Source organism: Xenopus laevis, chromosome 4S (assembly GCF_017654675.1).
Source record: "Xenopus laevis strain J_2021 chromosome 4S, Xenopus_laevis_v10.1, whole genome shotgun sequence".
In the NCBI taxonomy this organism is placed as follows: domain Eukaryota; kingdom Metazoa; phylum Chordata; class Amphibia; order Anura; family Pipidae; genus Xenopus; species Xenopus laevis.
This window is the reverse complement of record NC_054378.1, coordinates 41,164,692-41,236,780: the sequence shown is the minus strand read 5'-3', so window position 1 is coordinate 41,236,780 and position 72,089 is coordinate 41,164,692. Positions and strand designations below refer to the sequence as shown.

Here is a 72,089-nt window from a genome sequence, read left to right as displayed (position 1 = left end):
TGCACCACCCAAATTATTTTGCTTAAAAGGACATTTTAGTTTATTTTGCATTTTCCTATACATTACATATTTAGTGTTTTAGAACTGCAAATGTCGTTGCTATTGTTATTTAATGTACAGAGGACTGCTGGAAAGAGCTGTTCAGCCAATATAGTGGACGCTAGCTAATTAACAGATCTGCGAAGAAGCGTGAAAGGCATTGTGGGAACTGGAATCTTGGCTGGGGGTGGATGACTTCTGCTACAATGTTTTAGTAATGAAAACCAGCAGTTCAGAAAGGGACAGATAAATATTGCTTTCAGCTTTATAAATCCTTTTTTTAAATACACTTAATGTCAGATCCATAAAAGTCTTTAACTCCAATAATAATTACAGTAATAATATGGTGGTATTGTACCTTGTGGAGTTTATAGTTCCAGAACATCACTTTAATGAATTTGGAGTATCAAATTTTAGAGTTATGTACTTTTTGCTGGTAATGCCAGATTGGGGTGCCTGGGGCCCAAAGGGGCCGTGACCTCAAGGGCCCACCATTTTGCAAACTTCTCACCCTCTACTGTCTCCCTCGTCCCTCTTTAGCCACTCCAAAATCATCAGGGTGTGGTCTGAAGATCCCAGCCAGGTAGTGCTCCAGGGTCAGTGAGGGCTGTGAACAGTTTTAATCAAATTGGAAGTAGAAGCCAGTAAACATTAATATTGAGCATGCCAGAGTCCTCTAGTGACCAAACAGAGGTACAACTGTATACTTCAATAATTCTCCAAGGCATGCTTGAAGGTTAAAAAATGGAGTTTATTACATCAAAGTATTAAAACACATTAGAAAAATAACCCCTTATAGCACCTAACGCGTTTCATGCTTACTTAGTCATAGGCAAAATCCAACTAGTCTCTTTTCTTTTGTTCCTTAAATACTTGCTCTCATAATCCCTCCCCTCAATAGAACCAATTACAATCCAGCTCATGTGTTACAACTGCCATGTATCATCCACAGGGCTAATGGCTTTGTTAAACTTCAAATGATCTATGTGTTAAATAATCCATGTTACGGGGCATTTACAGAAATATTATTTACACAATATAAAATATACATATAATTAAATATAACAAGTAACGTCAAACATGTAATTAAGTCCGAGTGGCAACCTGGTTTGTAAATGAAAAATCCAGTAAACCTCCCTTTTCTTCAATTTCATCAAGAGATCTCCCCCTCTAATACCTGTCTTAATCTGTTCAATTCCCTGTATAGAAAAGTACTGTAAATTGCTATCATTACATTCTTGAAAATGTCTAGTGACATTGGTTTTGCTGCTTAGTTTAGTATTACTCACTTGATTAATGTGTTCTCTAATACGCTTTTTTAATGATCTGATAGTACAGCCCATGTATAGCTTACCACACTTCATGCAAGTGATGAGGTAAACAATATCCTTGCTGCAACAATTAAATTGTTTAAGTTTGTATGTATTTTTGGTCACAGTTGAATTAAATTCTTTAGAGATTTTCAAGTATTTGCATGTAATACAGCGATTGTGCCCGCACTTGAAACACCCACTGAATCTTAAAGGATCTTGGGGCTCATTTATTAAAGCAGCGCAGCGCATAAGTGGACGCAAAAGGTTGTCTGCGCCATCACAAGCGTGATCGCTAATATATTTGCGTGATATTGCGCATAACACAGAGCTTTTGCGATGGTTTTGTTTATGCGCATTGCGCAAAAGATTGGGCATTTATGTCGCAAACGATGCCGTGGTTGTTAGGGGCGTGGCTACAATGCGCTTGCACTGCGGCCGTCGCAGATTTGCGTCTGTATATGTGCAAAACTGCACCCGGGCAACAGCACCACAATTTTTACGCCTGCCTCTTCGTGGCGTAATAGTAACGCTCTTCAAAATGCGGATTCCTGCCCAGCTGCGCTAGTATATTCAAGATGAACAACCCTTGTAAAGTGCATATTAACCACGCCTTCCACCCAACATGTTTATATTGACCAAGGTTCCTTTAAGGGTATCAGGTAGGCTAAACACCTTTGCAACCAAACAAATATTAGCACAGAAACAAATGCAGATGTGTCTAAGTGAACGCAATATGCGCAATATGTGACGCAACTAATTAAAGCAGCGCATTCATACATGAGCACAACTAATCCTTACCTTTGCGGTATCTTCCTGTGCGCACAATTTATTATAAGCACTGCGACAGCTGATACGCAGTTTCACACGTCGCACCTGTCTTGTGTCTACATTAGCGCACAAATCGCACTGTTAAGGTATCGTGCGCTACATTATTAAATACTCGCATGCGCTGGGCAAATGTCTGGCCACTGCGCTCTTTTTAGCGCTGCGCTGCGTTAATAAATGAGCCCCCTTGTTTTCTATTTTTGTTTTCTTTAAATAGACTCGGAGACAGTAAGTCACCAAGAGTATAAGCACGTCTCGCCACACAGCCTATCCCTGGATCCAAAGCTGCACAAAAGTCACCATCAGCATATCATATTGGCAAAAACTTTTTCACTGTTTTAACAATTTTGTTATATTGCCTGCTATATCGTGTAATAAAGGAAATTCTTTGTCCATAATCTTTTTTGTGTATTTTATAGATGTTAAACTTATGACCAAAGCAAATACTATATATACAACAATTTATTGAAAACCGTGTAGCGGCAATACTTTGCTTCATGCACAGTCATGTCATCCAAGAAGTCAAATAGCCAGAATCCCCATAGGACAGTTCCTGCGGTTGCGCAGAAACTGTTCCACTTTAGGTGAATATAAAATCAAGGCAGATGAAATGAAAGGTAGATTTAAAGAAAGAGGATATAACAATAAGCTAATCCAGAGAGCCTATATGAGAGCAGAAAATACTGATAGAGATACTCTTCTGTTTCCACAGAATAAAATACACAAAAAAGATTATGGACAAAGAATTTCCTTTATTACACGATATAGCAGGCAATATAAGAAAATTGTCAAAACAGTGAAAGTTTTTGCCAATATGATATGCTGATGGTGACTTTTGTGCAGCTTTGGATCCAGGGATAGGCTGTGTGGCGAGACGTGCTTATACTCTTGGTGACTTACTGTCTCCGAGTCTATTTAAAGAAAACAAAAATAGAAAACAAGATCATTTAAGATTCAGTGGGTGTTTCAAGTGCGGGCACAATCGCTGTATTACATGCAAATACTTGAAAATCTCTAAAGAATTTAATTCAACTGTGGCCAAAAATACATACAAAATTAAACAATACATTAATTGTAGCAGCAAGGATATTGTTTACCTCATCATTTGCATGAAGTGTGGTAAGCAATACATGGGCTGTACTATCAGATCATTAAAAAAGCGTATTAGAGAACACATTAATCAAGTGAGTAATACTAAACTAAGCAGCAAAACCAATGTCACTAGACATTTTCAAGAATGTAATGATAGCAATTTACAGTACTTTTCTATACAGAGAATTGAACAGATTAAGACAGGTATTAGAGGGGGAGATCTCTTGATGAAATTGAAGAAAAGGGAGGTTTACTGGATTTTTCATTTACAAACCAGGTTGCCACTCTGACTTAATTACATGTTTGACGTTACTTGTTATATTTAATTATATGTATATTTTATATTGTGTAAATAATACTTCTGTAAATGCCCCGTAACATGGATTATTTAACACATAGATCATTTGAAGTTTAATAAAGCCATTAGCCCTGTGGATGATTCATGGCAGTTGTAACACATGAGCTGGATTGTAATTGGTTTTATTGAGGGGAGGGACTATGAGAGCAAGTATTTAAGGAACACAAGAAAAGAGACTAGTTGGATTTTGCCTATGACTAAGTGCTAGGTAAGCATGAAACGCGTTAGGCGCTATAAGGGGTTATTTTTCTAATGTGTTTTAATACTTTGATGTAATAAACTTGGAGAATTATTTTAGTATACAGTGAGGGCTGTGGCCAGATCTGGACTAGGAATTAAATAGGCTCTGGAATTTCTAGCACACAGTGCCCCCACCAGCCCAATAAATAGTGACAGCAGCACCTTATTTGTTAGACTTCTTGTGCTGCCTGGCTAGGGCCCAACGGATATTCTCCTGGTGCCCCACCAGTTTTTGCTGACATCAACAACATTATATTTAGAATGACAGAGTTAAAGTTCAACCCAACTTTTTTGACAAAAATTTTTTTGGCATAAGGTAACATAAATATTGTGCTTGAAAAAAAAATTCAACCAATTGTGAATTGGTTATTTGATTATTTATAATGTAAATGAACATTTTACTTCAATTTATTGCTAGATTAGTCACAACGTTTGTGAATTCGCTCCCAGGATGGTGTTTTAAAAGTACAACCTGCAGTATCTGTCAGGGAGCCGGGATGCTCCCACCAGGGAGGTTGTCAGGATCTAGGAGGCCACTGTGGGATCAAAAGTCGCGGAGTCCAAAGGGTTAATCAAAAGGATTATCAGAGTCCAGGCAAGAGTTCAAGGGCAGGCAGATAACAAGCAAAATCCAAAGTCCAGGCAAGGGGTCAGGCAACAATCAGGAACAAAATACAGCCAAAAAGTAGTTCACAGGAAACCCAGGAAACACACAGTAATGAATCCTATACTTGGGCGCCATTCTGGCATCTAGGATGCGCTTTTATATTTGAATTTGGCGCCATAGTGACGTCACTGGCGTCCTTGCGCCGGCGTGTTTGCGCATGCGTTGTGGCGCTGGCGTCCTGGCGCCCACGTGGCCCGACTGGGCGTCACCATTTTGGATTCTTCGCCGCCGGGAGCAGACACGTCTCCTCGCGCTCCCGGCGGCCTTGACAGTATCCTGTTGTGTTGCCCAAGAATGCAGGGAGTTGGTGTTCTTCAACAGCTACAGAAACAGAGTTGGCCTACAAATAAATTAGAATAGTACTAAAACAAATTTAATAATTCCTTGGATAGTTTGTATCTGGGGGATTTTTATTGCTTACAGTCATTGTGGGTTAGTAAGTATTTTCCCATAGTGTACTGATGAAATGTTCAGGTTGTTACTGCCCTGACACAATGGCACTCTGTGCAGCCAGCTGTGGGAATCTAAGAAAGAAGAGTTCACGGTGCCCAGGCTATGAGAATGTTTTTTTTTAACCTTGAATCTAATTACCTGTAAGGAAAGCAGTCATTTCATTCCCCATAGGAGGCTACATAAAAGGAACAGAAAACTGAGCAAACGTGTTTTCCCAGTGATCCAGTTATTGTATACTGTGAGGCCTAAGCCGACAATAGAAGAGCTCTTCTTTTTGCTGAAAGGAAGCAAGTAACAAAGCAAAGAAATCCTATAGAAAAGAGCAGTGTTAAAATGCTCCATGGTCAGACAACAGCCTGGATTACTGTTAGAGCAAAAACTAAAGCTGGATTCCACAAATGCTTGTCATCAAGAACAACTTAAAATGGTAGAGTGCTAGTATCTTCCCATTATAACACAATCACCTACACCTACTCCTTCAGCATGGATATTACAGCTGTCAAACATTTGTTTTTATTTAATTAAACACAACAGCACTTGGCAAATGTGTGTATATACAACATACACTCATATTTATACACAATACACAGTTTGTTTACATTTGGTACAGTGTTCCGATCCTATTTTTACTAAATAATACATCCTACACTGAATTATTGTTCTCTATGATATTTACTTTAATGCCCTAAAACTAGTGACACTCATAATTAATACAGGTATAGGACCCATTATCCAGAATGCACTGGACCTCGGGCTTTGTGGATAATGGATATTTCCGTAATTTGGATCTTCACACCTTAAGTCTACTAGAAAATCATGTAAACATTGAATAAACCCAATAGTCTAGTTTTGCTTCCAATCAGGATTAATTATATCTTAGTTTGGATCAAGTACAAGCTACTGTTTTATCATTACAGAGAAAAAGTAATCATTTTAAAAAATTTGGATTATTTTATTATAATACACAAAAGCCATGAATATCCTGTAAATTATATCCTTATAAACGGTGAGTTCTGATGTCATCAGTTATAAACGGTGAGTTCTGATGTAATTTCTGTCACATGACTCATTGAAATTTGTGTATTATAATAAATAAAGTACCCCCAGTTGTAAAATATGAGGATATTAGAAGTTACCTCGGAGTTCCATGACCTGTATAAAAACACTCGGCCTTCGGCCTCGTGTTTTTATATGGTCATGAAACTCCTCGGTAACTTATAATATCCCTATATTTTACAAAAGGGGGTACTTTATTCACTATATAATGGAGTTCATGGGAGACAGCCTTTCCGTAATGTGAAACTTTCTGGATAACAGGTTTCCCAGATAACAGATGCCAATGTATTTTTTTTAACACAACATTGTTTTCTTCTCACCATACTATAAGGTATGTGCCCAGCCTAAGCCTCTGCCAGGGACACCCAGGGGGCACAGGAAAAATAGCAAAACAATGCTCATCAACAAGTTATCCAGGCTGGCTTGTTTTTAAAACAGAGTTGCACTTGCCCAGAGTAAATAGGTTAGTTACACAAGGGAGTGCAGCACTTTTTTTTTTAGCAATATTATTATTAGGGGTGTTCTTTCCCCCCTGGTTGATAAAAAACATAACATTGCATAACAGTAATTTTCTTGGGAGGGTGACACAAATGAAGCAATAACTCAAAGTTTGACAATAGTTTGGAGTTTGAAATTTGGCAATAACATTTGTCCTTGTGTTTTTTTTGGTGAAATTAGACCAAAGCATAGCTTTTTAGGCTATGTTTAAAGCATTAAGGGCCTTATTTATCAAAATTAAATTTTCTGATTATTTTGATTAGAAAATTCTGACCAAACTAGAATCCACCTTATTGACTATTAAAAAAAGCACTATTTAATTGGATCAGGGACAAACACGAAAAAATCAAGTGAAAATCCGAATTGTTCGTTTTTTTCAGATATTTTTCCACTGACTTAAGCTTGGGGAGAAGTCACTAGAATTTCTACTTTCGTACCATTGCTGTAATGGCCAGAACATAGTCTGATTTGTTATTTTACTGTTTTATTTAATCTGAATGGTTAGTGGCAAATGAAAAGATTGGGATGTCCAATCGTTCGTCCGACACAAGAGTGAAATCTGCACGTCTATGGTCAGCTTAACTCAGGAACTAAAAGATGAATGTCCTACAATGGCCCAGTTGGGTTATGCACAATCGTTGTTTAACATGTATAAGAGATCCTCCAATAATAATCCACGGTGCATTCCTTATCTGCTTTGAACAACAAATGAAAAAGGATACCCTGCAGTGGCAGACAGAAAAAGCTGTATAATAAAAGTCCTTTTAAAATTAAACATTAATACTATTTTTTTCCATGAAATCATCCATACCTGTTATAAACTCTTTTGAAAATCTCAACTGTCAATCATACTTTGCCTTCATCAGTAAGGTTGATGGTACACCAGTGGAGCAATGCCTAAAACGTAAATGCCAAATAGCTGTCACTGCTTGTACAGGCAGTTTTGTACTCAAAAACGATGACATTTTGAGGGCAGGAATCCACCTGCATGCACAGTGACAGGTGCTATTAAAGTGTATGGCAAGAAGCACAGGTAGATTTTGGGCATTTCAGTCTCCAAGGTCATGTGCTCGATTAAAAAATCAGAAAAATCTCCTACCATAGTTGTGATTGACATCGTTTGTGTACTCTTTAGCTTTGTCTGTCATGTTTTTTCCACTATGTGAAAACACAGCTATAAATTGCCATGAATCATTTTAAATCATTTGACAGTATAATGAATGGAAATACCTGAAAAAAGCGGAGACGCGTGGTATATCTGTCATTCTTGTCAAAAAATTGTGGATGTATTTCACCGCTAGAATATGAGTGTAATTGTGCATGTCAATGTCCTATTTCCTATATTTAGGAATAAATTACCAGTTTATTTGAGTTGTTGTTGTAATGTATAATAATTTCTTATTTCCCTACCTGATATCAATTTTCATGGATACTATTATTCACTAAAGTATAAGCTACAGTGGGAGAAGAATACATTTTTATACTCTTGTATATTATGTCATGACAATATCCTCGTTACCATTTCTCTTGATGTGTGGAAAATAGCAAAATACAATGTACACTGCACACCCGGAGTTTACTCTCTCTGCAGTAGTGGTGCTGGTTCTCCATTAACCCGGCAACTTTCTATTCATGGATCCGCCACCAATATCAACGTTTCGGGGGTACAACCTCCCTTCATCAGGATATGGATATGGATATCCTGATGAAGGGAGGTTGTAACCCCCAAAACGTTGATATTGGTGGTATAAACAAATAAAAAGAAGGGGCATTTTCCCCACTGCAGAAAATTTGTGTGTGTGCGCATCCGTAAATAGAAAGTTGCTGGAAAATAGCAAAATACATAATGATTCTCTTCTTGGTTCTGTTGCCATTGGTCTGTTGGTTGTTTAGAATTAACGATTCAGTTCTCGGTTTTAGTGTGGTTTTAAACAAAAGTGGGTAGTATGTGTAAAAGGAAGCATTTCTCAGCGTGAAATGCTTTGTATGCCTTTAGTGCTAAAGCAACATAATATAGTAATCTTTTTATATCCCCTCTCCCAGAAAAAGAGAATTCCCCTTTCCACAGGGTTGTTGGAGGTGATTTTGAAGGTTCCTTCTTAGTAGAAGACGTATAGTAGAAGACAAGGAAAACAAATGATCTAACATAGAGAGAGTCACAATAAAAAATGTGCCCACTGTCATTGTCAAAGATTTTATGTATTGCTTACAAACGCTTGATTACTGTATGCAGGCATCATCTGCTTATGTGTGAGAGCTAGGAATTGGATTAGAACAGCACAATGGGGGGCCAGTCTACTGCGCTCTGTCCTCTGCAATTTACAAACTTCTGGTCTCCTCTGCAAACCATGATCTCTGTCTGCCTGTTATCACTCTCTTATTGGCTGCCATGGAAAACATATTTACATCTGTGCTGTGCAGAGTTGTCCTAAGGGCAGATACAGACAGGGACGGTGTATGTGTGTGTAGCGGGGGGGGGGGGGGGCGGGATTTAGCAGCAGTGACTGCAGAATCACCTTCTCACGGGGGCCTTGCAACCTCTTAGGACTGTTCTTGTGTCATGGATCAAGGATTCTGCAAAAGTACTGTTCAATAAACATTATTCATGCAGTCAGACAAAACCCTAAATACACATTCTTATGTGTTCATGCACATGCAAACAAGTCAGTTGACTGCAGTCTGCCCCAAAAAAAAACAAGCAAAAAAAAGTGAATGCATGGAGGTGTGAAAATTATCAAAATACATGTTCTTATCTATCTTTGTTCCTTGCCAGCTGCTCAGGCCTCTAGCCCGTTCCTGAGTTTTATGTTATTTCCATGCTTGTTGGCCAGAAATAGGAGTAGGCAAAAGCAAAGCATTTTACCAACATGGATCACACGGCTGCTTATCATTCTTCAGCCTTGAGCACGCTAAGATACAGCCTGGCACTACTTGCTTCTACCTCGTATCCTTGGTATTTGCTCATATTCCCTGTTGTTTCCACTACAGAAAGTTCATGGACACCAAAAAGGCATTGGTGAAGATCAGGGCATGCAGGGGCTCTCCTGTTCACTAAAGGTTTAGTCCATCTCAGCCAGTATTTTTTGCAGAAAAGATTGCAATCCTTTTTTTTTTCCAAGCTTGTGTGTCCTGCAACCTTTCTACATTTAAATTTGTTTCAAGGTTAAAAAAGTTAAGGGACCCCTTCTCTACATTGTCAATGCCAGTAATTGAGGAAATACATGTGCTGGTGCCCGACACACCCATCAGTTCTCATGGGCTGTGGCTAGACTCCTCTAAGAATAATCCAAACCACTGAACACCTGTCGCTTCTTCTCAACCACCTCCGTAAAAATAACATAAATAGCACAGATGGGGCAGTCATACCTATAAATAGACAGACATTTTTGTAGCTGCCTTCTAAGGAACTTACTGTATAATACTAACAGGACTGATAATACTTTAATAATAAACTATTCTTCAGCCAGAGTGATCTAAAAATCAAAGTAAAAAAGTGTTTATTGAAAATTAAATTCAAAACTTAGTATTTCTAGTGGCCCAATGTGTTTTGTGCCCCAAGGGCACATAGTCATGTGACCTGTATGCCCCTTGGTCTCTTGCTCTTTGTTATTTGCCTCTCTGAGCTGAAGGTCTGGAACTTGTGTACTGGACAACCCTTTCTATGTGATGAGTGTATTCTATAGTGGGTTCCTTTGCCCTGATTCAAGGATTTGACCAAAATCCAAAAATGATGGAATCAGAGTGTCCCTTCATCATGTCAATAACACAGAATACATTGCATCCTAAAGAGAACCAGTACTCAGCAGATAGCCATGCTGCATGTAGTGAGAGACCCACAACCTTTCTACAGTACAGTTAAAAATAAGTATATTTTAATGAGAAAGGATTTTCATTTCATTTAGACATTTTAAACCCTATTTGTTTATACCAATGAAGGTGGATATATAAATTCTGATCTCATTATACTAGCTAAACCAGTTAAACAAGCTGTTGTTGTTTGATGCCATTATACTTGGTTATTATAAAATGAGTGCATAACAGCAGCCACATTACATAGTAATAAACATTTAGCTCCAAATGTTGCTTTGAAGAGCAATATTTACAGAGAAACAAATAGAGAGGTCTAGCAGCCATTTCAGGGAATATACAGTACATGAAATTGTTTTTTTGCAGCTGATAAAATAAAACATGCAGCAAAACAAAGGGCCGATGAGCATGCAAAAAGCAAACCACAACAGGCCAAAACTTCATGACCAAACAGCATTTAAAAACATATTTCTTGGCATTCACACAATACACGTATTGTATTCTACCATAACATGAATACAGAGTTTTTGCTGACATCTTAATGATGTGACTGTCTGGGTAATTTTACTAGATAATTTGTGACTCTAGTTACAGAATGTCAGCAGGTGACTATGTCAAAGTATAGATCGAATCTGTTAGTGTGACTGTACCACATTCAGAATTTCAGTAAAATGACAGCACTTGTTAAATGTAAGGTGCAGCTCATTATGGGTGCTCAGCAGTTAATATCTTTATCTGATTACAAAGGGACAGCTGGAAGTCCACCTGTTCCTTGTCTCATATTTTCACTGACATTACATTGCTTTTCACTATATCTGTGCAACTGGGAAACACATTCTTGCAACTGACTGCTGTTTTGTCACACAATGAACTGCAAAAATGACTTCATTGTTGTGGCTCTGCTTTTGCAAAGAGACAGTTTTGTATCTGTAGGGCTATGTAATAAAAGGCACTACATTTGCCCAGGAGCAGTAACCCATAGCAACCAATCAGCAGGTAGAATTTACTGGTCACCTGCTTAAAAGAAAACATCTTATTGGTTGCCTAGTGCCTGTGCCTGGGAGAAGTCCCTGTGATAACAGCTGCCAATGTATTGATGAAAATACTCACTCACAGGTCTTATCTTGGTCAAAAAGATCAATTTGTGTAACAGCCAAACCATTGGCTTTGCATTAATCTTTTTGACCAAGATGACACATGTGAGTATGGATTTCCTTTCATACATGGGTTTAATAAAGATTGATACTTACAAAATGGGGATGGTTCTTACAAACAAACTCTATTCAATTTCTCTCAACTTCTTCTCTGCTCCTGCTGTGGGTTCCTTACTTTTTTGGTTCTCCGTTGTCTGGTCTGGTATAACTGACAATAACTTTGAGCACATTGTCCCACTGGCTCTAGTTGCAATGATTTTTACTTCTAGATAACATTCTACAAACTCTTCCTTCAGCCCTCTTCATGTGTTTTTCGGGTTTAGCTGGGAATTCCAAATTCATACTCTCTCGTTGCTTATATCTAACATCACCAATATCAAATTGCCCCTTGAGTTTCCACTCCATACTATAAAATCAAATTTTCCTTCTCAACCTGTGAAGCATATTTTCCGGTCTTTGCCAAGCTTTTGACAACACACTTAAGGGGGAATGTAATAAAACAGATAAACTATTCGCAATGCTAAAAGTTATGCCTTTGCGCAAACAAATTTTGCTTTGCGTGAATTTAATATAGCTTTTGCGAACCTGGAAGCTGTTTAGCGACCACTTCCGACAGTGGAAGACCGTTTGCGAATTTTATAGTTTGCGCCAATGCGCAGTAAATGGGATAAAAATTTTTGCGGAAAAAGTCATTATGTTTGTTCCAAAAGATTACGACACATTCAAGCACTACTTAAGAGTGCGCAATTAAAATTCGCAATACAATTACAGTTTAAGGAACAATATTACATTGCGAGATACGGATTTTTATTCTTATTCGTGCGAATTGTTTTGCCCATTGCAACTTTTATTACATTCCCCCCAATAATATCTTCTGCATCTACCATTGGTCTCCATCTTGTAACTAGTAGGATGCATAAACAAAATGCATCAAATACCACATTGCATTTTTTTTATAGTGGTAACATGACTTGTGAAGCAACATAACATTGCAAATACAATACACAGTTTTTGTGTAAAAAATTAACTTTTTTGTCTAACAAAGAAAATGTAATTCTAAGCAATTGTCCAATCAATGCTAATTAAACTTTGCCAACTGTTTTTAAAGTTATTTACAAATGTATTTGCAATTGAAATCAGTTTCTGCCTGTCCTTTTCTTACGGATAAAATGCTTCAGAGTCTGTATATCCTTAGTTGTTGCTTCAGAAATGACTTGTGAAGATCTAAGTTGTTCTTTTACCACAAAGGAACACACCTCAAAAATGTACAGTATATATAACACACTTCATTCCATTTAGTCTATGTCATTTGTGATGGTTGTTTTGAAAACACACATCAGATGAATAGTGAGAAAATATTCAAGAATTCATACAATCCACAAATAAATACATCATTCTATAAAAGATGATGTGACCCCTCTTTCAATGTAGAAGGATTTCAGAAGTCCCTTCAGCATTTCACGATCAAATAAAAAAAATAAGGCTGCAATCTAAATCCACACAACTAAGTTACTTCTAATACCCTTTTAAATTTTTGAGGTGGTTGTGGTAGGGGTGATCATTTGAAATAAAACCTGTGACTGTTTCAATGTTTTATCCAAGAGCTACTATCACTGCATACTCAGCATGTAGACATGTTCCATGTGACATTTGGAGGGATTCATTTAAATGAGGGCAGCAATAGTAGACAGAATGGACAGTAAGCTTTAGTTGTTCACATGAATCATAATGATGCACTCTGAAGAAAGATGAAAGTGTATTCATATGAAGAGTATTGAAGGTGCAGCTGTAACAGCTTGTTTGATAATGTCTAGGATTGACTATTTGTTTATCATATTTGTGAAATTAAAAAAAAGTCAGTCAAACATTTCCTATCTTGATTCTCTGTTTCTACACATCCTAATCTTACATTGGAATGAAGTGGAGCTTTCTCGCCTAAGGATAAATTGAAACATTCTTCTTACCAATGCTTTGCCAGTGTGATGTTGCAGCACCCTTTGTTGACCCTTCATTTAAAATCTTGGATTCTAAAGCCTTTTATACCATCAAATTGACACGTCTCTCTCCAAAGAGACTTTTAATTTCTTTGGTAAATCAACAGGGCCAGATTTACGTAGCAGGTGACCCTAGGCCCACTGCCGTTCGTCGCCCCGTCCCCTCTCTTTTATTCAATCAAATTTTCATCATCAGGTCCGAAGTACTGGGGATTGGTGCACAGGAAATTTTAAAAACTATCTTACCTCCTGCGCCTCCCCAGTTTTTCTTAACCAATGCGGGTGTGGTTGGGCTTCATGCCGCCCCCTAAAATCCTGCCGCCCTGGGCCCGGGCCTTGGTGGCCTCTCCACAAATCCAGGACCGTAAATCAATTCTCTATAGGCTTTTGCTTCTACCTATATTATCTGCCTTATATCACCAGGCTGACTGCTGTGAACTACAGTAGCAGTTCAGAATTCACCCTCTTCCACTATGGAGCTCATCCATATTTTAATTAATATGTTCAAATTAAACATTAAACCCAAATTATTTTTGTTATTAAAATTCCCTCCTAACCATTTATTTGTGTAGCCAGTGCATGGAAAGGGGTATCAGATCCCCCAATTCTGTCATATAAACAACATTTTGGCATGATGCAAAGCTTGTCTCCAAAATGGTAACTGCCTGCTTGCTGTAATTGAGAATTCCAAGACTAAATGAAAACAAGATTTAAATAATTTTTATAGTGTAAGTGATGTTTATTTGCTAGACTAATGTCAGAAAATATGATTTGGAATTATTTCTTGAGGTGACGGTCCCCTTTAACTTTTAATATGAGAGTGATATTCTGAGACAATGTGTATATGATTTTAATTCTTTATTATCTGTGGTTTTTATTCAGTGGTTCTCCATTTTTCAATTGCAGCAAACTACCCTAGCAACCATGCATGGATTTGAATAAGAGACTGGAATATGAAGGACCATTTCAACTTTTTGTAGAACCATCCATCGTAGACTTGCTGCACTGTGTTTTTCATTTAAAAAAATATATCAATTGAGCCCATTGATATAGATATGGCATAGGTTGGTTTTAATAATTGTTTTTAATTACAGTACAGGTATGGGACATATTATCCAGAATGCTCAGGACCTGGGACTTTGCGGATAATTGGTCTTTCCGTAATTTGGATCTTCACACCTTAAGACTACTAGAAAATCATGTGAACATTAAATAAACCCAATAGGCTGGTTTTGATTCCAATAAAGATTAATTATATCTTAGTTTGGATCAAGTACAAGCTACTGTTTTATTACTGTAGCGAAAAAGAAAATAATTTTTAAAAAATTTGGATTATTTTATTTTAATGGAGTCTATGGGAGACTTTCTGTAATTCGGAACTTTCTGGATAATGGGTTTCCAGACAACGGATCCCATACCTGTATATCCTATTTTTAATTCACTAGTGGACACCATAAGGATTCTACAAACACTTTGGAGCCATAGAATCAAGTAGGCTCTCTTGATTATAAATTGTCTTTGATATGATGACTAATAGTCCAGTTAAAGCTGTATGGATATGTATAGATTTCTGGTGGAACCATGTGATATGAATGTTTTAATATATGCAATTGATGGTGTAATATGGGCATTTATAGATTATATGTGAAACCATGGGGTATGGATTGTTTAATATATGTAATTCCTGGTGATGGTCACTAGTGCACAATGGGTATAAATGAAAGTGGTGGTTTTAATGATACTTTGTTTGCTTGAAAAAGTACAGTGTGGGTCCGAAACGTTGCTATGCTATATGTAGAATAAAGGAGATTTTAATGCAGAACTGGAGTGCTGCAATCCTTGTATATCCCACCTGGCCCAAGGCAACCACAGCCCTTTAGCAGGTAAGATCTGTGCCTCCAAAAATGCCCCTGTAGCATCTTCTTTTCTGCTGATTCACTGCACATGCTCTGTGCTGTTGTCAATTACTGAGCTTAGGGGCCAACTCAAAGGGTGTTATTTATCAAAGTCCGAATTCTTGGAAAGCCGACGAAATCCGCACTGACTTTTTCTCCCTATTTATCATTAAATTTTCTCGAAAAATTAGTATGCGGGAAAAGTCTTGATAAGATCGTAAAAAAAAATCCAATCGGACTTTTTTGGATTTGACACCCCGATTGCAGCAAATTTTTCTGATTTGACACCCACACACAGCGACTTTTTCTGATTTGACGTCCGTATACCATGACTTTTTCAGAAACCCAGAGCAAATCAGGATATCTTTGGGGCATCTGCCATTGACTTCTAGATGAACTTGCCAAGTCTGAGTTGAAATTCTTTTTTATTCAAACACCATCGGGGGTTTTATAAATCACGAAAAATTTTAGTTTTATTTTCTATGAAAAAATTGTGGTTTTCCCCTTTAAAAGTCCAACCAGCAAAAAAAAAAGACTTTGATAAATTGATAAATAACCCCCAAAATATACAAAACACATAGAATATAAGTGTCAGAATATAAGGCTGATTTCTAATTAATACAGATAATTACTACATGGCAGCACAGAAACCAGTGCAATTAGCATCAGAATTTAATAATTAGCCCTGTAGCATCAGCTTATATTACAGGCCAACCTCATTTTCTGCTTGATAATTTGTGACAACCCCTAAGCTTAGCTTCTCAACAGCTGCTCTGAGCCCACTGAGCATGTGAGTAGACACTTTTCAAGATGGTGACCCCCTGTGACAAGTTTGAAGTCCTGGATTATTGCTGCTATTGACAAGCTGAAGCTTTAGGGTAAGGCCAGACAAGGAGATTCGATGAGATTTTGTCGCCTGGCGACTTATCGCCACGTCTTTTGCGCGACTATCTCCCCGAACTGCCTCAGCGTTTTTTCCCCATAGGCTACAGCACAAAATCGCCTGCGCTAATGCACACGCGGCGATGCGTTTTCAATAGTCGCCAAAAGTTGCCTCACTGAGGCAGGCGATTTTGCGCTGTAGCCTATGGGGAAAAAACGCTGAGGCAGTTCGGGGAGATAGTCGCGCAAAAGACGTGGCGATAAGTCGCCAGGCGACAAAACCTCCCCGAATCTCCACGTCTGGCCTTACCCTTAGGCTGTTTTAAAGCAGTCAGCCGCAGGAGATGCAGGAAGGAAGGCAGCCAGCTCTTTTAAATGACACAGGAGCAGGGCCGCCATCAGGGGGTGAGTTGTAGGGGGCCCTGAGGGTAAGGGGGGCCGGGCCACGCCGCACTTATTTGATTAGCCGGACCCCCCTGCTTTCTGAGAGCTGCCAACTTCGGGAAGGCAGGGCAGTAGCACAGGGGGAGGTATCTTCTGTCCATTACTTTCCCTTATTGGTCACAGAGTTTAAATCCCGGCTGAGCTGCTCAGGGATTGGATAGCTGAGGTTTGAACTTCCCCTCCAGCTCATCCAATCACCGTGCAGCTTTACCGGGACTTGAAATTATGTGACCAATAGGGGAAGAAAATGCTGTCACTGGAAGAACATGCAGCCACCTGTGATTCTATTCACATTCCCATCTCTTATACAAATCAATGCATGGTTGCTAGGGTAATTTGGACCCTAGCTACCAGATTGCTTAAAATGCAAATTGAAGAGCTGCTTCATTAAAAAACGAAATAACTCAAAAAGCTTAAATAATAAAAAAGGAAAACCAATTGGAAATTGTCTCAGAATGTCACTCTCTACATCATACTAAAGGTTATTAAACCCCTTTAAGTGACTTAAATGAGGTCTTCTACCATTTTAACCAAAAGTAGCTCTTCGTCCTCAACAAATGAGTTTCACCAGGTCTGGACTGCTGAACAAAGATCAGTGATATTTTGGTAATAGTGGATGGATAGTGTAAACCAAAGTAAGAAAACAGAATCGGCATAATAACCAATAATAATAAGTGTAAAAGGTGTAAATGTACACCAGTTTTACTGCTAACATGCTTTGTAAATAGTGCCCTTAATATACTGTTTTTTATGACAAATTCTTTCTATATGTCCCTCATTTCGCTAATCTACTCCTGCATGTGCACATGTGACCTTCTTGATCCTCTGCAAGAGAATGGACATCCAAGTGTTTGCTCATCTCAGCACTTTTGTTATTTACATATATTTTAGTTATTATTTTAGAGGTTAGGTATTAGTGGTTAGGGTTAGATATTATCAGTTGTAGAGTTGCTGACCCTCTGAATGCTGTTGATCTTTTAAGTCAGGTACTAGCTGTCTACTAAAAATGAATAAATAATTGTAAATTAAAAGTGCTCAAACCCTCCTAACAAGAGCTACAATGGGATGCCCCTTCTCTTGTAGAGGATCACTAAAGTTCTATATGTTCACAGACTGCTTAGCTAAATTAGGGATATATAAGAATTTGTAATGAACAATAGCATATTAAAACCTGCCCTATTTATAAAATGTGCAAGTAGTAAAGGAGTGCTCTATGGACGTTTACATCATTTTTCTATTTGAGTTTGATCCCTTGAAAAATACCAGATGAAGCATGAATTTGCTTTGTTGCAAACAGTTTCCAATTGTCCTACTTAAGATAAGATGGCAGCAACATGCATTTGTATCATTATATTGCCATGTAAGCAGAGTAAGCCTCAGTCATACAACTATACTGAATTAGACGTTTATCTCGATTGGAGGTAGAATCCACCAGTATCTTGTATTAAAACCAGTGTGAATAATAATCATGTGACAGCCTTTATTTAGCACATGTAGTTTCTGATTAACAACAACAAAGGCTAAATGATATAATGATGGGTTGTCAGTGGCCGTGGACCCTACTGCTTATGTTCGAGTTTTATTACTAATAATTTGTTTCAGGCTTGGCCCTTCACTCCAGCAGGTAGTCCAGTAGCAAGATTTCCTAGCTGTTGTACTGGACATGTACTACAAACTTATTGAGCTCTTTGTAGATGGGAGTCCTCTTTCCAGCTTGTCAGTGAAATCCCACCAATTTCACTGATTATGCTGTATTAGGGTCCTCGAGACCTGGAGATTGGCATCCTAAATAGGCTTGACAGTTTGATTCTCACAATGTCTTTACCCTTGGCCGCCAGTTCTTAATGTGCTGTGTTCCTAAGTGCCAAAAGCCCAACTCTGCCATCCTGAAGCAGGTTTATCATTTAATTATGTGTTTATAATACACAAAAGCCAGGAATATCTTGTAAATGATATCCTTATAAACAGCAACTAGTGATGTCATCAGTTATAAACGGTGAGTAGTGATGTCATTTTTGTCACACGACTCACTGAAACGTGTGTATTATAATAAATAAAGTACCCCTTGTCGGAAAATATGAGGATATTAGAAGTAGTCTCGGAGTTCCATGACCTGTATAAAAACACTAGGCCTTTGGCTTTTATATGGACATGGAACTCCTATGTGACTTAGTATATTCTTATATTTTACAGTAGGGGGTACTTTATTCACTATATACCATATCTCTGTCTTAATATAATACGTTTTTTTTCATTTTCTATAGTATCAACTAATTAGCTTTAAACCCTTGTGTGTCAATCCGCCACTCTTACAAACATTTGTGTATCAGCTACTTCTCTTTACCATTTTGATTTGCCCATTTTCACTTTTAAGTACTTAACCCAGTTACAGCTCACCAGTGATATTTCATTGTCACAGTAAATGCAAAGCTAGTGCTGCTGGGATACAATCTGAGAGGCTTGGCACAGTGTTAAACTGATGCTAAATATGATGTTTATGACCATTTAAAGGATTGCAAATACCCATTAATAAAATAGAGCTCTCATCATATTCATTAAGCCTTGTTGGTCATTGATTTATTGAAAGAGTATGAAATCATCATAGGCTTATGAAATTGTACCATTCCGTGTCCCAATTATCATTTTATATGGCAGCTTTCTGCTTTGGTTTACCTTAACTGTAGTGTGTCTGAGATAGAGGAACCTTAACTGCAGTGTGTCTGAGAGAGGACATAGCATAATATCCTTTCACTTAATAAACCATTTCTGTAATATAACCATATTCTGAATATAACTTTTGCTCATTTTCTGTGTCCAATGTTAGAATCCTGGGAGGAGCATGACCCTGAGCTGGCTGCAATTATGCCAAGTTCTTTCAAGGGCCCAGATGACTATAATGATCTGTTCTCTGAGCCTGTCTTTTAATTGCTTCCTGATCAGTGAAGGAACATGGTGTATTTGCTTTAAAGAAGGAAAGGGTAAAACTAAGTAAGCCTTTTCAGAAAGGTCCACCTAAATATACCAGTAAACCCTCAAAGTAATGCTGCTCTGAGTCCTCTGGCAGAAGAAACACTGCATTTCTTTCCTTCTTTTGAGTACACATGGGCTTCTGTATCAGACTTCCTGTTTTCAGCTTAAACCTCCTTGCCCCGGGCACGTGAGCATACTCAGTTTGCTCCTCCTCTTCTGTAATCTGAGCCCAGAGCTGTAAGCGAGCAGGGAGAGATTCATGCCGGAAGTGATGTCACACCAAGCTAATACTGCAGTTGCTATCCTAAACAGAGAGCTTCTAGAGCTTTTTACTCAGGTATGGTAAAACATTCTACATAATAAATATAGCATTCTAGCTTGCACTATTGCAGCTAATCTATTGGCAATAAAATGCCTTCTCCTTTAACAGTCAAATGACAATGAAATACAGTATGTGCCTTTGTCCGTTTTAAGTTAGTATCAAGCATAAAAATAAATTCTCAGAAGTCTCTTTGCCATTGAATCGGGACTGTTTAATCCTTTTGTTCACTATAAAAACCAAGATAAAAACAAGATGTGACAATGCCTTATTTTACAAACAATAAAACTTTACAAAAATTATTTTTATAAAATGTTTTGTATGTTTCGCTTTTTCAGGGTGGGGGCTGCTGCGTCCGTTCTGGTTTCAATATTTGTTCTTCTGTTGTCCCAGAGTGGGCGTCTGGTTCTGTTTCTGGCTGCTTGGCTGGGCTCTGTGTGAGTGGATGGACCATAGACATGTGTACATTGAGATTATGGGCCTTCTCAAAGCGTTTCGCACATTGGTCACAGGCAAACTCCAAATCTGCCTCAGCTTTGTGCTTGGTCATGTGGTACTTTAGCGATGCTCTCTGCCTGCACTGGAAGCCACATACTTCACACCTGTAGAGACACCACGTGTTAGTTTTTTTTCTGGCCATCTATGGAGACAAGATTTCACTTAAAGAGATACTGACACCAGAAATTAAACTCTTTTTTACATCTATCATAATATTGCCTTTGAAAGCTACTTATATCTTTGCCATAAAGTATTAACACAATGCTTTTCCATTTCCTGTCTGGTGCCCCATGTTCCTGTATGAGGGGGCTGCCATATTTGTGCAGCAGGAGTCCGTGAGCATTAGAATCTCTAACTGACAGGCTGAGATGGGACAGTCAGATTGGCAAAACAGTCAGGTTTAGAAACTTCAACTAACAATAACTTACAAAAAACTAACCTCTCAGCATAAACCGATCAACATGACACATAGGTAACTTTTAATAATGTATATTCATATTTTAAAAAGTAGCTTTTCAGTGTCCGTATCACTTTAAGCATTACACACAAATAAGAGGGGGGGGGATCGATACACATTGCCTGGTCCAATTTTAAATACCGAATGGATCACTAATTTATTCTCATAACCATTCTCACCCTTGGGTTCCTACACATGGGTGTTTTTATTTAATGCATTTGAGCAACACAATGAGTCCCTTATTTTCTGTCTCTTTGTGCTCATGAATGTTCAGTTGTGTTTCAATGTTTTTTTTGAGATGCCACACGCTGCATTTTTTTGTGCTTGATGTGCATTCAAAGACAATTGACTAGAAAGTTTAATTTAAACACAGAAGAATGCACTTAGGTGCATTAAAAAAAACAAATATAAATGCACAACATGTGTTTGTAAATGCATAAAAAAACACGAAGAGCCCTGACTATGATGGTTTCTCCACTTTGCTGCGCTCTCAGAAAACCACGTTCCAATTTATTGAATACTGATGAGAGCTAAAATTATTGCTCCGATGTATTAGCTTTTACCTCTGCTATTAAATCAGCAGTTCTGGATGCTTAGTTCGACACAAGGATATTAAGGACTTATATGCATGTCTGCACCCTCAAATCCTTGAATGGATCCTACACTCATGTTTTTGCTTGGTGAAAACAATACAGGTATGGGACCTGTTATACAGAATGCTCGGAACCTGGGGTTTTCCGGATAACGGATCTTTCTGTAATTTGGGTCTTCATGCCTTAAATCTACTAGAAATTCATTTAAACATTAAATAAAAACAATAGACTGTTTTTTCTTCCAATAAGGATTAATTATATCTTAGTTGGGATCAAGTACGAGCTACTGTTTTATTATTACACAGAAAAAGGAAATCATTTGTAAAAATTTGGATTATTTGGATAAAATGGAGTCTATGGGAGACAGCCATTCCGTAATTCGGAGCTTTCTGGATATTGGGTTTCCGGATAAGGGATCCTTTACCCGTATATAATTTTCAGCGACTTTACACTAGTCAATTGGTTTACATTTGTAATATATGTAATTACTATAAATAGCAGTGCCTGACTTTTTACGTTCTGTGCACGCCTGGTTCTGACTCCTAATGCAATGTTTCTAGACAGCAACTAGAGAAGAACAGACTTAAAACAGATTTAAATGCTGATGTGTACCTGTTTTTTTCTTTGTTGAGAAAATCAATAAAAACTGAATTATATAAAAAAAAAAGCAAAAAATAATTAAAAAAAACAGATTTAAAAACAAAACAAAAAAAGGGATACAAAAATAAATACTGCCTCAATTTGCAATTACAAAAAACTTAAAAACCATTTAAAGTGAAAGTATAATGGAAAGTTGCTTAGAAGAATATCTTCTTTCAATATGTATAACATGGGTTTTTGGGTGGAGGACACTTTTAAGAGAATATTAAAGTCTTTCATTTTTGGTTTTAAATGGGTGGTTCACCTTTGAGTAAACTTTTAGTATGTAATAGAAAGGGCAGTTCTAAGCAACTTTTCCATTGGTTTTCATTATTTATTTATTATAGTTTTATAATTATTTGCCTTTTTCTTCTGACACTTTCAAATGGGCGTCGCTGACTCCATCTAAAAAGCAAATGCTCTTCAAGGCTACACATTTAGGGGCAGATGTATGAAGGGTCGAATATCGAGGGTTAATTAACCCTCGATATTCGACTAGGAACTAAAATCGTTCGACTTTGAATAATTTAGCGCAAATCCTGCGATCGAAGGATTATTCCTTCGATCGAACGATTAAATCCTTCGAATCGAACGATTCGAAGGATTTTAATCCAACGACCGAAGGAATAATCCTTCCTTGATCCTTCCTTGATCCTTCGATCAAAAAATCTCAGGCAAGCCTATGGGGACCTTCCCCATAGGCTAACATTGACTTCGGTAGCTTTTAGCTGCCGAAGTAGAGGGTCGAAGTTTTTCTTAAAGAGACAGTACTTCGACTATCGAATGGTCGAATAGTCGAACGATTTTTACTTCGAATCCTTCGATTCGAAGTCGAAGTAGTAGTCGAAGGTCGAAGTAGCCCATTCGATGGTCGAAGTAGCCCAAAAAACACTTCGAGATTCGAAGTTTTTTTAATTCGAATCCTTCACTCGAGCTTCATGAATCGGCCCCTTATTGTTATTGCTCATTTTAATTTCTCGTCTTTCTAGTAAGGTCCTCTATTCATATTCCAGTCTCTTATTCAAACAGTGCATGGTTGCTCGGGGAATTTGGACCGTAGAATCCAGATGGCTGGAATTGCAAACAGGAGAGCTACTGAATAAAAAGCTAAATATCTAAACACAAATAATAAAAAATGAAAACCAATTGCAGATTGTCTCAGAATATCCCTCTCTATGTCATACTGAAAGTTAAATCAAAGGGGAACAACCCCTTTAAGGCTGTTAATTCTCTGCAAGTGTTTTGGCAATCGAATAGTGTTAATCTCAAACGACTAAAAGTAGAAAATGTTCACAGCCACCACAATGGGTGTTGATAGAACAAGATCTGTCAGTGTAATTACCTTGGAGATATTCTATGGACTCAACAAATACCACATAAAATTAAAACTTTGCCTACAATAAAGCACACTCTTGATATATGGCGTATTATATATACTAAACCAAATTGGTTATCAAAACATCAACCCTTAGCACCTTTTTTTAACAATCCTGATTTCTTACCAGGAATGGAACCTAGACAATTCAATTGGTGGGTAGACAAAAGACATATCTGTCATTACTTACTACATGATAAAATCATTAGCTGCACAGTATTACAAGATAGATATAATATCCCCAATCAAGAGACCTATAGGTATAACCAAATAAGGCATTTTATAACTGCTCTACAGAAAAAAATTTATTTTACTACCCCTACTTATTTGGAAACAATGTGTCTACATCGTCCTCAAATGAAGGGAGCTCTTAGCTATCTATATAGGCAATGCACTAATACCCAATCTATCACAACCTTGAAATATGTCAAAAATTGGACGACAGAATTGTCACTGTCTTTAGATGAGCAAAATTGGCAAATTATTTTCTCAAATACCATGCATAGCTCCATCAATATATTAGCACAGGAAACATCATATAAAGTTTTAAGCAGATAGTATTTGGTACCCTCTCGCATAGCCAAATGGAAATGGGGAGTTAATATATTCTGTATTGTTAGTAAATATACCTAAATGCCCAGAAGAAGCTTTACTAAATAAAAAAAAAATTGACAATAGATAAGGCACAACATAAATTAATCACACATTTTTTTACCGCAACTAAGCAGACTATCGCAAAAGCCTGGTTAACCCCACATTTGGCTTTTTCAGACGTCAATAGGATAGATAACGTATTTATCATGGAAAAATTAACTAGTATAGCATTAGATAAAAAGGAACAGTTCACAAAGGTTTGGAATCCCTGGATACAATATCGCTACCCAAATAGATTTGACCGGAATACTTTATCATATCAGAAGGTTTATTCAACAATACTTGGAAATATTATTTATTGTTTTGTACTAATATTATACTGACAAAGTAACATTAGGGGGCACATTTACTAAGCTGGAGTGAAGGATTCGAATGAAAAAAACTTCGAATTTCGAAGTATTTTTTTGGCTACTTCGACCATCGAATAGGCTACTATGACCTTCGATTCGAACTAAAAATCTTTGACTATTCAACCATTCGATAGTCGAAGTACTGTCTCTTTAAAAAATATTTCCACTACATAATTTGGCAGTTTTAACCTACCTAGGTACAATGTTAGCCTATGGGGACCTTCCCCAGCACTTTCCTAACCTTTTTTTGATCGAAGAAAAATCGTTTGATCGATCGCTAAAAATCGTTCGAATAGATCGATCGAAGGATTTGCGCTAAATCCTTCTAATTCGAAGGATTTAAATTCGAGGGTCGAATTCGAGGGTTAATTAACCCTCGACATTCGACCCTTGATAAATGTTCCCCTAGGTGTAGTTAATGGAAGGATTATACCCCCCCCCCCTTTTTTTCTTTTTCTTTCTATGCACAGTTGCATTCCCCCCACCCTTATTCCCTATGTAACAGGATGATGTATAACTTGTTATGTGATATACCTGCATCTTATAAGACTCATGAAAAGAAATAATGAGTATGACAATTGTAACATATATTATGTTTATTGGAGATATGTAACGTTATATGTATTTGCAATTGTAACAACAGAAATGATGTTATAATGGAAAATATTTACAATAAAAAATATTTAAAAAAAAAAAAAAAAGCAGAAAATGTATTTCAACTGCAAAAGTACTAATAAATTCACTGGGTAAGTTTACATGAATTAATTTGTTGGGTTTATATCTCCTTTGCACAAGACTACTATTAAAGGGGAAGGTGTTACAACCTAAAGTAAGTTTCTCCCTTCCTACTTATTGACTCTAATATACATTTCAGTGAAGTTGAAAATACTTTACTGCATGTGCATACTTCTTTGAGCTAGATAAAAAAAACTGCACCTGAAATGCATTTTGAATCTGTATAATGTGCAAATGATGTGGAAAGTTAAAATACTCTTTAATCTGAAAGAAATGTGTAAATGTATCTAAATTATTTCAGGATAGTAATTACTTTATACAATAAAGAGAGTTGTACCATTTACAATTAGTCTTATTCATTAAACAATATATTTTCCCATTTTGCACTTAATCTACTCTAGCTTTTTAAGTCAAGCAGAAATTACCATGCATGTCATGGTCACAAGTCTGGCTTCAATTTCCTACAGATACAACCCTAAATATAGTCTTGTACTGACTGTGCCTTGTACTCCATTTGAGACATGCTCACCATTAAGAAAATAAGTGCTCAAATAAGTAGGATCTAAATTATAAAGAAGCACATTTTCTTTTCATTATGCACCGAGATTTGGGTTTAGTTCCTCTGTGCTTTCTATAAGTAATGGGAGAGCGAGGACTGTACTTACTGTAAAGGTTTTGCACCAGAGTGTCTCATCTGATGCACAGAAAGGTGCTTCCGTTGCTTGAAAGCTTGTCCACACTGGTCACAGATGTGGTTTCTCTCTTCTGCAAATAAAAGTGAATTTATTCTCAGGTTTTGCTCTGGATGTTCTGACATTTATGCAGCACTGGGCAAATTAAAGGCATCCTGTTCACAGGAGAGAATATTTATGCTCACCTGTGTGAATAAGCTTGACATGCCTCTGTAAGTACCGATCTATCATGAAAACTTTGTTGCAGCCTGGATGTGGACATGGTCGCTCCCGCACCTCCTCATGATGTTCCTTAATGTGTTTCTGTGGGGTGGGATAAGGGAAAAAGCAAGAGAAACCCATTTATGGCATGGTCAAGAAGAAGTTGTGTTTCAGTAAAAAGGTAATTTGCAGGTACAGGTCTGACCCACTGGCTAACAGACTTTACATTTTCCATTGGCATGACAAGTGGTTTCCCCTTTTACCTTCATACCGTCAGCACCTCTGTATACAGCTGTGCAGCCTTGGTATGGACACTTATAAATTGTAGGCAGTTCCTCCCTGCAATAGTATGAAAGAAAAACCTAGTCAACACATCAAACACAAACAAACGCAAACAAACAATTGTCACTCCCTGGAGTAGAGTTCCAGTTTTATCAAACAGAGGTATGCAGCACTCACCGTTCCCGTTTAATTTTCTTCCAGCCTGGTTTAGGACCTGGCTTCTTTTTCTCTTTGAATTCTGCCGGCTTTTGGGACTTTCTAGGTTCTCTTTTCTTTTGAGTGATCCTGAATGGTGAAGAAAGCAAAACAAATATAGCAGTTAAATATCAAAATGTCACATTCTCTGACCAGTACCCATACAAAGAGTGAAACAAAGTCTTTACTCCTTATTGTAAGCAGAAGACCTAATTAGCATTTGCAAGTCAGCATCACCATGTCAAAAGGATGCTGTAAACTCTGAGTCTCCAGGTGAATATTCTTGACATACTCATAAGGAGCACTATGAGGACTCACATCACTGTATCAATAATATAAGTATAAGGAAGTTTGAAGTCCAATGTTTCTCCATAGCAAGCACAATTTTGTAGTTCTTTTCATAGCTTATTACCAGGTGTTCTCCAATATTAAAACAATTCTTAAAAAACAACCATGGGGTTATGCTTTCCCTTTAATTATATCATTTAGCTCATTCTACTGCTAAGGCCTGTAGGAATGAGAAGTCTAAGTAAACAGAGGAAAGTGATAAGTTATAAAGATAAGAACAATAGCAAAAGTGTAGAGCTGCCTTTATATCAATAAAATAATCCCCCAACACACACAATTTCTTTTTCTCTCATTTAAAAGTAAGATACTGTGCTATTTTATTGTCTTGTAAGGAGTGGAGATATTCTTCCTTAAAAATGAATTATGAAGGAATACAAGGAACGGGAACTACTGAAATTACCTCTTTTCTATGCATGGTTCAAAGGAGTCATCTGAGGACGGCTGCTGTCCAGGTTCTTCCCCTTCCTCCTGGGTCTGGAAATCTCTGTACAAAAGAAAGCAACACTTGGCAAACTCCTCAGCCACAACAGCTCTGCTTTTACTATGATCCCACATACAGCTCCGTAAGTTGCTTAAGTGTCATTGTGTATACTGACAAGAACATATTCAGATGTGTGGGTATGCCCTCACCCATCTGAGTGGTTGCTGCACTCTTCTTTGGAGAGATCTTTGGAAGCAAGAGTAGAGTTCCTGCAGTCTTGACCTAAAAAAAATGCATTCAGTTATTAATAGATAATGTTTATTATAACTTTCCTTTTCATGGAGGTAATGTAATGACATTACACCTTCTAGCAGGTCTATTCACAGGTAGAAGGAGTGTGGAACCGTAACTGAATTTTGGATAGTGACTTCTAAAAGATATGCAGGGATCTGTCACGTGGATTTCAGCAATAAATAAGTAAAGTATGCATTTTCTCTGTGAAATCTGCCTCTGTGTTCATTCACGTCAGCTTACATTTGACTGATATGGTCAGTACTGACTAAATTTGTGTACAGGACCATTGATTGGGGGTTATTCAGAGATTAATTAAACCTGAACAAAAATCCCATAAACCAAGAACCAATGGTCAGTGTACCCATTATGAGACCAACCACATTTATCTAGCACCATGGTGATCCAAGAATTGACCTGAGAACTCAAAGGTTTGAATTAGCTGAGTTTTACCCACCATGCATGTGACTGAATTAGGTAAAGATCCACTGATCTGGTGACCTTTCTAAATGGATCTTTTTAGGTATGGTCGGCTAATCCAGGTAATCTTACCTTGTGATGAGTCTGGAGCAGCCAAGGGTGGAGAAGGTGGTCTGCTTTGCGCGATATGATTTTCTACCACACAGGTATCAAGGTGCACAGATGCAGTGTTTATACAGTCAGGAGGATTGTACTTTGAAGCAGGTATAGTCCTTGTGTTAATACGGTGTATTCCATTGCCACTTAAACTCTGATCAGAGCTCATTTCCTTTTGTGGTTGAGCAAAAGAAGAGATGCAATCTGAATCTGGTTCCATGATATAGTCATGACCCCCGTCGCACTCCCACACTACTCGTACAATACCACAGTACTGTGTGGACACCACCCTCTGTTGTATAGGTAGGAAGGAGCAGCCTCCTGCATGTTTGTGTGTCCAGCTCACCAGGCTGTGTAGACATTCTGCAGTTGAGGTTATTAAATCTAGAAATGCAAGCAAAAGCAATTACAACTCTGGGTAGTATTGTGGGTAATCGCTCATACTAAATTTTAACTTGTTAGCGTATGAAATAATATCAACAAGCCATTATGAAAATAAAAACCAATAAAGATCAACCATACAAAAACAAGCCATTATGAAAACTTTAATGAAATCATATTACATAAGTGCATATTGATGTATTATGGGCCTAAACACGGGTATTTATATAGTCCACACTTCTACTGTAGATAATTGTTTATTTATTGCACACACATGAACGTAAAGGGAAGGAGTACAAGTTATTGTTTTACCTGTACAGGGACCTGTGGTAGAACTGATGACATGAATTTTGCTGTTGGGACAACAAAAAGAGAAGTTAAAGTTGCAAGAGGTGATAAATAGCTACAAAGTATTACTCATGCTATACTACTGTGTCTATTATGAAAGCAACCATCACAATAGATTTGTGCATAGCAAACAGTAAATTTTAGCTGACCTTCCATATCTGCATTATATGGATAACTTAAAATTGGGTAAAGGTAGGAATGTGGTAAGAACTGCTCTTTTGGTGAGATCGTTCCCCAGATTATATGGATAAAGCATTGGAAGAGAGTCGCACAAACACCATATTTCTTGCAGGTGGGGAGCTTACCCCTTTTATTTTTCACCACGGTGAAAAATAAGGGGGTAAGCTCCCCACCTCCAAGAAATATGTTTTTTGTGCGACTCTCTTCCAATGCTTTATCTGTATATGATTGGCGTGTGCTGACTGTCTAGGGAGTTCTGTACCGCCAGGCAGGAGCACCATAGGAAAGGAGGTGCAGAAATATTCTATATTGAACTATAATCTTTTTCCAAGATCGCCATGTGCTGGGTCGAATCAGAATTATCTTAATGTTTTTGCCCGAAGCCAACATCAGGTCATACTGCAAGTCAGCTAATCACCGAAGGGACACTCTGGTCAGCTGGTGTTATGGTTCTTACCCATATTAACAAAATGATAATGAAGGCTTACAGCCGAGTACTTGGATTCATGTAGAAGAAATACCCGCTGGCAGCGCAGACGGACATATCCACGAGAGGCGGTAGGATTAATATCAATATGCGGCTTTATTTAAACATACACAGTGGTAGATAGAGAGTGGGTGTGCGAAGAACTAACGCGTTTCGTGCCCCACAAGCTGGGCAATTCCTCAAAGTTCAGTGAAAGTGACGCGAAGAACTAACGAGTTTCGTGCCCCACAAGCTGGGCACTTCCTCAGAGTTCAGTGAAAGTGACGTTTTTTGACGTCACTTTCACTGAACTCTGAGGAAGTGCCCAGCTTGTGGGGCACGAAACGCTTAAGTTCTTCGCACACCCAATCTCTATGGCTTACCTGAAAGAATGACTCATGCACATAGTGACCTTGTACATAATAATGAAATAAAGTAAGGAGTATTTATAAAGTAAGGAAATGTTAGCATTGTCTCGTCATCTTGCTGAACAACACAGTATACTGAGAGATGACACTGGCAGGAGAGCTGCTTTAACCTTCAGGTCCCAACACCGCTCCCATTATTTTGTGTCATTCCAAAGCAACATGCTATTTCTCAGTGTCAGGAAGAGACGCTATAAAAAGGCAGATAAACACTCACTCAGATTTGTTGCCATGAGGTTTGGTAGGCGACGTGTTCACTCTCTGAATGAAAGTCCTCAGCAAACTTCGACATTTGTAGAACTGAGCATGGCAGTGCTTGCACACAAACTGAGGCAGCTCAGGTTCCTGGAGCACAGACACCCCCAGCAGCTGATGGAAGTCAGCAAAGAACACATGGTCCAGGCGTTTCTGCTTCTCTGAGCTCAGACCTGTCACTGGCACTTTCCCAAAAGCATGGCGCAGGCTACGAGAGGAGAACTTACCGTGACAGAGACGGCAGTAGCCACTGCTCTGAGTCTTGCCAATGCCTGAGCCAACAGAAGCCAAAGAAAGGGAATAATTTTAAAGGGAATGGACACAAAAAAGGATTTGTACCACCTTGATGGAGGAAAACAAAACAAGCTAAACAAGTCGCAAATAAGGTGATCGTTCCAAGCTGAGCAAATAGCAGTAGCATGCTACACAAATGGGAACTGCTGAGAGTTAAGCTGGCCATAGATGCAAAGATACGATCGTACGAGTCGAGGATTCGTACGATATTGGGACCGTGTGTGGAGAGTTCCGACATTTTTCGTCCGACGGTCGATCAGACAGGTTAGAAAATTTCTGTCGGGTAATATCTCTGCGTGTATTGCCGTTTGTACGATTTTCAGTGGGAGACTGTCACTAGCTTTGTCAGACATAACTATCGTACGATTGTAGGGGCAGAACATCGGCTGATCTGTTCTTTTACTACTTCTGAATGGCAAGACTTTGATCTTTATGGATAGTGGCAGGTCGGGAGATGGGAAAGTCAGATCGTACGTTGATTCGTATTGATTCGGATCTTTGCGTCTGAGGCCAGTTTTAGGCTACAGCACAATAACTGCAATTGCCACTTTATTACACAACATATTTGCGGTTTCATATAATTGCTTGTTACACAGTAGATAAATCGATTGTGCAGCCCAAACATGGTGTGCGAGTGTAATGCTGAAGCCTTCTGCATTAAAACAAAATAATATAGTGTAGTCCCAAAACACTGAGACCCACTAAATGCTGCAATATTTTCTTTTTCCAGTCATTTTTTGGGGGGGGGGGGAATGTGTGTTATTTACTTTAACTTAAATACACCCCGTAGCTCGCAATCAGAGAAACTGCCCCTCAGCAACAGGGATAATTAAAGCAAATATTTCCCGAGCTACTTTATAAGGACACATTTGCAGACTCATTTTGCCACTCAAATCAGGGCTTGCAGCAAGACTGGCCACTGTCAGTCACTCAGGCTCATTTATCAACACTGGGCAAATTTGCCCATGGGCAGTTACCAATAGCAACCAATCAGTGATGAGCTTTATAAAGCCAGCTGCAAGTAGAACAATGAATGTAGAGATTTGATTGGTTGCCATTGGTTACTACTGCCCATTGGCAAATGTGCCCAGTGTTGATAAATGACCCCACTGTCTCCATCGACTCCATCGTACATTGTGTCTCCCTATACTCTCACCCTGGATCCGCTCCTCTCGGCCCAATTGCACGTTGCAGCCCACAGGTCTAATCCCTTCAGGCGCCGCCACCCGAACTCTTTTCTTCCGCTCCGAAGCCGCACGCCCCCTACGTCTGTCTCGCTTCATCCCTCGGCTTCAGCCCCAGCGCTTCTGCACCAACGCCGCCATGAAGCCGGAAAGCAACCTAACAACAAGACGGACACTGCTGGAAAGAGAGGCCGTGGTGATACGTCGCCATCTTGCGTCAGGAAAGTGCAACTTCAAGAAAGCTATTCTTTTATCAATATCGGTATCGGCTGTACATATTCCAAACGACATGGGCTAAAAATTGTTTGCGCAGAATACGTTGTGCCACTGGAGTGTTGAAGAGCAGGAGATGATAACAGGGATACTGAGAAGAAGAGAACAGACGATAAAACATGGCTGCTGAGAAAAGCGATAGGACAGGGATACTCAGTCAGAGAACCAGGCAAAAACGCTGAAAGGATGGGAATGAGGAAGGGGAAAAACATAAAGGAAAATCCAGTTAGAGCAGGGGAATGAAATCTAGAAAGAGAAGAGCAAAATTAATTTGGAGGAAAGACAAAGGGGCAGATTTATAAAGAGCGAAGTGTCTAACGCTGGCGACAATTCGCCACCCGCAGGGACATCGCCAATTCACTAACAGGTGCAAGCACCAATTCGCTGGCGGACCAGACCGCCGCTAGTGCAGTTTCGGACCCTATCGCCAGGCGTATTTTCTCTCCAGGGAAACGGGCACTACTCCACCAAAGATTTTACTGAACGTTACCTCTTTTGCCAGAGTTGCCTTCGCCACCTCAGACCAGGCGAAGTGCCAAAAAGCAGCTACATCTTCCTCAATCTTCTGTCACTTACATCGTGTCCTGTGTGCCGAAAATGCATTAAATTTCAAAAAACGCTGGCGACTTTTCCTTTTTTTATAAGCAGAATGGGCTGGAAAAGTCCTATCTTAGACTTTTTTTGAGTAATCGGTTTTCTCCACACATTTTATAAAATATGGAACATTCATTTTACAGTGGGCTCATGTGTAGGGCATTGTATTAACTCTCTTGTCTTTATTAAGTTTCATGTGTAATAAAAGTGGTAACTTCCATCATTTGTACCAACATTTATTATAAAGACCTCCATAAAACTCCATGCAAATTGACCTAAGCACAAGATCACTAGTGAATTTTCGGTAGGCACAAATGAGTGCTAGCGCATCTTCGCTATGAAATGCTCGCAAAGGCGAAGTAACGCTAGTGAAAAGTTGCCAGCGTTCGACGAAACTTTTTAGTGAATTAGCGTATTCGTATCGCATTTGCTCCTGGCAAAGTGGTGCGAGGGGTGTGAAGCTGACGCTGGCGCAAATTCGTCCATTACTGAAAAGCATGTATAAAAGAGAAAAGACAGAAGAGCACTGGGAAGTTTAGAAGGCACTGGGAGACATCAAAGGACAGGAGGATATACATTTAAAGGGGAGAGAGGAGGGGTACACTGTGCCGGCTGGGCAATATTTTGCAACTGGGGGTACTTTATTTATTATAATACACAAGTTTTAGTTAGTCATGTGACAGAAATGAAATCAGAACTCACCGTTTATAACTGATGACATCAGAACTCACTGTTTATAAGTATATAATTTACAAGATATTCATTTGAGTATTATATATAAGTACTGCACTCAACAGGCTCAATTAGAGCAACTGATTTTAATAAACAAACAGTTTGCCAACATGCAAAACTGTCCAGGTCTTTACCTCAGGGACTGCTACAATCACTTCCCATTCCTGAGTCCATGGACCCATATCTCCATAGATTTCATTGAGGAGTTGCCTCTCTCTAAGGGGTGTACAGTCATCTGAGTGGTGGTAGACCGTTTTAGTAAGATGTCTCATTTTATTTCCCTCCCTCCCCTTTGCTAAATCTCTTTCAGAGCCTTTTTTGAAAACATATTTAAGTTTCATGGGTCCCCATTGAACATTGTTTCTGATAGGGGAGCTGAATTTGTGTCAAAATTTTGGAGGGCTTTTTGTTCCCTTATGGTTACTGATTTATCTTTCTCCTCTGCCTATCACCCACAAACCAACGGCCAGACAGAGAGAACAAATCAATCTCTGGAAAAATTTCTTAGATGTTATATTTCCAATATTCGGTCTCTTTGGGCAGATTTTCTTCCTTGGCCCGAGTTTGCATATAATAACGCTACTTACTCGTCCACAGGAGTCTCCATTTCTTTTACTGTGTTTGATCATCATCCTGGAGTTTTTTCTTTTTCTGATCTTTCCTCAGATGTTCCCACTGTCAACATCTTAGTTCATCATTTTTACAAGATTGGCAAGGGGTCCAAGACTCTTTGTCTGCTGCAGTTGCTGCCCAAAAAAGACATAGGCACAGGAGAGCTTCACCACCAGGTTGGTGATAAGGTGTGGTTGTCCTCTAAGAACATTCCACAAAAAGTCCCTTCCATCAAGTTAGGTCTTAAATTCATTGGTCCTTTTCTGTATGTGAGGTGATTACTGTCAGTTTGGATCTGCCACCTAAAATATCTAACTGTTTTCATGTATCTTTTTTCGAAACCTGCTAGAATTGTTCATGAGAATTCTCCTCCTCCCATTTCTAATGCAGGTCAACTTAAATATTTAGTCCAGAGATTAGTGGATTCCCAATATCTTGTACATTGGAAGGGTTACGGTCATGAGGAGAGGTCTTGGGTTCCTGCCTCTGATGTTCATGCGGACCATTTCAAGGTTTCCTGATAGACCTAGGGGTCCAGAGGGAGGGGGGGGCAATGTGAAAACTCACCCTGGTGGTCTAGTGGGATGCGACGAGGATGCCTGCAGCATCCGTCCTCATGCATGCCGATGCACGTACTGAAGGGCTGACGGTGCTCTCTCCCTGGCGGCATTCGAGTAGTGAAGGGCTCCTCCCGAAGTAAAAGTCGGTTGTTATAGGCAGAAGAGTGAGCCGTAACCAGGACCTTGGGGTTTGCTCTGGGTTTGGGAGACCAAACATCACAATTTCATAAAAACGGCCAATTTTTGGAAACGCATTGCGAGTGAGTAATTTGGAGTAGAAAGATATGGTTACCCATTTAAGATTCAGCTGAATGTGTACCTTCCAAAATGTATGGTTTTGGGGGGCCAACGTATTTTTTTGTGTTTTTACCCTGCAAAAAAATGTGTTGACTTCCAGAACAAGTTTTATGCACTAACTTAATTTTGGGGCCTCTAAACGCCAGATACTTTGTTAATCCTATGCACAATGGGCATCAAACTGTTCAGTGGACCCCTGGCATTCATATTTAGTGTACCCTGGTGTCGATTTCCTGCTACAATTATCACATAATTAAACAATTAACATCTTGTTCGCAAATATGGCCACATACAGATGCAAAATTGAGTGTGCGTTGATACTGATTAGAAAGGTACTTGTGTTTGTAATTAACAAAGCAAGTATTAAAGGAAACTCAGTATCTACCATCAGGCTACATCTGCTGCCAGTACTCCAGGGTTTCCTCAGCATGTACATCAATGGCCACAACCGACTTGCTCCATGTAATTTGCTGCTAATGCTGTTATTAATGGGGTGTGCCAAAAGTGATACCATTTCAACACAAATAGGATGCACCGCAACTTTTGCTTGATTTACTAAAGCAGAAGCTACTTTTCTACCTTATTGATGCATTGCATGCCAGTTGCAATGGAAGCAACCTATCATGCAACCCAATTGTGGTGGAAACATGGGGGAAAAACATTACATAGTAGGTGCTGAAATCTGCTCCATGTGTCTGTATCCGGGCCAGTGCAATGACTCCGGGTGCAGTCAAAGGAGAAAGCTGATGCCAGAGGAGGGGCTGATTCTATGAGTCAGCCCTTTGTGGCTTGAGCCTAAGATTTTATAGATGTGAAAGTTGTCACTTTGATAAGAATGAGTTTTACAGTACAATTTTCTTCTAGCGAATGGTGGTGAGTCCAACCTTTGACAAATATGCCCCATAGAGAGTGGTATAAAGAAGGATTAAGGCCAGAGAAAACAACTGATTTCTTGCCACTTGAAATAGCTTGCCACTGACTTGCGCGAGAGACGGCAAATGATCATTCAGGTTATGCTGTATAGTATACCAAGATGAACAAAATGAGGTAATAACAGAAAATGGGGCACAAAGCACACAAAACTTATAGACAAAGCAGACAGCAGAGGATGCTCAATAGCAGCTAAACCATAGGACAAGCTTTGGATGTTTCCACTTTTCAGTAAGTTAAATAATATCTAGCTGCCTCTGCAATAAGATTCATCTATGAATGTGAGTTTTTTGTGGCCATTTCATTGCTTGTATTTACTCGTTGTACATTGATATACGGCATAACAAACACTTCTAGAGAGTTTGCAGTCAGATTTGAATTGGTTTGTCAATAGGGAAAATTCAGGGGGAGGATAAAAGAAGAGGATGGTATTTTGGCTGGGTTTGGGGGAGGTAAGAAAGATCTGGGGAGGGAGCAAGCTCTATTAATATTGGGCTCTTTTGCAGCTGAATGAATTTCTCTCTACATATTAGATACTCTATGTGCCCTGTTATGTTTCTCACCAGTTTATTCTGTAACAGCATCTACAACACTACACTATGTCATCTTCACAAAGGCTTGTTTTGGTTCTTGGAGGAGCTGGCACTGTGGGTTCAGGGATTGTGAAATGTCTTTTGCAGAAAGGTAAGACACAATCAAGCAGTTATTGATAGAAGGGGGAGGAGATAATTCAATATGAAATCATGTTGGAGGGGGTGATGGGAATCACTTAAAGGAGAAGGAAAGTCTCTAAACAACATTCCCTAAAAATCTCAGCCTTAATATAGTCTCTAACATATTCCCCCAGCTCAATGTAATGTTGCTTAGTTTGACTTTGTAATGGCAAAGTCAGGTCCTGCTATTAGGTACCTGTTTCAATCCAGAGCTGCTTCCTTTCTCCTCCAACAGAGATTTCCCCGGGCAAACACATGCGCACCTCACTGCTGAGCTGCTGCTGCCGTTTTTTTTTTTTTTCTTCATTAGCATATTCAGCCTGTACGTGCTGAAAGTCTTGCCCTCGTTAGCCCCGCCCACTTAATCCCATTGTCCAATCGGAACTCTCCTCTGTTTTTTCAAGACAGTCCTGCACAGCCCCTCTCCCTAAAGCTGCAGTTTACAGTGTAGGAGACACGGGCGGAAGTGATGTCAGCAGCTTGAAAATGGCAACTGCAATCTATTTAAGAGAGGGCTTACTTTCAAGACAGCAAGCTGGATAAATAATGCTCATCCAGAAGAACTGCTATAGCTGTTTGGGAGGCAGAAGTATGGTAATTATATTAAAGGGATTTTCATGTAAATCCTTTCCTTCTCCTTTAAGAGAGTGGGAATTTGGAAATGTTAAGAACTGTTAAGGATCTGTATCCTTTTATGTTATCACTGTTGTTCTTGTCACAGGCTTTCGAGTGGCTGTTATTTCAAGGGATACATCAAGACTAGATATGATGAAGAGTTTTGTACCAGTTTCTTGCAAAGAGAATCTCTATACTTTGCTTGGAGATGTGGGTGAGATGCAGTACAGGGAGATGAACATCTTTATCAAGTAACCCTGACGCCAATATACATGAGGCACTTATTTGCTGGCATTTTCACCATGCATAGGTGTACAGCAAATGTTTATTTTTATCAAGTGGCCACACATTGATCTACTTGATCTGGTTTGGAAAGCTCTGGGTGGCACAGAACACACCTGCTTGTTATATATTTTGTTTTGTATTGATATTATGTCACTTTTGTTGTTGGTTTGCCTTTGTCAATGTGTGATTCTATGTTTGGGTCATGCAGGTTCTGAGGAAGGGGCACAAAAGGCAGCAGCAACTTTGCTCAGTCAAGTAGGAAAGGTAACAGATGTGGTGTCCTCACTCGGGTTTAGCTGGTGGCAGGGGGGCCCTCCACACATGCAGTCATTGCAGGAGCTGCAAAAGGTATGATCAGTGCGGGATAACAGGGTGAGGGCAGGCAAGCATGTCTGATACAAGCACAATGTTATACCTAAATCATTATAGAAAGCTCTGGTTACATTCAGTATGTGGATATACTTCACTCAGATTGAATGTCTTGCTGTGCAGCTGAACTTGCAGCTTTACACTGGGATTATTCATTAATAGATGCTGCTTTCCAAATAGCTATTAAATATATTCCAAATAAATACTGAATAAATAAAAATATCTAACGCAACCCTGGTACAAGAAAATGAATATCTTAGTCAAACATACCCATTTTTCTAATGATTCTTGTGTTCAAGTTACAGCTAAAGAGAAATAACTTGGCTTTTACTACAAATTTGTTTGTAGGTGCTGGAGACCCTCCTGCTCAGTACATTCACTGCCTGGAAAGCTTTCTTCCCTTTAGTGAAGGATGATCCAGATGCCACCTATACCTTCATTACAGGCATGGACATTCCTACATAATCTTCATACAGCCAGCTGCAGAGTTTCTGCACTAAGATATCCCAAGTTAAAGCAGAATGTCTTGTTTTTTTTTCCTTGGAGAATTAAATGGACAGATAATTCTGGATCCATATGAACAGAGGTGTTTGGGAGTGGAGTAGGTGGGCTGGTGACAGCACTTAATAATTATGGGTTTCTAACACATGGCTATCATGTAGTTAACCCAGTATCTCAAAATATTACTTTTTTAAATTAACATACAGATTATAATTCAATATACATTGACATGTTCCTAATATCCATACATTCAGCCTTCTCTCTCACTACCACAGGGGGGGCTGGAGAACGCCTGCTTATGCCAGGAACAGGATTCCTAACTTTGGGTGCAGCAGGAGCCCTGGCCTTTTCCCAGGTTGTCCGTGAGGAATATCCAGAAGTTCCATGTAAACTTAATGAGGTATGTGCTAAATAAAACAATGTGTGGGTTTGCAGATCTGACAATAGAAGAAAATAGAACTGATTCAATAATTCTGTTACTTCTGGATAATTATATTTCTGCCACAAGTAAAAAGCATGCCTGAGGTACAGCATTCCTTAATAGTCTGACACAAGTCTGGCAATAACAAATGTAAAGAAAATGTTATATAGAAGTAGCATCATAAGGCAAAACCCAGACACTTGGGGGCCGATTCACTAAGCTCGAGTGAAGGATTCGAATTAAAAAAATTCGAATTTCGAAGTATTTTTTGGGTACTTCGACCATCGAATTGGTTAAATTCGTTCGAATTCGAACGAAATCGAACGATTCGAACGAAAAATCGTTCGACTATTCGACCATTCGATAGTCGAAGTACTTTCCCTTTAAAAAAAACTTCGACCCCCTACTTCGGCAGCTAAAAGCTACCGAAGTCAATGTTAGCCTATGGGGAAGGTCCCCATAGGCTTGCTAACCTTTTTTTGATCGAAGGATTTTCCTTCGATCGTTGGATTAAAATCGTTCGAATCGTTTGATTCGAACGATTTAATCGTTCGATCGAACGAAAAATCCTTCGATCGATCGAACGTAGGATTAGCGCTAAATCGTTCGACTTCGATATTCGAAGTCGAACGATTTTAGTTCCCAGTCGAATATCGAGGGTTAATTAACCCTCGATATTCGACTATTGATGAATCGGCCCCATATTGTTGATTATAAAGCAGATTGTCCTTTTTTATATCTAAAGTATTATTATTTGCATGTATTTATAGAGAACCAAGAAATATGGTTCAATGACTGATCCACTTCATTTTGTAAGCTGGGGGGGGGGGGGTTGGACCTCCAAAGATGCTTGAATTGAGAGTCTGACAGCCACAGGGTTAATGGACCAAAAGTCTTCCAAGACTTCCACTGGTTTTAGAAGTATTGTGATAAAAAAAGAAGCTATGCTCTTCCAACGTTTTTTCAAAGTAGAAGTAGGGGATCCGTTATCCATAAAGCTTCGAATTACAGAATGGAGGTCTCCCATAAACTCCATTATATCCAAATAATCCACATTTCTTAAAAATATTACTATTTCTTCGTAATAGTAGAACAGTACCTTGTACTTGGTCCAAACTAAGATATAATTTCTAGTATACTAAAGGTATGAAGATCCAAAAGATCTGTTATCCGGAAAGCCCCAGGTCCTGAGCATTCTGGATAACAGGTCCCATACCTGTACTATAAATGCAACAAAGTATAATTAAATGTACAGAAAACATTCTCATAGTTTCTTTTTGTTTTCTTTATTCCCCAGATAAAGATCAACATGGGAGTAGCCAAACCTGAACGCCTGGGCCCTGGATATGTCAGTCATCTGGAGGTTGGAGAAGCCATAGCAACGGTAGTAGAGAAAAAGCGAGTGTCGCATACTGTATTATGCGTCAAGTCTACCACAGACCTCAAGACCCTCATCTTGGAAGGGAAGCTGTAGGATGTGGGACAGATTTAACATTGGTAAAAATCACCCTGGCCAATACATCATACATCCTTCTATGAACTGCACAAAATGACCCCAGCATATACTGTACAAATCAGGCTAAATGCCAGGACCCATTAAATTTAGAATATTTAACAGATATTATACCTACCTCCTCTATAACAAAATGGGTACTTAAAGGACTTAAAAAACACAGGACTGTACTACTGTATCTCTAGTTACAGCAACTGCCTATTATCCAATCTTGTATTTCCTAAGAACACGTAGACTTTACACAGGCACAGACCTACGGATATGTACAGTATTAGACTGTGGATAGCATGGAAAACTAGTCAGTTATGGAAACTGAGCAGTAGGCAAATATATGTTAAACAGTTTACTCCTGATTTCTATAACTCCTTTTGGTAAACCATGTTGCTTATTATTGATGTTCTTGTGTGTGTGTGTGTGGGTGAAAGTTGTTCTTTTATAATAATCCCCTAGTACTATACACACCATAACTTTTTACAGTCACACTTAGTAGCAAATTACAGATTTATAGATGATTCATAAGATATTTATAATGTGCATGTTTGTGATATCTCTGAACTAAACAGAGTTTATGTATGACATGATCCCTTGTCTTTAGCCTAAAAGCTTAATGATAATTAGCTATCCCTTTTTATTGCATTAATCCATCCACATGCTCTGACTTCTCCAACAGGCGCTTATTTTTGTATCCTTTTTCTCTGGAAGTTCAGCAGTACATAATACAGGTATGGGATCTGTGATCTGGAAACCTGTTATCCAGAAAGCTCTGAATTATGGAATGGCCATCTCCCATAGCCTCCATTTTATATCAATCCAATTTTTTTAAAAATGATTTCCCTTTTTCTTTGTAATAATAAAACATTGTAGTTGATCCAAAATAAGATATAATTAATGCTTATTGGAAGCAAAACCAGACTATTGGGTTTAATGAATGCTTAAGTGCTTTTCTAGTAGATTTAAGGTATGATAATCCAAATTACAGAAAGATCCATTATCCAGAAAACCTCAGGTCCCAAACATTCTGGATAACAGGTCCCATACCTGTAGTACACTTGTCTGGGATATTTAATGAAACAGCCACTAAATGTATTACGTGACATATGTGATATATGTTTAACCAACAATACCCAGCAGCAAATAGAAAATCTCTACAGATGACACTCTTTCATTCTTTCATGAATACAATTAGTTTCTTAAGGCCAAATGGCACATAAAGAGATTAAATCTCCTCTAAATGCTTTCCCACTGGTGGTATAGTGAACAGCTGGTAGAAAAACATATACATTGTGTTTTTCCAAAGTTCCAAGTTTTCCTTTTAAGGAACACTTTGATAATCAAATGAAATGAGATTTGCTTTCCTGTAATTCATTCTAAGAAGCACACTTTTTTGTCTGACTCTTGCTTCTTTATTGCTCTACTTTTTAAGTGAAGCAAACCCTTAGCTCCTCTCTACGTTAAAAGCAGTATTATTTTATATTCACACTGTATGTATTAGAATGGGATTTTTAATTAAACATTTAAAGAAGAAGAATAAATAGTAGAAGAAAACACGGTGGTTGCAATTTTGTTTACAAGACTGATTTGTATGGGATGTGGTCAATTTTAACATGTTCAGGAGTCACATAATAATATGATGAGGTTATACAGATGTGTCAGTTGAGCCCTAACCTGGCTGGAGGCCATAAAAAACATTGAAGGACCATCTTGCAGTGCAAATGTGGGACACACTGGGTGCGGCAGCCCCAAAACACCCCTGTTTCCAAATGTTGAGACTGCTTTCCGTTAGAAGATCAAATGAGTGAAAGGATGGAGTGTAAAGTGGGCAACCCAAAGGCAATTAACCTTGCTGTCTGAGGGAGAATGCATACTTGCCGAGATTGAAGGAGAACTACTTATTTATGTTCTCTACATTATTGGATTTACAGCAGGATTGAAAGATTTTAGGGAATAATTCATGGTGATCACATTGATTTGTTTCTGCTCCTTTTACAAGGGAAAAGCAGCCATGACAAGTCCCCATAAGCCAAAACTCAGGTAGAGTTTGCCCACAAAATGGCAAAAGTGCAAGCTCCTCAACTTGGGAAAATAAGAATACTAGGAGGGTGGCTTAACAATTACAGATGGTTCTGATCAACTTGCTTTAGCACAGTGTACTTTAACAAATAGAAGATCTCAGGAAAGACTTGCATGCAGCATTTCCTATAGGTCTAGGAAGCCTGCCAGGAGTGCAGAGCACAATCAGCATTCCTAAGCTCGTAGCACTGAGTGACTCTGCCTTAATTAAAAGCAGAGAGATCTCTCAAAGCCTCAGTGAGATGCTCAGACAAAGTTTTCGGAGCTTGGGAATCATCCAGCACACAAGGAATTATTGAATGTTGTCCCTGGTAAATATGTTCATATTAGACACGGAGCAGCATTCATCTGTAACAGAATTCTGTTTGAAGACTTCTTAATTTAGCTACAGGTGGGGGACATTTATAAAAATCTCCTGCCTAATTTCAACTACAGTGTGTTCCCCCAATAGATTAAACTGTTTATTTATCAAATGTCACAAAAACATACATTTTTGAGGAGTCAGCCTGATAGGGGTAAGCTGGCCATGCATGGAAAGATCTGTTTGCTTGGCAATCCTTCCCTGATATGCCCATTTTGAAGTGGGTGATATTGTGCTGATCTGACCAATTGGCCAGTTATAAAAATGGAGATACAGGCAGATGGGATCTTTACACCTGCCCACTCATAGAGAGCCTTACAGGGTCAGATAAGATGCTCACTCGGCCTGAATTGGCAGCATAAATGTGCCACGTAGGGCCATCTTTAGTTTTTCACAGCACTACAAAATAATTGTGGGTTCCTGCTTAGTAGTGTCCACTGCAAGTTTTACTTGTGCTGCTAAAGCTGGCCATAGACGCAAAGATCCGATCGTACGAATCGAGGATTCGTACAATTTTTGGCCCGTGTGTGGAGAGTCCCGACATTTTTCGCGAAGATCAGTCGTTTGGTCGATCGGACAGGTTAGAAAATTTCTGTTGACTGCCGATAATATCTCTGCATGTATTGCCAATCCGACAATTTTCAGTGGGAGACTGTCACCAGCTTTTGTCGGACATAAATTTCGTATGATTGCTGTCAGGGGCAGAACATCGGCTGATCTGTTCTTTTCTACTTTATTTGATCTGAATGGTTAGTGGCAGGTCGGGAGATGGGGAACGATCTGATCTTTGCATCTATGGCCAGCTTAAGTTTAAGAGTGGGTATGGTGTGATGTCCATTAGCATCAACTGCCTCCATAGACACAACCTGCTAAGGAAACCTTGGATTTGCCACCAGGTCCATATTGGCAGTAATTTCAGTGATCCCTAGTGGTGCTGTAGAGGTTGACAAAAAGTTTACCTGCACCTTACCCTAATCCAACCACTCCCAACCTGATCCAACCTGACCTAGCAAGCCATCACCACTTACATGACCGTGCCAGACCTGTCCATCTGCAGTCACTAAAGAGGTGGATCAATGATAGTATGAACATATAAATTGTGACTGCAAATGAGTTCATAATGATGTCACTGGCAGGATGGACTACAAGCTTTGGCCTGACAAGGATGTGCGTTTGCCCATGGGTTGGGTGGGTTTGGGCCATCCCACAGATCACTAATCCTTAGCATCTATGTGCAAAGTTAGATACAATTTATCAGAGCAGGCCAAACAAGTATAAGTTGCTACAAGCATTTGAGTTCAAGTGCCTTTGAGAATGGTGTACATTTGTGCACTTATGCATATATTCTAGCGCAAGACTATGCAACACTTGCATTCTATATTAATCTGATGAACAGCATTGCCACTAAGAATAAGAACAATGAAATATAACAAAATAATCAGCTCCTTATGGGGCTTGTCTGAGAATACTTCTCTGTTTTCATTCAATAGACAGTCACAAATGCCTCTTGGGAAAACATTGGTTCTATTTTGATGACTTATTTGTTTCAAATAGAATTACTTGTAATCCAATTAATATGCTTATTTTCCCATTATTTGGAAATTTCTATTTTAGACACACTGAGTCAGCAATTCATAGTGGGAGGTATAATTTGTAAAACTTGCACTGAAATTTTGTTTTCACTTATCAAAAATAAAGTATGCTCCTTAATACTTGTATATTGCAGCAATACCCTGGTTTACATAAGTAAAAGGTCATCTACCCCTTTAAGGTTGGAATCAGATGCAAATAAGAAAGTTCTGGCTGCTGGGTTTTCTAAAAGGATAATGACTAGGCTTTCTACTCTCCCCTTAAGCATTTTGTGAACAAAATGTATATATTTGCATTCTGGATGACAGATAAAACTTGTAGGACTTACATTAAATAAAAAGAGTAGAAGTTATTCTTTAAATGGAGTTTTACTTTTATTATATCATAGAAGCAAAGTTGTATTAAAATGTTCTTATTACTGTCTGTTTATGAAGAAACTGAATTCATAAAAGTAATGGAACAGTCATCTTCCAACCTCCACGTGAACTGGCAGGGGTAAAAAGAAAACTAAAAAGGTTATCTACTAGATAATGTAAAAGGTGTGCAAAGGTATGAGTGTCTCAACATCCACAGCATCTGATTAGTGATGGGCGAATTTGTCTCGTGAATTTCCTGCGAAATTAGCAAAACGTGCAAAAATTTGCAGGCGTCAAAATTGGCGCTGGTGACAATTCTGATGCGGGCGACTTTTGACGCACATTAAAGTCAATGGACATCCGTTTAATTTCTCAAATTTATTTGCCGGCAACGAAATGCGCAAAGTTGCCGCAAATTTTCGCCTGCCGAATAAATTTGCCCATCACTACATCTGATAAATTGTCACCAAGCAGCCAAAGAAATGCAGTCAGCCGGCTATATCAAGTTGTTAGTGTCCCTTGCAGTCAGTCAGTTACTGGGAGCTGAAAGTAAGGGTAAGGACTCTATATATGACAGAGCACTCAGTAGTGAGGTCAGGTTGTATCCATCCTCCACAAAAAGATACCTGAAAAATCATAAAAACATGTTTTCCATAGTCTCACAAGCCTTTAATATTTTATGAGGGTGACCCTCATAGTTCTGTAGTGGTCTCATGTGGTATGGTGGCTTATCAATTTTATGATCATGATTTTGTATCTACCAAACCCTGTTTTGCAAAATACATGCATTAGCTTAGATACAAAATTAATTTGTGAAACGGGACCAGGGAATATGCGTTGATCAATTTTTTCCTTTTTGTATGTTTGTAACTATCCTGGCCAGATCAGTTGCACTTCCTTTGTATGTTTATTTGGCCTTGAAGTGCTCCCACGTATCCTTCTTTTTTGTGCACTTCAGCAGAGTGCCTATAGTTCTACTGAAGGGAGAATGGTCAGACTTCCATGTGGTTTTAGCAGCCCCACACCAATCCCTTTAATGGTGGCCTTATGCCTCTAAAAATAGGTGTTGGTTTGGGCAATCACTCACTTAAAAGCTGCTGGAGGGGGAGGAAGGACAAGCCTATGAAACCATTGCTTAGATCAGAGCAACCTCTCCCCTATTAATGCTGTGGCATAGGAGAGGATCAAGCCCTGTTAGATCAGTACTTTGGTGCTGGTCTGGGCAATCACTGTCTTTTACAAGCTGTAAGTGGGGAGAAAGGAACAAGTATGTGTAAAAAATCAATGTTTTGGTATTGGTAAACCTCTCCCCTTATAAAATGCTACTGGCGTGGGGGAGGATCAAGCCCATTGAAGCAGATACCTTGGTCTGGTGACACTGACCCAGAGACGTGTAGTTCTGCAGGGAGATGCCAACCCAGAAAAAACTTGTCCAGAGGTACACAGTTAGGACCACCATATAGAGTTTACCTTGACGTTGTATGGTATGATCTAATTTTGTAAATAAAAACTCGTTTTGCATAATACTGTACATGCATTAGCATAGATACTAAATAAATTTGTGAAACAGGGAACCAGGGAATGTGCGTTGATCAATTTTTCCTTTTTGTATAGTTTTGTGGAGACCATACAGTAGCATAGCAGCCTTAACTGCCTATATCTCGAAATGATGTAAACACAATTAAAGGGAGCTGTGTGAGTTGAACTTTAAATTTGAGAGTAAAGGTGGCCATAGACACACAGATCCTATCGTACGTGTGTGGCGTGCGCCATCTTTCGTCCAGCGGAGATCGGTCGTTTGGTCGATCGGTCGTTTGGTCGATTGGTCAGGGTTGATTTTGACCCGACCGATCCTGTCGGAGCGCATTGCGCATCGTAATCGGATTGTTCGGCCATACGGCCGAACAATCAGATTACCCCCGATATAGCCATGCTCGTTAATGGCATATCGGGGAAAGATCTGCTCGTTTGGCGATGTTGCCAAACAAGCGGATCTTTGCGACTATGGCCACCTTAAGGACAACCGAAATAATAAACCACTGATTATGGCCACCTACCCCTCATGTATGAACTCCTCCAGCGTTGCACTCTCTGAGAGCAGCTGTGTGTTTTCAGCACTACAAATGCTAAGATAAGAAACAGGTCATCTGCTCCTCTGTAAAAGATTAGAGATCAAGTTGCTAAAGAGATGGTAGGGACATCATCAGTTCTCCAAATACTTTCATACTGGCTGCATTCTGGGGCCATAAAGAAGTAACCACAGTCACTACGGACGTGAGTATCGAAAGACATGACAGGAAGGTTTACAGACTGATACAACTGACCCAACTATATGTGAATAAATAATCTACAGATTATAATCTATGTAAAGTACTATGGAATATATTGGTGCTATATAAATAAACTATTCCAATAATAATATATTGAATAGGCAAATATCAAGTTGCTGTGGGTTACTGCACTTGGGCACATTTTCCTCATAATACCCAGACTTGTATGTGTGTGTTTTTGCTCTGGGGACATTTATACCTATTGCAGTAATATCTGACCCTAGTAGCATGTTGGAACAGTCTGATCTTGCCATTTGAAAGCTATTTATGTGTCATTATATAACAACCATTGTCAAATGTACTGGGCATAATTAGAACAGAAAAAAGTAGATTTAAATGCCTGAATGCCTGAACAGAGATGGCGGGGAGGTGTGGGAAGAAAAGGGAGATAGAAAATGGAATGTAGCTCTACAATAGAATTTATAAAATATAATGATGGTGGGATTATGAATATTAATTTAAAACAAAGATGAAAGAGAGGGAGTATAAAGGAGGAGTAAGTGAAAGGCTTCAGTATCTGGAGAAAGCAGATAAGTGCCCTTAGCGTCTGGGATCTGCAGTCCCCTGCTGTCTGAGGTCATTGTAGGGCTGCTAAAGATGCTGATCTGTTTGGAAGTTTAGATCGTTTTGCCTCATTAAGTGTTGACAGTTATATGCAGAATATCCTCTAAGCTACACAGGCTTCTAACAGTGTCCATGTCAAACATTTAACCCTATAAATTCGATTGTAGAGCTACATTCTATTCTTTATAATCCATTGGAAACTTTAATGTCTGTATCAAATTTTCCATTTCACTTTCACTATTAAGGTTTATCTTACTTGTCTGCTATACCCCTCTAACGTTGCAAACCTCTGAATTCTACATCATATTTGTAAGTCCACTTTGCATTCTAAGATACATACTATATATAGATATATATACTGGTCAATTATGGATTCTGAAATCAGCCAAAGTAGGATGAGGCTTTAAAGGGGTGGTTCACCTTTAAGTTAACTTTCAATAGCTTAAAGAATGACCAATTCTAAGCAACTTTTCAATTGGTCTTCATTATTTAATTTTTTATAGATTTTGAATTATTTGCATTCTTCTTGTGACTCTTTCCAGCTTTCAAAAAGGGGGGTCACTTACCCCGTCTAAAAACAAATGCTCTGTAAGGCTACACATTTATTGTTATTGCTACTTTTAATTATTCATCTTTCTATTCAGGTCCTCTTCTATTATTCAAATCAATGCTTGGTTGCTAGAAACCAGACTACTGAAACTGCAAACTGGAGAGCTGCTGAATAAAAAGCAAAATAACTCAAAAAGCACAATTAATAAAAAATGAAAACCAATTGCAAATTGTCTCAGAACATCACTCTCTACATCATACTGAGAGTTAATTTAAAGGTGAACAACCCCTTTAAAATTAAAAATTCTCTCGTGTCTGAGAGATGCTTATATGAACTGTTACTGTGATGTAAATGCATTCAGGAATTCATTGAAATCTATGGGTATTTAATTTCAGGGCAGGCCAGCTTTCACTTGGGTTTAGAATGTTATTCATGAAGTGTAATCAATAAAGAGATGCCTAAGTAACATAACCTACAGAAAAATTGAAAGCAAGTTGAATACACCTGTATATTTTCAAGGTCATGTTCTGATTAAGGGCAGCTGGTCCCAAAACGTGTCAAGCTAACCATGCAGCATGTGTTTTAATATGGACCAATAATAACTTCGGCTTTTAACAGACAGTCCGGTGTGCGGAGCTTTGGTTTTTTTTCTCTACTCCATTGGATGCGGTGCGGGACTCTAAGGGTTCCTTGCACCCGGTCTTGTGCAAAGTGCTGCCATTTTTCAAATTACAAATGCGGTGAGTCTGAGCAGTTATGTTTCCTTTGATCATGTTCTAACCTCCTTAAGTCTCTGCTCTCATTTCATAATTTTCCACTGCACCTCACAACTCGACTTTCCTCTAACTCTATTTTCCTGTTTTTTCACCTTGTTGCTCTCCCCACATTATCTGTTTTTCTTCTCTCTTTCCAAACTCTCTCCACTTGTCTCACTTACTCCCCTCCATTCCTGACCCCCATTCCCTTGGGTCTAATATGAATGCTAATTAAAGAAGACAGCCACTGTGCTCTGTAGTTGCTGCTCTATGGAGTGACGCGGCCTCCTGTGGCCTGCATGATCGTGTCTATGCTCTGCTCACAACTGTCACATTATTTTCATCAGACTTGTTTTCTGTGGGAATTTAGATCAAACTCGTTTACGTAGAAACACAAAGCAGGAAAAGCAAAACATGAAATAAGAAAGGCATTTTTTCTCTCTGTTTCCTGTGCTAATGCAGTTTTAGTCCACCATTGGTGATGGGCGAATTTGGGGCGTTTCGCTTCGCCGAAAAATTCATGAATTTCGCAAAGCGGCGCTGCGGTTTCACGAATTTATTCACTGGCGGCGAATCGCGGGAATTAGTGCCCTTTCGAATAAATTCGCCCATCACTATCCACCATCACTTTCATTGCAGATACTTACAAGGCTGAGGTGCTAGGTGTGGTACAATACTCCTCAGCACATTCACAGATTACACGCACATGACCAGGAATGGTGGAGCCTTCCACTGCACTTGTCACATAGTGCCCATCCAGCATGCGACCCCAGAGAAATAAAAAAAAAACAGTCAATTCACATTTTTCATGTAACAATAAGCTTTGACTAAATCACCAATCAAATCAACTTTTAAGGCGACTGTCAAGGACCAGAAGTCAGGATACTGCTCAAATCAGTGCACATGCATCCAGGGGCCAGAAGGTGTGTGCTTTTAGTCTTAGGCAGTTAAAGCCAATATTTTCAGCCTGCTGTAGCCACAACATATACACTTTTAAATCATGCAACTCCATGGATCGTGTTAATTCGGTTAGCAGACAGGATTCTGTTGAACATTCACCAGTTGCTGTGGTATTGCTTTGTTTTTTTACACAAATCTAATAAAAAGGTACCAAAAACTAAAATAGCCCTGATATGAAGACACATCAAATTGTATACTTAACTTACCCATCAAAATAAGAGGAAACAAAATGTGAATACTAGCACCGACTATTGAGCTTATGTTTAGTACTGTTTTATAACACTAAACGGCATTGACAATTCAGTTTTAGTACTGCATGGAGCCTTCCTGAGCTGGCAACGCAATAAAGTCACAGTCTATTTCCTTACCAATGCACTCCATCTTCCTTTGAGGTATGTAGTGCATGGGAAGATGTCCAAGTTCTTCCACAGCTGCCTTATATGGTTGTTCCACGTCTTCAGGAAAAGGCTATTATTCCTATATAACTTCATGGCTTGAAGCAGAGATTCTTCACGGGCAAGAAGTACGTACCTAAAGGAATAGAATAGCACATGCAGACTATATATAGGTCAGAGAGTGAGAATGCCCAAGTTAATTAAATATATATTATAATTATATATTATAAGAAAGAGTCAGCTGTCACTCATTATGTCAAAAATTATATACACAATCTAGTCCTGGCATAATCCACAAAAAATCAGTGGGAAAAATTTGGACCACAAATAATTTATAGAATGAAAAATGTAAACTGCTGTGTAAAAAGTGCGGGTCCTCTGTGATGCCTTTTTTCAAGCAAACACATTGGGGCCTATTTATTAAACCTCAATTTATTCTTGTTGAGTTTGTAAAGGGGAAACACTTGAACTTTTAGAGAAAAAAAACCTAAACTTTTCGAGATTTATTATGCTCCAAAGCTGCTAAAAATTTGAATCCAAAAATGTTCCAGCTAAAACCAGTCAAAATCATGTAGAAGTCAATGGCAGATGGTTCCTTTAACAATTAGAACATGTTTTTAAACTTCATGGTTATCTATAGTTTTGGCTGTTTTCACTGGTTTTTGCACGATAATCCGATGAATTTGAGTTTTTGCGGATTGGATTTGTAGCAAATTTTCGCTAGCGACGGGCACTTCGCCCTTTAATGAATCTGCCCCTTTGTATTCTGTTTCAATGTAACATATCTTGACTAGATATTTTGACCAAGACATAAGATTGCTGGACACCTATGACTAAGCGCTGGAAGGTGCGAAACGCGTAAGGTCGGCCATGTGAGGGTCAGTATGTATCTGTATTTTAATGTGAATTTAAATAAAATATTTTTATACTGAAGAAAAAAGCATTGGGACAGATATCTTTTGATATAAATTTTTTGCATATGATCGCCTGTGAACTGGGGCGAGTTCCTTTGGCTTAATTAAGGCAGTAATCAGATGTGGACTCCTGATCAATGAATACAAGACATAAGATTGCCATCTAACAACAGTTACAGTCATATAAAGACATGTATAAGGGGGTGATTTATCAATGTTTAAATCTGAATTTTCGCCATGATTACAATTTATGAAGCACAAAAAACCTGAATGTAAAACTTTAGCATCTAAAACCTTGTGAGGTCATGTAGAAGTCAACGGGAGTTGTCCTAGGCAAAATTCTGGCAATTTTTTTTTATTAGAGAATTTTTTTTTCTGAGCTTGTAAACTCACCAATTCAAATTTTTTTGGGGGTTTTATGAGCTTGTAAACTTACAAATTTATGTTTTTCAAGTTTTGTTTGTGATTGTATTCAATCATGGTTTTTATATACAATTTTTTTAATAAATAAACAAAGTTTTTTAAATGATGAGTTTATTTGAAGTAGAAAAAGCTCTAAAACCTCACAAATTTGATTTTTGATAAATAAGCCCATAAGTGATAAAAAAAGAACTAAAGCTTAAAGAAGTGAGCTAGAAATACTGAACATTATGTTTTGAGTTTGCCAAGCCAACCATAGTCTTAGCCTAGCAATCTGCAAATATGCCCCATGCTCTTTGCTGCTGTCAGCTATCTGTGCTTAGGGGCTGACACACAAAATACTGTATATAAAATATTAAAGTCATGATACAAGGCTGATTAGTAATTATTTTAGATTCGCATTACATGGCAGGTCAGAAACCAGTTCATTTTGCATCACAATTTAATAATCGGCCATGTTGCATCAGTAATGACCTAATTTTCTGCTTAACGTTTGGCAACAACCCCTAAGCTGCCCAGAGCATACTGACTATGTGCATTGTCATTAACTAGTTCTGTTTTAACCCCTTAGAGCAAGCTGAATGTTTTACTATATCTGTAAACTTGGTATAACAGGCCTGCAAAGTAGGTTTTCAGAAAAATTTGGAAAGAAAAAAGTATCCACTCCAAATACCAATTCAGCTGACCTTCAGTTTGGGCCCCTCTGTTCACAGATTTTGATCACCCGAGGGTCACCAAACCTACAGTGCAAACCTCTGCAACAAAACATAGATTCTAAATCTACTGGGTTGGTCAACAAAGGAGCAACCAAAAATATGTTAATGGGGTTAGGGTACTTTTAATGCATGCTATTATTTTAAAAAATACAATTTAAAGAAGGATTCTAGTATTTTATTTAAAATCTTCCTTCTAGACTTGAATCTGAAGGACATGAAAGTGACCAGCCTATACCTGCCTGTACAGAACATACTGTATCACTGCCTTTATGTGTTAGCTCATAAAATACACAAAAGGAACATTGTTTTTTTTAACCAATATTTCTTTAAACTTTGCCTGTTCCAGCCCATTTTGAACTTTAGTCTTAGAGAGTCTTGCTGAATCTCTCAGTAAGAGCTGCAGAACCACAAATACCTGCTTTATAACTTGTGGTTCTGGAGTGTACTTTTCAGGGTTTTCAAACTCCAAGGATCTGAGCAGTTCTGAGGTACAAAAAGTATTTTTCACCACATTGAAAACAAAGCAGTACAACTCTAGAGGTACAAGCCCACATGATAGGCCAGACAGATATGGTTGCACAGAGGGAGTGGGATTTTTGCAGTGACTGTGATGGGGACAATGGTTCTTTAGTTTAAATCACTGTTGTGTTTCTAGGACTGTTACTAAACTATGGCTCCCGGAACCCTAACTACAGACATATGCTGATACACATTGTTGAAAACTTTATATCAGTAACATATGGAAGTCAGTAACCTTAAAATCCCAGTTTGGTCAACAGTTTAGAGTTATTGGAAAACTGGATTTATGGTAATCCAAAGCATACCTAATGCCTTCATTAATTTCCCAAATTCTGTATATCCTCCTTCTCTGCCTTTCTCACTGATATGATTAGCCTTCAGCTATTTAATACAGGAGAAATATAGAGCAGCAAATCTTTGTGCAGAAGGACTAGATATTTTCTGATATTAGGGACTAAAAGCTTCTTTAGATGCTTTATTGTGGTTAGATTACTCTTTCAATTTTATTTTAAATATAGGGCAGCAAATCTTCGTGCAGAAGGACTAGATATTTTCTGATATTAGGGACTAAAAGCTTCTTTAGATGCTTTATTGTGGTTAGATTACGGTTAGATTACTCTTTCAATTTTATTTTATTGAAAATAAACCTCCTTTTTAAAGCATCTAAAGAACTGTAATACAGAGCTTTAGTGCTGATTGCCTAAATGTCTCTTCATGCACAAGTTCAAAAGTTTTAGAATACGGTCTCACCAAATTTGAATATTCCATCAGTGCCCTCTGGTGTTTAAATAAATGCAGCATATGGTAAAAATAGGTAAATTGCAGTCCTGTGGTTACCATTTATAAAATTCCGCTTACATGGATCTGACACATGAAACAGTTTCCCTTGATGAATTGTTTTAATTCACAGAGGCAGGTTCAAGGCATGTCATGGCACAGAAAAGGGAAAGCAAACCTCTCGTGTCTGAACTGCAGCTCAGATTTATAATGGACTGCATTTTTTTCTTTGGGAAGATAACATATTTGTAACAACGTGATTGGAGCTAAACCAGGGACCTAATGTTTCTGTGCTGTCTGCACTGCCACTGCGCTATGTGAGCAGACAGCCAAGGCCCTCATTCACTACTGCTTTCCATGTAATTGCAATAAGACATGGCTCGTTTCACCTGTTGTCAATATGGCCACAGGTGATCTTTGTTAGCCATTAGTCTGGCTATAAAACCCCTTACACTGTACTGACTCATGGCCCAACATAGGTCTATTCTCAAATAGTTCCTGGGTGTGCTTGTGCTCTGACATACTGTTCCTGACCTTTGCCTGTCCTTGACTTTGCCTGATTACTGACTAATCTTCTGGATCCTAATTCTGTACCACACTATTTGTTTGACCCTGCCTGTTCCACGACTACTCTCTCACTGTTCCCCATCCTTCCTGTATACATTACAGTTCCCTTGCCTGCACAGAACTCCCACCTTGGTCCTCTCACTCTAAGACCTGGCGGCATCAGAGAAGCAGAGAGCTCCTCCCAAAGCAAAAGGCAGTTGTTAAAGGCAGAAATGTGAGTCAAGCCTGGGACCTTGGGGCTTGTTCTGGGTTTTGGGGAAACCATACGTTACAATATTTCCTTTAGTATTATGAATCTCCTTCCCAATAGCCTTAAGAAGAACAGATGCTGTTAAACTGGCACTGGCTATAGAGGATTCCATTGGTGAAAGATAGTGTTCCAAGTCTTCAAACGAATTCTCCTTCTCTTTGTCACATGGACCTTAATGAATAAGCTTGTCCTTTGTGGACTCCATATGTTCAAACCCTTCACCCGTAGAAAGGCTGTGCTTGATTGAAGGCTGTGAAATACTGGGGATACCTCTGTAAACTCTGTGATGATTTTAAATGCTGAGAGTTGGAGGCAGGTGAGGGAAGTGTTAAGAAGGTCAGTGACTGATGGCAAACATCTGATGTTCCATGATAAAAAATAGAATAATAAGAACAGCTGCTCAGAGCTCACTGAGCATGTGAGTGTTGCAGACATTTTCCAAGATGGTGACCCCCTGTGACAAGTTCTGGATCATTGCTGCTATTGAAAAGCAGAAACTTTAGGTTGGAGCAATAAGTTCAATATATAAAATATGGCATTTTTAGCTATATTGATTTTTGAGGGTTAGTTCTCCTTTAACTGACAATACACTCTAGTATCTCTATCATTTAGTTTATATCAGTTGCTATGCTTTATTTGGAGGGACAGAGGCAATAGCAAAGGAGGAGGGTTATGTCTGTTTGTTAGGCAGGATTTAAAAGCTAATATAAAGGAGGAAGTGATGTTAGAAAATGAGGGGGCTGAAGTCTTATGGGTATTGCTATTTACTGATTGTAAAGAGTCCAGCAAATTAATTGTAGGAGTATACTATATATAGTGAGGAGGAGGAGGCTCAGCTTCTGATGCAAATAGAAAAGGCTGCTAGTCTGAGGAAAGTAATAATAGGTGATTTAAATTACTCAGATATTGACTAAGGCAAAAGTACTCCCAAGACTTCTCTGCCTTTAGGCTAAGATCAAGTGTAGTATCTTTGGAGAACCACTTGATCCTCTGGCCAAAGCATTATGGAAGCCCGAGGTGCTGTGCAGAGGCGGGCCTTGCTAGCTGGGTGCCCTAGGCAGTCCAGTCAGGTTGCCCCCCATCCCCATCTCTTGTGCATGCGCGGCAGCATTGGTGTTTGTGTGCGCGTGCAGTGGCATTCTTGTGTGCATGCGCGTCAGCAGCGTTTTTGTGCACATGCGCGTCAGCAGCGTTTTTTGCGCATGCGCACAAGCACCATTCACCTGCGCAAGTCCAGTTACCACTATGGATGTCGTGTAGGCTCTGAAGCGCCAGGGCCGCACTCTCTACTGCTTCAGCGGCTAAATCTGCTTCTCTCCCTCCGACTACTGATCCACTCGCAGCCAAAGGCTCTTTTCAAAATCACCCACACAGCACCATTTACCAGTGCAAATCCGGTGCCAAGTCCGGTCTAGAGGTTAGTAGAAGAGGTAGCTACCCAGCGCCCTCCAGTCGTTGCGCCCTAGGCAGCTGCCTCTTCTGTCTACCCCTAGTTCCGGCCCTGGTGCTGTGCTCCCCCTGGGGCGTGCCTAACTCACACTGGGTCGAGAACTATGCACATGCACTTTATATTTTTTATATTGCTTTTATTTCTTCATTTCGGCCTTTTGGCCAGAATCCTTATGGCACTTTAAGCACTTATTTTTAAGCACTTGCTTTTATACCCCTTATTTATTGCAGCACTTATTTTTTATATGTAAAAAAAAGCTGATGTCATTCCAATATTTCAAAAGGGATTAAAATCTCAGCATGGCAACTGAAGGCCAGTAAGTCTGTTATTTGTAGGCTTGTTAAGGGATCACTTTTTTGAATTTTGTCTTAGCGAATGGCATTCTGAGCAGCAATCAGCATGGCTTTATGAAGGATAGGTCATGTCAGATAAATTTGATTGCTTTTTATGATGAGATAAGTAAGATGCTGGACAGCAGGGGAGCAGTAGATGTGATCTATTTGGATTTTGCCAAAGCTTTTGACATCGTGCCGCACAAACCACTGCTTTCTAAAACTAAGGTCTGTTGGGCTTCATGAAGCTGGTTGCACATGGATAGGAAACTGGCTACAGGATTGTGTACAGAGGGTGGTTGTTAATGGTACATTTTCTACTTGGAGTAGGGTTCTTACTGGGGTCCCTCAGGGCTCAGTTGGGGTTGTTCACGCTGGAGAAGAGGAGCTTAAAGGGGAAGGAAAGGCAACATTTTTCACCTATCTACCTCTGAAGTACTCCTAAAGTTGTCCTTAATCGCTATACTTTAACTTACCTATGCGAATCCGAAATCAAAAAAATCAGGTTTCATGTTCTGCTCTCATACTTAAAAATGCAGCTGCCATCTTGCTAAAGGAGTAGATGCTTCTTTTCCCTCTACATGCGTATTGCGCATGCGCGAAATAAACTTCCCCAGGAGCGTGAAAGGCTGCCCCTCTAAATCATGCGCAATATGATATAGTTGGGCCCAACGCGCCTCAAGGCTGCCTCAGGCAGTAGCGAGGAAGCTCCTGGAAAATCAGTGACGTCACCGGAGTCCAACGCTACATTCTGAGCAGAGCACTGTTCCTACTTATATACTCAAGGGAGACAGCATTAATTACATTCTGTAAGTGATGAGTCTACTAGACTTTTAATAGAACTGTATTGATGTTTTGGTTTTTGTTGTCCTTTAAGGGGAGATATGATAATTATGTATAAATACATAAGGGAATCATATAATAATCTCTCTAATGCTTTATTTACCAGTAGGTCTTTCCAGCTGACACAAGGTCACCCATTTGATAAGAAGAAAGGAGGTTCTGTCTAAATATTCGGAAGGGTTTTTTTTACAGTGAGAGCTGTGAAGATGTGGAATCAGTGTCGGACTGGCCCACCGGGATTCCAGGAAAATTCCCGGTGGGCCCAGGTGTCAGTGGGCCCTCATGCTGCTAAACTTTTGGCCTATTTCATGGTCATTCCCTATTTCTATGAGAACAAAGAGGCTAAATAGATGGGATAATAGATTATAGTACTATGTAAAGAAAAGAGACTAGAAGAATAGAGGTTGAGTGAGGAGAGGAAGAATATAGTACTGAGGGTGGGCCCCTGGTCTAAAGTTTTTTGGTGGGCCCCTGGTGTCCCAGTCCGACACTGTGTGGAATTCTCAGGCTGATACATTAGATAGCTTTAAAAATGGGTTGGATGGCTTTTTAGCAAGTGAGGGAATACAGGGTTATGGAAGATAACTGATAATACAAGATGATCCAGAGACTAGTATGATTGCCAGTCAGGAAGGGATTTTTTTCCCTCTGAGGCAAATTGGAGAGTCTTTAAATGTTTTTTTATAACTTTCCTCTGGATCAACTAGCAGTTAGCAGGTTATATATAGACTTAAAAGGTTGAACTTAATGGACATGTGTCTTTTTTCAAACTAACTTACTATCTATGTTATTACGTAAGATTGGACTGGATTTCACTGTTCCTATAAGCAGAAAACTGCACCGGGCCGGGGTTATACCAGTGAGCACCACAGAGCGATCTTCTTCCGTCTTCCTCCTTCTTCGTGCTGCTGCGCATGTGCAGTAGAACGAAAAGCCAAACTTTAACTAAAAAGTCAGCTATTTAGTTTAACTGCGCAGGTGTTTGCCCCGGGAAATTTGAAGAAAGAAGAAGACGGAAGTGGATTGCTCCTTGGTGCTCACTGGTATAACCCCGGGCCGGTGCAGTTTTCTGCTGATAGGAGCACCGGCCCGGGGTTTCAGGTAAGTCAATACAATCACTTGGGGCTGCCTAACATTTGTCACCCCCAAGTGCACCAAGCCTTTCCTTCTCCTTTAAATAGCTCTGAAACTTAAAAAATATATAAAGTGCTTAGAGAACCACCCTGAACAATTTTGCATTTATTTATTTACTGGTCAGGTTCGATAAATCATAAAACCACCATCCAACTGTCAGGAGTTGCATCTAAGGAATTTATCTGCATTTAAGGCAGCTATGTGTGTCCAAATTAATAACAATAGCACTAAATTGTGCCCCTGCTACCCTATGTTTATTTTCTGACCATTACCTGAAAATAAAACATATACAGTTATCTGCTGGATGTTTTTATTAAGAGAAAATACGGTATATGTGTGTGCTGCTGATGGCATTCTTTTAAACAGTGGCGTAACTACCGGGGGAGCAGGCCCTCGGAGGGGGGCGGGGGGCCCGGCTGCACGTCCTGCACCAGGGCCCGCCCCCCCACTGGTTACGTTACTGGTTTAAAATCTCTTTTCACCTGGAAGTAATTAGAGGCTATGTTATATAGAAATGAAAACCTTAAATAATTGACTTTGTCTTGTATAATTTTCCTGATCACTTAAAAGGAATGGAGGGAAATGAGTGCAAGGTGAAAATTCCATTGAGAGGAGAACATATCCAGCAAGCAACCCTAGCTACACCGGGCACTGCCAGCAGCACCAGCCTGCCTTGTGTAACTTACTTACAGCTGGGCTCAACTCAATCCAAGAAAAGGAAACAACAGGGAACTGAAAGCACAGCACCTTACCCATTCTGCTGCCCCACAGTCATTGCTTGGAATCCCCGCACTTTCCCTGCCCCATCCAATCTCGTGGGAAAAGTTTTCTCCTGCTGCCACTCACATCTGCTACTTAGTGGCTGCTGCAACTCAGATCTGCGACTTAGTGGCCGCTTCAGCTCAGACCACGCTGTCAGCACCAATAGAGCTCCCAGTTTGCCCAGCGCATAACAGGCGATACTATTGTCCACATTCTAGCACTTAGTATCGCAACTAGCCACTTCCAGTGCTCTTAATCGGCAGCCTCTTTGCCCTTAGTATTTTTATAAGCAGGGATATGAGAGGCAGGGGAAGAACTGAGAGAATGTCACCTTTCCAGCTATATTGTGCTATCCTCCATATTATTTATAGAAGCATTCCAAATGTGATGCCCAATTAGTCTCTACTAAGCGCTAGAATGTGGACAATAGTATCGCAAGTGGGTAACATTCCCATTAGAAATAGATCCTCGGAGTAGTAGCCATGTGCCTTGTGCTCTCGCTCAGTACTGCCCAGCTAGGGTTGCCACCTTTTCTGGAAAAATATACCGGCCTTCCTATATATTTATCTTTTTTCCCTATTAATAACATTGGGATTAACCATCATTTTTACCGGCCAGGCTGGTAAAATACTGGCCAGGTGGCAACCCTAGGGGCCCACATGCTTTCAGAGTGTCAGTAGAATAGCCAGGGAGGAGAAATCAATCGCCGCAGGATGGATGGTCACCCTGTTGCCTTTTCTGAAGAGGAGGGGAAGCTGAGTTTCAGGAAGTTATTTCTTAATAAAGGCTTTACGGTTTTAAAGTCTTTTAAAAATATTTTTTTTTGATGTTACTGGTCCTTTAAAGGGCAATTCACCTTCATTAGCAAAACTGTAATAACTGGGGGAAAAAAGAAATGTGTTCAAACTTTCATAACCTGGCAAATTTTGTAAAAGGAACATGGTAATTGGGGGTGTGGCCACAAAAATAGGCGTGGTCAAAAAATTACCGCACTGCAGGCAGCAACTTGTTTGTCCTTTTTATTTTCAACATTTTTGGAGGTATATATATATATATATATATATATATATATTATAACTGATTTACACTTGACAACTGACATTTTGTGGCAGACAGTTTAACACACAATTATACTACTGAAATCACTTAGGTTGTCAACTTGTCATTAACAGGGCTGGTCCTATCACATGTGGGGCCCAATTGGGACCATGTTGGCGGGGCCCCTAGACAAAGTGTTGCTGGCTACTGACACACCAAGTATTTAGGAAAATAAGGGCATACAGGCACAAAATAGAAAGGAAAGGGGCAGACAAGGTAACATAATAGGGGCACACAGGGTAAGAGAGAGAGGGAGGAAATAGGAGAGTGGACTGGGCCAATTAGTTTGGGGCTGGGCCGATTCAGCTTGGGAGCAGGCTTGGTTGGATTGGGGGCAGGCAGGGCCTATCAAGGTTGGAGGAAAGCTGGGCCTATGAGAGTTGGGGGCAGGCTAGACCTATGGATTTGGGGATGGGCTGGACTCTCAAAGTTGGGGGCAGGCCAGGCAGCATCATGTGCTGAGGGAAATATTATCTGTGCTGCCCTGTGGTGCGGGCCCCCCCAGAGGTGCGGGGCCCAATTGGCCTAAGGCCGGCCCTGGTCATTAAGGTATATTAGAAAGCTGCTCACAACACAACAATCACATATTTTTGTGGAAAAACAACATTAGCTTTTGGGTGGAGGGTCCCCTTTAAACACAGTTCCGTGGTTTCAGTCTAGAAAAAAGAATCCTATTAACCAAGGCTAGCACCTGGGCACCTACGTAAAAATAACTTCTACTGTTAATAAAGATCCGGAATTCAAAGTATCATTTGGGCTTCATGGTGTGTTGCGTGGGTTCTGGCGATGTCACGTGACCTGATATAATTCCGCTCTTTTCCGTGTCATCAAAACTCGCGATAAGAGAGCGGGGTGGCAGGTGACAGAACCCGGAAGTGTAGTTATTTGGTTCTTGCTAAGTATAGACGCTCTGAAAGCGCAATGGACGGTGAGTTGCCCAGCAGGAAAGACCGATACTCCCGACATATAAGTGTAACATAAGGCAATCCGGTAACTAATAGTCTTGTGTGAAAGGTTCCGGAACATGGCATGATTGGCTGGTCTGTAGTGTATTGCTACGGTGGCCGTGCGTGCCTAAATGTATATTATAGTATTTATTCTTTGTTAATTCTCTGTTCATTTATGTATTACTCGGCTGTTCCTGGTTTATATCATATAGTCCTGGTTTGCTAAGGGTACATAGGCCAGGCATTGCTAACCTGTGACAATTATCCTTTAATAGCCCAATTTATAGAGCTGCCACCTCTAAATAATAGGGAAACCACAAAGGTCCCGGTGTATTTCCACCTGCTCCAGCCATTCATAATGTTGCTAGGCCACTGTCAGCTTTGTGTGATGTCACTGAGAGTGTGACGTTTGCTCTTGATCTTGTGACCTGAGAATGGGGTGTGTCTGTTACATGCTTTCTAATCACTGTTAAATTAAAACATAAAGGGGTTTAATTATAATTATTATTATTAGCGAGCTGCCTGCTGTAAATAATACATATTATCCGTAAATGTTAGTTTATAACATCCTACGGTAAACAGATACAGGGGCTAAACAAAAATTCTCGTTTTTAATGCAAAGTAGCGGATGTAACAGGTTCAGATAAAGCGTAATTGCAGAAGACCTCGCTAATCTTTTAGAAGATTATTGTGTAGTTGGTATTTCCAACACTGAGTTGTACAGTTCTGTGAAAATGTGTGTTGTAAATGAATTATTGGAATATTAAATGCATATTTAAAGGGATTCTGTCATGATTTTTATGGCGTAGTGTTTATTTCTAAACTACTCTGTTTACACTGCAAATAATTCTCTCTACCATGTAAAATGTAATTCCTAACCCAACAAGTGTATTTTTTTTTTTTAGTTGTAATATTGGTGTGTAGGCAGCCATCTCAGGTTATTTTGCCTGGTCTGTGTTTTCAGAAACGCCAGTGCGCTATGGAACTGCTTTCAGGCAGGCTGTCTCCTACTCAATGTAACTGAAGGAGTTGCAGTGGGACATGGATTTTTACTATTAAGTGTTCTTATATCTACCAGGGATCTGTAATCTGGTTAACTTCCCATTGTTCTGATGGGAGGTGGAGAGAGGTGATGATATCACTCCAACTTGCAGTGCAGCAGTAAAGTGTGACTGAAGTTTACATGACTGGGGGCAACTGCAAAACTGACAATATGTCTAGTCCAAGTTAGATTTAAAAACTAAATATAAAAAAAATCAGTTTGCTGAAAAACAAATTTCAGTGCAGAGGTTTTCCCATGACAGTTATTCTTTTAATTTGCAATATGCTGCAGTAACAAAAAATAGCGATATTTTTTATATTGTATGACTTTTGAAACAATTTCAAACAACCATTTCTGCATATATGCTGGCACTCATTTTAACGAGTCAGTCCTGTCTTATCTTATTCTATGTAGTGTACAGTCTTTGGGCCACATCCCAGTCCTGTCTTATTTCAGTAGCAGCATTCCACTCCTGTCTCAGAGTGGCTGATGTGCACCCTTATGAAGAAAAGGCCACATATGTATGAATGCATAACCACAGCGCTGTACAATATATAAAAATACAGTCACAATAAATACACACTTAGTTTATATAAGGATATCAAGTGCTATGTGGTAAGAGACACGGTAGGAATGGGTCCCTGCCCCATAGAGCTTCCAGTCTAAGTGAATGGGTGGCTAACATACAAGCTTTTCATTTGTTCTTGTAATAATAATAATACATTATATCACAAATAGCAAATTTTTGTTTGCCCAGCCTTTAAGATAAGATCTTCTGCATAAATAACATATAAGTTATTTTTATATTATACCTTGGTGTTCATGGTTAAAAAAAAAAGGATGATGATGTCATCTTGCTTACCCAAAGGGAAACTTGATGACCTAAAAAAAGAAAATCGTGAATATCCATTTGTGAATAATGGCGTCCAGTAACTTTTTTTTTAATTGTGACATGTTCTTATAATATGGCATAAGGGTTAAGATTTGCCTTTTTCATCTGTATAAATAGAAACAAAAGTCAAATCAAGTGTATATTCTTTGTAGTGTTGGTATGGATACATCAACTAGTAAGATATAGTGTAAATAGTGAGCTGTTTCCCTTAAAATTGCAATCATAAAGAACACAGCATTCCATAAGTTCAGCATGTGTCTTAGAGCAACTTCTACAGGAACTTACTGAAGGTCTGAAGCAGTGTAAAAATACAGCATAGTGTAATGTAAGATACACCTTGATTTGCCATTGATTTACACAGCTCTTTACACTTTTTTTTGACAAATTCCGTTTTACACCGCCAGTATCGGACTGGCCCACCGGGATACCAGGAAAACTCCCAGTGGGCCCAGGTGTCAGTGGGCCTAAACATTTGGGCTATTTCATGGTCATTTCTTATTTCTTTATGGGAAAAAATGCTTAATAATGGGAGAATATAGTAAGTAGATATAGGACAATAAAGTGGTTGCGTGAGGAGAGGAGGAATAATAGTTTGAAAAGTGGGCCCACGGTCTAAGGTTTTCTAGTGGGCCCCTGACATCCCAGTCCGACACTCTACACCGCATAATAAATAGATATATAATAAATAGAATAAAAAACATCCCACTTGCCAGTTTATAGGACATTAGTTGAGCAATACAATACATATTCCCCTTGGGCTGTGTGTTTAGATGTGTAACGGAATGTATGATGTTATTGGGTTTTAATATATAATCTATTATGTCTAGGGTCTTTTAGCTATGCACTTACTGTTTTGTGTTACCTCTTAGGGTAAGGGCTCACACTGCTATTTCGGGAGATCAGTCGTTTAGCGACAAATTGCTTCTTCGGAGGAGGACTAATCTCGCCGAACTGCCTTCCCGACGGCTACAGTGTAAATCTCCAGCGGGATGGCACTCTGAGCACTTTGTTTCTAGAAGTTGCCTCACAAGGAAACTTCGGAAAGCCAAAGTGATCCCACTGCCACCCCGCCGGCGATATACATTCTAGCCGGCGGGAAGGCAGTTCGGGGAGATTAGTCGCCCGAAGAAGAAATGATTTGTCGCTGGGCGACTAATTTTCCAAAATAGCAGCGTGTGCCCTGGCCCTTAATAACTAGTATCATTTCAATGTTTAAAATTAAGACGTTTGAATACACATGATTTCATTCTTCAGATATTTCTTGCATTAATATTCTCTTTTTTAATTTCCAGATACACTTTTTCAATTGAAGGTGAGTAGTGAGTATTTATTTGGAGAAAAACAAATATTTTTTTATATACACAATAATATAATGCAATATTAAAAAAAATGTATCTATCGATATATAGCTATATATATATATATATATTAGAAAGGAAAACAGTTTTTCTTCAGGCCTTGTGACATTAGCCTAACACAGCACAGTAACACAGCACTTTTAGGGACAGATTTATTAAAGGTCGAATTGAAAATTCTATGGCAAAACTCTCAAATTCTAATTGTGAATTATCCAAACTCGATTCGAGTTTTAATTTCGAATTTTCGAGATTTATCAAAAGCTGGCCTTCTAAAAATGTGAATTCGACTATTCGCCTTTGGAATTTGACTAAATTTGAATTTGACTAAAACCTGCTGAGTTCAAGTCAATGGGAGAGGCCAAGGCATCAATTTTGACATGTTACAAAACAGAAAGAACAGCAGCCAGTATATGCACTACCACAATCAAAAAGTTTGCAATAAGTTATGCAAGCAAGCAAAAAATTTGTTTGTATGTGGGGGGGTTATACTCACAGTTCACCCCAGTCCACAGGTGCATATCCAAGAAATTGCAGCAATAGTTGAATCCCCCCAAAAACAGTTAAGATTATTAAAAAATACAAAAATATCTATGAGGACTTAGCAAATAAACAGCCTAACGCGTTTTGTGCCTGTTAGGGCATTTACTCATAGGCTAATGTTACTAGCCTTCCTTTTCGGAGAAAAAACTCGAATTGAGTTTAGTCATATTTGATTAGAATTCGATTCAAATTTGATTTGAGTTTTCGAGTTGGTAAACTTTTGTGCGAGTTTCACATTTTTTTTTATTAAATAACCCCCCAATCAAATTTCTAGTATATTCGAATTTAATAGAGTTAAAAAAAAAAGTTCAACCTTTAGTAAATGTGCCTCTTAATGTAATAGTACAATGGAATGAACTTTATGAAGAAATGTAGTATTCCTGAAAACCTATCAATTCTCATCTGTTTATGTCACATCATGGTCTTTTAGAGAAAACCAACTAATGTTTAGCGTTACTGTACCTGTTAATGATCCTGTTTATTGATCATAAACCTGTCTTATGCCAGTTCACTGCAAAACAGCTGGAGAAGTTGGCAAAGAAGGCAGAGAAGGATTCCAACACAGAGCAGGCCAAAGTAAAAAAGGTAACTGTAGTATTATGATTGGAAAGTTTATGTTAATATCAATCTTGATGTGCTTTTCCATTATGCATTTCAATAAGACAGTTCTAAGTACTTCTTTTCTAACTACTCTAGGCATTGCAGCAGAAAAATGTTGAAGTTGCACGAGTTTATGCAGAGAATGCCATCAGGAAAAAGAATGAAGGTCTGAACTGGCTGCGAATGGCTTCACGGGTAGATGCAGTTGCATCCAAGGTCCAGACTGCTGTAACCATGAAGGGGGTATGTGACTATTTAATCATGCAAGTAATGTTTGTATTTTAACATAGCTCCAAGGAAAGCTGCTGCAGGAAAAGATGGTCAGTTTTGGTATGTAAACCAGTATTGTGTTTCCTTTTTCTGTTTGTCATTGTTTTCAAGATAAAGCACTGTGTAAGGGCAGAGACACGCTCAGATTGGGGGAGATTAGTCGCCCAGTCGACAAATCTCCTCTTCCTCGGGGCGACTGATCTCCCCAAACTGCCTTCCCGCCGGCTAGAATGAAAATTGCCGGCAAGATGGCACTTGGACGCTTTGTTTTCCGAAGTCACCCGAAGTTTCCTCTTGACGCGACTTCTGAAAACGAAGTGGTCCGAGTGCCATCCTGCCCGGCGATTTACATTCTATCCGGCGGGAAGTCAGTTCGGCGAGATTAGTCTAATCTCCCCAAATGTGAGTGTGTGTCTCTGCCCTAAAGGCCACTTCTTGTATTTCTGGTGTCCCATCATAGAACACTGAATGAGCAACATTTCAGATTTCTCAAATTTCAGTACAGAGCTATTACAGACTTAAGGTGTGGTATCGCTTTCTATTTAAAGGGAAACTATAGTGAAAATGAAATTTTAATATAAGCTGAAAATAAGTTTCTAAATATAATCAATTAAACATTCTGTACTGTTTCTGAAATAATCAAGATTATCTTCACTATCCGTCTCTCAGCATCTGTTTCTTTTCATTCTGTCTTCATGCAGGAGTTGGGTAGATATTCATTGACAGTTAAGCTCCCCATATACGTGACGATTCTTCTTGCCAACGACCGATTTTAAGTCCGAACATTCCTTTGAAATTATTGTGCTGTTAGTGGAATTCGAACGATCGTACATCTTACGATCTTTCGGCCGACATCTGTCAGGAAATTGATCGGCCAGGTCAAAAAAACTTTGTCGGTCCCAGTGCAATCTATCTATGTTTGCAGGGCTAATCAGGCAGCTCCCCTTTGTTTTCCTGGCAAATTGGTCTTTTAGTTGATGGTCAATTCATACGATCGTTCCGAGAAAATCGTGGTCTCGCGATGAGGATCGGATCTTTTAAAAATCTCAACATCTATGGCCAGCTTTAGATCTAATATATCTTCTAGGGGTGCTCCTTTTGCCTAGAAAATGTATTAGAGCTCACTCTATTAAAATCATCAAACATCGTGTCTCTGTACGTGCAAAAGGCAGTGAATTTGTTTGTACTTGAATCAGCTATTTGAGTGAGCTATTCATCTGCTAGGAAAGGAAGCCCCCCCCCCCCCAATAAGATATATTAGATGTAACTGTCATGAATATCTGAAGAGAAACAGATGCTGAATAGTGAAATCTCAATTTTTCATCCCCTAATTTTAGGTTTTTCCTCATTTGCAAAAACTTTTTTTTTATTCTTAGCTGATTCTGAAGAGTGTCATCTGCCAGAGATAAGTTTAGACATTCTGTGTGGATCATGTATTCAGTGCCTAATAATTACACGTTTATAACAGGTGACAAAGAATATGGCTCAGGTGACCAAGGCACTGGACAAAGCTTTGAGTTCTATGGACTTGCAGAAAGTGTCTGCTGTCATGGATAAATTTGATCAGCAGGTTCAGAACTTGGATGTGCACACATCGGTAAGTGGAGGAGGACAAAGGATTTGTGTAATTCTTAGCTTTACTTTTCCTTTTAAATAGTAAATTGGGTCTTAATGTATTGTGTTAAACTGTCCATTTTGTATTTGTACACGAGCTGCCATATTGCTAACAGGGTAAGCTTGGAAACAATCTAGGAACAGCCATAGGTAGAAATAACTAGACTATTACCTTAGTTATGAGTATTATTTTTAATTTGGCCATGGCAATATGAATGAAAGCTTCTTCTCATAAATATAAATGCAAATATACTGCAAATAAACCCTCTGTGTAGACAATAAGCCATACCAGTTAATTCTTCTTTTATTGTATGAAAGACAACTATTTTATAATCTTCTTAGAATGACATTAAAGGGATAACCTTAAAATTAACATTATAGGAAAACTGTACCCCTGAACAATGTAGGTCTCTATGTAGGTCTATAAAATATGATGCCTAAAACAGCTCATATGTAAAACCCTGCTTCATGTAAACCATTTTCATAATAATATACTTTTTAGTAGTATGGGTAATCCATAAATAGAAAATTGGCATTTTAAAAATTAAGGGCCACCCCCTGGAATCCTATGATTCACGGTGCACACAAACAAACCATACATGTTAGGTCGCATGAACCAATTAACAGACAGAGTTTTATGTTTTGCTTCCACACTTCTTCCTGTTACAGTTAGAGCTGCAGTATTTCTGGTCAGGTGATCTCTGAGGCAGCGCAAGGGCCAACATTTACTTGATATAAACTATCTGTTGCTTAAGTATTAGTTTTGGGGGTATAGTTTTCATTTAAGTTTGGCAAGTTTGTTTTTGATACAGTTTTGTAAGACAGTAATTCAAAAGCCATAAAATAATTAAACAAGATGAAGGTTTTGCTTCCATAGCCCTCAGGCCTGGAATCAAATTCACTTGGTTCATAGGTTATAATTTCCAAATCAAACCAGCCAATAGTTCGGTACTTACACTGAAAGATGAACTACAGAGGCCCTGATAGAAAAGATAAGCAATGAAAATCAAAAATAATAAATAATTTATTAAATAAATTTTGCCAGGCCACTGACCCTGACAACCTGAAAGCATTTTAGCTGCAAGCTGAAGGTAGAATAAAGTGTAATTATTCCAAAAATAGTAATAGTAAAGATCAATTGGACTAAGACGTTTGTTTTCTTAAAAATGCACAGCAACCATTACTATTTCTAGAAGTGTGATTTATTAAAAAGGGTTTTTTTTAGTGCTTTTAGGGTGCAGTTCATGCCTGTTTATTGCTTAAAGCTAGTCATACATGGGCCAACATTCCCCGCTGACTCCAGACCCAGTTGGCAGCTTATTTGACCACCTTCAAAATATGAAGTCCTACCAGATAAATCTTCATGGAGATTGGCAAGATATCAGTTAAGCTTCGAAATTCCTATGAACATCAGGGCACTAATGGGACTCTGATCTGATCTATGGCCCTGATGGTGAATGATCAGTCTGATTAGTCTGATTTTCCCCGTCACCAGTGTATCTAAAGAAGGAAAAAACTGGTTTGTATATTCTAGGGATGCACCGAATCCAGGATTCGGTTCGGGATTCAGCCTTTTTCAGCAGGATTCGGCCGGATCCTTGTGCCCGGCGGAACCAAATCCAAATCCTAATTTGCATATGCAAATTAGGGACGGGGAGGGAAATCGCTTGACTTTTTGTCACAAAACAAGGAAGTAAGAAATGTTTCCCCATCCCACCCCTAATTTGCATATGCAAATCAGGATTTGGTTCGGTATTCGCCCGCATCTTTCACAAAGGATTCAGGGGTTCGGCCGAATCCAAAAAAGTGGATTCGGTGCATCCCTAGTATATTCCCAAACAAGTGACCAATCTGTGTATATTGATAACATATTATACACAGTAGATCAGGTGAGACAGTAGATGAAATCTAGCAGAATTATCAGTAGATCTGGTAACAAATGTGCTGCATTTGTACATGTACACAATAGAATTCAAATCTAAAGATCAAATAGATTTTTTGTTCTTTATTAGAACGTTTTGTTCTTTATTAGAACTTTTTGTTCTTATTACAACTTTGTTCTTGCTAGAATTTTAGGGAACATAAACCCACTGATAACGTTTATAAATATGTGTATATATTTTTAAAATGCACTGTTGTGGTTTATTGTAATTTTTTAACTAGTAATTTTCTGGCACAGCAACTGTCTTGGGGCTGTTATGCTGACTTTAATGGGAGAAGCTATCTGCATATCAGCTGAATATCATCATTGTGTTCATTTTTTTTTTTGTTTTGCTATTGAAAAAAAATAACAAGTTACCTGCACCCAGCACAGTTTTTTTAAATTCCCATCCTTATCCCACAATTATCAGTAAAGGACATTAATATCCTGAACTGGATATTTAGATTAATTTTCTCCATCTAGTCATCTTCATTTTTACATGCTTCTTGACAATCGAGAATAAGCCATGGGGTCTGCTGTGTTCATATGTTGCTTCCATAGTTAATGGGTTTGTCTTTGTTATAGGTGATGGAGGACTCCATGAGTTCTGCAATGACACTAACCACCCCTCAAGAACAGGTAGACAACCTCATTGTACAGATTGCAGAGGAGAATGGGCTGGAGGTGATGGATCAGCTAAATCAGCTGCCCCAAGGAGCTTCATCAGTGGGCGAAAGCTCTACCCGCACACAGGAGGATCAATTGTCCCGCAGGTAAGGATTCAATCTTGTTTTAGTTTCTACTTGATTGTCCAGCTTTCAGTGATTCATGTCAGGATAACCCTGACCTGTTCCTGTTTTTATAAAGAACAGAGCAACTCTATAAAAAAATAAAATGTGATTATGACCGGGTTAGAAGGAAATTACATTTTTGCACAGCAATTAGCAATTTTAGGAAATTACCACAGATGGAAATAATTTAACACTAGTACACAGAGGAGTGCAATATAAGAACACCAGTAGTGTAGTACTGCAATTGTGATTTTGTGTGCGTAATAAAGTTGTGGCAAAGCAAGAGATGTGGTTTCATGAATTCTGATTTGCTCTTTCAGGTTGGCTTCTCTAAGGAACTGAAGTCTCATGGAATGTTTATCTTTCCTGTCTGGAAGTCAGGTGTTTTGGTTACACTGGGGTCACCATATAACACTGAGGCCATTGCCAACCACAATAAGAGGATAAGGATGCAGGGAACCCAGCTTTTACTGCTGCTATCCAGTTTCGTTGAGTTTAAGGGTGACCTATACTGTAATCGATTAAGTCCTAATGGACTCAAGTCTGGGGATTAACATTTTATATGTGTGGTTAATTCATCTTTTGTTGCACTTTCTGCCATTAAAGCAGAACTATCTCATGCTCTACCTGTACGGCCTTAACTAATGTCAAGGCCTTGATCTATATAATCATTAATATGGAACATATAAGCCAATCCTATGAAATAGTCACAACTGTTTTTCAGAGCAGTTTTTTTTTTCGAGAACAGCGACCACACATGAAATTCTTTCCCTAATTCTATAGATTTACTTTGTCAAATAGTTATTTTCTTCCTTAGTCAATGCTATAAGAACTCACATCCTCCATGTTCTCCAAAATTCAGCTCTTTCTGACTAAAATTGCTCTGTTTTAAAGCACCTGATTTTGTTTTTTACTTGCTGCTTTCCTCTATTATTTGGTGTTTAATGTTTCTCGGACTGCTTGGTGAGAGTGTTGTATTGACCCCCTGCTTTACTGAGTGGCACTCTCATTCTGCAGTGCACTGAAAACTCTGTTTTCTTTTTTGTTTTGTTTAGTTTTTGTGTCCCAGCCAAACTGAAAGGCAGAAAACATTAAAAATGGCTGCAAAACATTTATCCGTTCAATACCACGTGTATCTACAGTATATGCTACAGTTTCTTAAACTGCTTGATTGGCAACCCATCATTGTAGCACTTAAGTGTCCAGGACACTACTTCCAGAACACTAAGGTTTATTTGGCCCCTTAGTTGCCGTAAATATCACTGTGCCTCTTTACCTGAGAAGTGCCAGAGGGCAGTGCCAAGCATGATCCGATATATATCTTTATTGCTGTTAAAAAATAATCTGGGAGTTGTACAGCTATAAGCTTACAGCAAGCTACAGGAACCTTTTTTTTTTGTGGTTAGAAGATGTTCAGTTGGTCCCCCCTCTAATAATCTTTCTGCAACAGAAATATTCATGTAACATGAAAATGTTTCTTTCAATTTGCCTTTTTTATAGTCTTATTTGGGGTAACTTATCTGTAAAGAATAAAATGTTTTATTTACACTTCAAAATACATTTTGTTCAATGCTCAATAAATATTGTACCTTTAAAGTGTGTTCTGTTTTCAAATCTTTTCTGATTGGGGTTCAGGTTACTTTGGAAATATCTCAAGAAAAACCTTAAAAGAGGACATTCTATTTAACATCAATGCAAAATAAGCATGCATTAAATCCAGGGTGATTATTAGGCCAAATCCCAGAGATTTTTTTTTCAGGATTGGAATTTGTAAACAGAATCCAATACCAAGATCTGGACAACTCAGATTACAATATACAGCAGGGAAAAGTACTGAACACATCAACATTTTTCTCAGTCAATCTATTTCTAATGAGGCTACTGACATGAAATTTACACCAGATGTGTATAACAACTCAAGTAATCCACACATACAAATAACTCAAAACAAACAAGTCCATACATTGTCTAATAAAGTGGAATGACACAACAAAAGTGAATTAAGCTCAAAATCCTTATAATAGCTTTTATTTTCATACACGCAAATGCATTGGAAACACTGCACAGTCTATTCCAAATCAAAACATGAAGAAAATGTTTCAAAAGTGTGTTGTTCCTTAACAGAAAGTGAAGAAAAGGG

General features: G+C 39.0%; 3 protein-coding genes across 4 annotated transcripts; 2 read left to right on the top strand and 1 right to left on the bottom strand.

The window, feature by feature from the left end:
* Positions 1-20,198: 20,198 nt before the first annotated feature.
* znf276.S (zinc finger protein 276 S homeolog) lies at positions 20,199-31,997 on the bottom strand (the record flags this gene model as incomplete). Its single annotated transcript, NM_001096976.1, is given in 11 exon segments — positions 20,199-20,608; positions 25,973-26,072; positions 26,185-26,302; positions 26,464-26,539; positions 26,660-26,767; positions 27,426-27,509; positions 27,656-27,728; positions 28,290-28,697; positions 29,007-29,047; positions 30,331-30,640; positions 31,819-31,997. Coding segments are annotated over 11 exon segments (1,713 nt in total). The 3' UTR covers positions 20,199-20,340.
* Positions 31,998-35,753: 3,756 nt separating this feature from the next.
* On the top strand, positions 35,754-41,073 carry LOC108715413. Of its 2 annotated transcripts, none has more exons than XM_018260513.2 (6): positions 35,754-36,528; positions 37,279-37,386; positions 37,666-37,805; positions 38,175-38,271; positions 38,603-38,727; positions 40,046-41,073. In XM_018260513.2, exons 1-6 carry the CDS (start codon positions 36,444-36,446, stop codon positions 40,220-40,222), a joined length of 732 nt encoding a protein of 243 aa, XP_018116002.1. In that variant the 5' UTR covers positions 35,754-36,443; the 3' UTR covers positions 40,223-41,073. The 2 variants fall into 2 exon arrangements, with proteins under 2 accessions (XP_018116002.1, XP_018116001.1); XM_018260512.2 differs by lacking the exon at positions 35,754-36,528 and adding an exon at positions 37,017-37,151.
* A 19,680-nt stretch (positions 41,074-60,753) lies between these two features.
* Positions 60,754-71,545, top strand: chmp1a.S (charged multivesicular body protein 1A S homeolog). Its single transcript, NM_001091237.1, is given in 7 exon segments — positions 60,754-60,902; positions 64,148-64,167; positions 65,261-65,338; positions 65,450-65,596; positions 67,092-67,220; positions 69,744-69,931; positions 70,270-71,545. Coding segments are annotated over 7 exon segments (591 nt in total). The 5' UTR covers positions 60,754-60,895; the 3' UTR covers positions 70,292-71,545.
* The last annotated feature ends 544 nt before the right edge of the window (positions 71,546-72,089 follow it).

What these genes read in the sequence shown, in the direction of transcription:
- LOC108715413 (XM_018260513.2), top strand. Translation starts at nt 36,444, where the DNA reads ATGTCATCTTCACAAAGGCTTGTTTTGGTTCTTGGAGGAGCTGGCACT. An exon ending in GAAATGTCTTTTGCAGAAAG is followed by an intron (nt 36,529 to 37,278) that starts GTAAGACACAAT and finishes TTCTTGTCACAG; the next exon opens with GCTTTCGAGTGGCTGTTATT. An exon ending in CATTGCAGGAGCTGCAAAAG is followed by an intron (nt 37,806 to 38,174) that starts GTATGATCAGTG and finishes ATTTGTTTGTAG; the next exon opens with GTGCTGGAGACCCTCCTGCT.